Genomic DNA, 70,484 nt, shown 5'->3' with positions numbered 1-70,484 from the left:
ACAGTTACAGATTTTTGTTTCTTTTTTTTCTTTTTTGGTTTTGTTTAATTGTTTCAAAAGATGGTTTTGTCAACCAAGACGTCAAGTTCTAATAGTATTTTCTAACGAACAATACAATTGGGCAAGACCAAAACATGTCTAAAGTTAAGCCATTGCCTCTTCCCAATGTACTTCATCCCAACTTCACAACTATTCACTCTCATTTTTTAACAACTAGCCCAAACACTGCAATTCTCTTTTAATGAAATATTTCGTATTGAACTCTTGAATAACAACACTATATATCAGGGTTGCAGAATGCTCAAAATGTCTTGCGAAGAACACGATAAATTGGCTGCTAGAAGCCTGTTTTTAACTCATACCATTGGCAGGTAAAGCCACCTAATCACAATTGTAAAATTACTCAAAAAGGCCATCATTATAAAACTGAAGCTTCCACTTTGCAGGGTTCTGTCAGAAATGGAGATCCAGTCCACATCTATAAACACAAAGCGCTTTGAAACACTTGTTCAGTTGGTATGCTCAATCAGTTCTAGTTCCTATAAATATTCTCTTCTTTCTTCCATCTTCTCATCAACTAAAAAAGTTGAAAAAGGATATACAATGAAGAGACACACTAATGTTACACTATATGCAGAAAGAGGGCACCATGAACGATAGTTTTGATCTGTTCAGTGGGTTATTTGCACATAATAGATTTGCCCAGCAAGAGGTATGGACCAGCTGCCTATGTTTTGAAAATGTCTTTAATAAAATTCCAAACACACACTAGCTTGATAAATTAACAGTTGACTCAATATGTCATGCAGCTACAAAACCTTGAACTTGCATTGCAGAAAGTTAAACAGAAGCTGATAGAGAAGATGAATGAGGAGAAGGATTTGAACGATTCTAAAGACGTGGAGTACTCTCATTAAGAAAGATGTATTAATAGATATTGCTTCAAGCTATTTTCTTGTATTTGAAGGATAAGCTTTGAAGGATAATCTAAACCTTTTATTTTTGGGGGGTATAAGTAATGTAATATTTTATTAATATAAAGAAAAAAAAAGTCACCCAAGTATACAGGAAGTATACAAAAGGGGACCTTACAATCAATCACATAAATCTAGCAAATCAATAACAGATCATAAGGATTGACAACGTAAAATTGACATCCAATCCAAAAAAGTTCTAAGAGATGACACCAATGAAGGATAATCTAAACCTTTGTCTGAGAATATTGAAGTTAGAGAACTTATCCAAAGTACCACTCAAAAGGCTTTTTTTAGAAGAGAGAGAGAGAGAGAGAGGTAAGTTCTTTATTGTTGCAAATTGATTCACGTCTGGATAGAACCTGATACAACAGGTGGTAAAGATCCAAACCATAAAAGACTCTCAGTTGCATATTTTGACAACAAAACAACTACCCAAACTTAAGTCCCAAAATTTTGGGATTATCTATGGATTCTCAACAAACTAGAACAAACTAGTTAGGGTTGACCACATTTATAGTACCACAATATGTATATGTAGTGGATTTTTTCATAATAAAATGACTGAATTTTACAATGGTTGTCAACCTAACGCAAACCTCCTTTTTCTGGTCTTGGGACCAACTGTTAATGTTTTGACACTAAGCATTGGCATAGGTGGAGTTACACTTTTCTATTTTGACCTATTTAATATTATCCCACAGATGTTGATGTTGAGATGCCTTCCTGTTATCCAAGCAACATATTTATACATGAATGTGCTCAAAATATGGAAATTAGTTGACACAAATTACTGAGGGCCATCACAATCAAAGTAATAAATAATATACCGGCTGGAATTTATCATTCAGACCACCAATGTACACTTACTCCTGAAATGTACCAACTTAAATACAGGATCGTTTTGGCCTGTATCGGCTGTTTCAGCTTGTTTCAATTGTTTTGGTGAGTACTGTATCATTTGTTTTTTCTTTTTTTCTTAGTATATAATGAACAAATGAAACTTTGAGTTAGTGTATTTTATCTTTTTATTAATGTTGATCTAAGAATCTTAAATAATTTGTTTTGAATTGAGATTATATGAGTATATTTGTTTATATAATGATGAGTTAGCAAAAAGTAACTCCTATTTAATGCTCACAGGAAGGTGTCCTGCCCTTATATTTACCAAAATTGGAAAAATTATATTAAATCTACAATCAGGTCATGGAAGAGATGTATAAAGCATAAAGACCATAATTTATTTCTCTCAGATCTCTCTACAACAACTTTTAAAGAATGATATACAAATTAGTATGAAATTGAGAAGTCAGATTTCACCTGACACCTCATTGATTCTTGATTTCATCAACAGTGACTTCTTCTGTGTTTTTGCATCCCAATGCAGCATGACTAGGAGAATCTGGTATTTCATAAGAGGGCTGTCCATTTTTCTGAGCTTGCAGTCCAGTAAACCGTGCAAGATCAACCCATTGCTGCAGCATTAAAGTGAGAATATTTTAAACCAATATTGAGGAAAAAGAATTATTCATTCGGTAGGATTAGGAAAGATACCACCATTAAAATAACTGTGCAATGCACATTCTATCAGAAGCACGAGCCCCAACACTCATTGCAAAATCAACAAAACTCATCAAAACTAAAAAATATAAATTCTTTTTTTTTTTACTTCTTTTTTTCCCCATGCTTTGGTCGTGTTATACTCTTAGTATGCTTCCCATGTACTTGGGTAGAACTCTTTCTCTTCTTTTAATAAATTTGTACTTATCAAAAAAAAAAAAAAATTATTGATTTTACAAATGTTTTACATTAACAACAAGGCATGGATATCTTCCTCACAGGCTTTCTTCTCTTGTGACAAGCATATGTACTCTAATAACATAAATTACGTAATTTCATATACATAAAAATATGTGAAATTAAGTTTCTGTAATGGTTCTTACAAAGAATTATATGGCTGTCCTAACTTCATATGATCCATCCAGAAAGGGAAGAAAATTTATTAAGCAAAACATAAATATAAAGAGTAGAATATATAGAATATTAAGATGATTCTAACCTGAGTTCCCCAGTAGGAGTTGATTGTCCTAACAAAAAATGATAGCATATTTACAAGTAATATTTGAGAAGAAAACTCATCAGAAATCCGATGCTCCACTATCCCAGCTATAATCTGCATTACAATTCGTTCTGACGTTATTATCAATCTAAAACAGATACACAATTAAGATGCAAATATTTATATATTTTTAAGTGTCAGTTGTGTAAAGAGAGAGAGCTGTCTGCTAGTAAGTACTTTTTGATAACTTGGGAGCTTCATATTTGTTTCACAAACAGGCTAATGTGAAGCTGATACCAAGAAAATAGGTTGAAGCATAAAAAATGACATCACTCAGATGACACTTGAAATGCCACTGAACAAACTATAGTGTTAAAAAGATGTAATTACATAGGAAGTGGAAATGGTGCATATTTGAGGCTTTACAAAATTTTGAAATAATAAATCTATAGAAAGGGTTTGGGGGAGGGAAATTATTACGTACTCCCAAAGTACAACGACATGGTACTTCCTCCTCTCACACGAATGTTGGCTCCTACAATGAATTTATTTTTTAAGATCCACCATTAATGTGAGAGGAGGGAATACCACGTTGTTGTACTCTTGGATTACTTAATAATTACTCTTGGGAAAGGGGGAGAGGAAAAGAAACAGAAAAACATACCAACTCACACGAATTAATTTTGAAAGGTAATATATTATATATCCGTGATAATAATCATATGATATGCCTTATATGACATCAAAGTTCCAAAGAGATTACAATAAATATTATGCAGTTACCTCTCAGAGTATACAAGGCAAAATGCCATCCTTCATTACATTTAATAGTTTAAAGATGCATATGTATTATATCCATATCCATTACTTCTTTTTTTCCTGAATAATATCCATCTTTACTTCATCAATGATTGATTCAACAGAATCATCTCAGATCATTTCTTAGAACATATTTCTAATGTAATGATAATGTAGCAGGCCCTTCCCAATCAAAAGGAAGCCAGGTGTTTTTCAATGCCTTCAAAAAAACTGTCATTACTATATATATATATATATATATATATGTACTTTAGTTACACTTACGAAAATAAAATAAAATATAAAATATAAAAAATAAAAAGAAGAAGAAGAAGAAGAAGAAGAAGGATGTATCTTTATCACTAAATTATTTAAATGCAAAAAAGTTGTAATAACAATACTAAAATACAATTGATTAGTACAAGCATCTGAAACTAGTACTCTCTCTACCTGATAACGTAGATTTGCTGAAGTTCCAAGAAAGCATCCATAGACAACTGCTGTTTTGAGTATTGGTGATCTTTTAGTACGTTGATTAGCAACCAGCGCTGGATTGAGGAACCTATGAATTGCATATAAAACATTCGAGGCTGCCACAGCTCCAATACTGGAAATAAATCCTACACTAGCAAGTTTCAAACCACCAAAAAGCACCGATGCAACTCTATGACTGAGAATCCAATTCTTCCCAGCAGGATTTTTTTGAAATGCATTATCAGGGATGGACCCAAGGAGACCTTGCAAAGCATCTATGCTATCAGGAACATTTATCTCATCAGCACGTGAAAGGAACGACAGGGTTGGAGCAGGAAGCCAAACCGTAAAAAAATCAACAACCGTTCCCCTGACAGTATCCGTAATGACATAGTCAAGCTCTTCAAAGAACTTTTCTTTACGCCTCTCATACTGTGCTAGAAGAGTAGTTGTTATAGAGATAGCTTCTTCTATAGCTAATCTATGCAAGAATTTAGGATCTGCCAACAATCTTTCCCTGAAACCCTGCATCAAGATGAGCTATGGTCAACTTGTGTGCCTATTCAGACTTTCCTTCTCTATTTCTTCATAACATCAGAAGATAAACAATTGGTATGGTCCAACAATGTACAAAATTTTATAATAAAACATAGAGAAAATTCTCTTGATCAAATACCAAAGTAAAATTTTCACGTTCACAAACCGAAATACCTGGAAACGATGAGTCAGTTCTGAAATAAGAGGATATTTCTCCAAATCAAAGAAGTTCTGTAGTACCTCTGGTGATACTAAACCAAGATCAAGTCCTTTTTGAAGGTCCTGAAAAGTATATCAACATTAAGGACTTCATAAGACAAATGAAGTTCATTAGGGAGATGACACTTAATAAAAACATTCCTAAATTGCAAACCTAACAAGCCCACCACATTCTACAACTTCCTGCCATTATATACAGAGTAATTATATCCAAATACAACCACCATCACTGCCAAGCCTTAGTCCTAAATTTTTGGGGGAATTCATATAAGTAACTACTACTGTTTTAAGTCAAATAATTTAGTGATTAAATTTTACATTAGTCATCAACCTATCAAATCATAAAAAAGAAAGGACAAATATTTATCTTACATTGTAAAACTCAACCCAGTTCCTCAATTCATGGAACATGTACAAATAATATCTCTACACATATAGACTAGTACAAGATGCCGTATCATGTGACACAGTATAGATTTTGGTTCACCATCAACACTGGCATAAAATATCAATTCCAACCCACCTTATTGACAAGAACAGGTTATTGTTTGAAGTAGAGAATTACCTGATTATTGGTTACTTTGACTTGCAACCAGAATAATCCATCTATCAAATTCAAAATACTAATTTGATTTTAAAAGGTAAATTTCAACTGATTCAGCAACTGTTGTTTACACAATTAACTCACTCAGTTGTTCAGATTGTCATTCTTTTTTTCGTTTCATATTCTCGTATTGGTGTACATGCTATGCTTCTCTTCAAGTTTTATGATAGCTAATTATTCATTTCATATTAAATATAAAACCAACTTGTGCATCCATGAATCTCAACAAGGTGACACCACTAAACAAGTCATAAAGAACTTCAATGATGACAATTATCTCAACTTGTGGAAGTCTTCAGAGGAACAGGTTGGTCCTCCAAAATTTTTGTTGCTACAACTATTTGTGTACATTTATGGGAAACTTTTACTCATACCAATGTTACTAAAAATTGAAGAAGGAGACAGTGGTATAATTTCAGCCATCTCCTCTGGAATGACACCCTAGAGTGCATCGTCTGAGCTTTTCTACACCTCAACCTACCATAGATAGAAATTTAGAAGTTGCAATTGAATTTCAATAGAATTTCCGTGCTAACTTTTACCATAATTTGAGAAAAGACAAATAACTTGCAGATCTTCGATCTTAATAAACATAATATGTGCATGAGGAGACAAATGAAAAAGCCACAACTATTTAATTTGACTATTTGAGTACTGTAAATTATTCATAGAAGTAAGAATTTAAATGGATAAGGTTTGTCAACTAACCAGCCCACTCAATAATAGTTCAAATTCCTTTTTCTATATGATTCTTTGTCAATACTTAAGATACTTTTTGTGTTCATTATCGTGAACATGAAGTAATTTTCTCTTTTTATAAATATTATTAATTATCAAAAAATAATAATTCAAATTACAGGACCTCAGATTCTAAATAGTACATCCAAAAAGAAGACAAATGTAAGAATCAACCAAGTCATGCAAATCAATATAAGGCATCATTTTTCCATGAAAACCATTAAGAACTAACCTGTGGAAGGGCATCTCTCCTCCTGCCAGCTGCATTCATTACCCGAGCAATCTCAGCACGATCAAAACAATTTCTACTGCAGGGACTGGCAGCAGAATACCACAAGAAATCAGCAACCGGAACTTCTCCCTCTCTCCTTATTTGTTGCCTTTCAGGATCAAGTAATATAACCACTTGGTTTTTCTTTTGCATCTTTTTTGAAATTCTTGCCGGCAGCCCAGTCCCCCTTGATCCATACATAACATGGCTTGCACCTGTTACCACTACTAGCATGCCAGTGGCTCCTCCATCCACCATGGTTTGTAAAATGATCTGGGACATGCTATATTCCTCTACTACTCTTATTTGTGCAGATAGGTATGAGCTTGGCCCAAAAGGAACAGATTGATTTGGAGAATTCATATCAATTGGTGATCTGCGTGAGATGGAAGTGAAGCCTGAAATGAAGCCCGAACCAGCTGGAGGGGCATATACTTTACGATCAGCCTTTGAAAGCCCACGAATTCCTTCTGCTTGGACAGTTCTTAAAACCTGTTAATATCAGAATAATTTTCATGTTCTCCAAAGTTACTACATCAAGTCATGCATAAGCTGAGAGAATAAAATGAAAGTAGTGAAAGAACTATGCCATAGTGGTGGACAATCAGACCCATGGCAGCTATAAGTCATGTAGCATTTATAAACTGTCAAAAGCCAAAAGACCATTAGAAGGTTTGCATTACTACTATGGTCCAACATCTTAAAAAAATTACATAATAATGTATCATATTTTAAAACCAGGGCATACTCAAAGTTCTTGCTTGGAGTGATACTATAAGCAAATAGATTACTTTGTTTTCTATGTGCATATATCATCAGTTCCCTACCCAAGACAGTATAAGGAACAACTTAGCAAGGCACCTATTGATTTATGTGAAAAAATGCAGGAGTACCTTTAGTGGTGTACCACAAGCAACAAGCTGAACTCCATTATCGCGACAATAGCTTAGAAGAGGCTGATACTCCTGCCAGCATTGAGGCGGCCAATGTGATGCATAAGACTTCAATGTTTCTCCATCTATTCTGCCATCATGTAGATCTTGACATAAGCAGCAGAGAAATGTGATGGATGAAGAATAAAAAGGGAATATGTGTTACAAACTATTCAAAAACTGCACAAACATCTTCATGTTCCACAGCATAAAGGATACATTATCTACTCATACACTATGAAAGACACCCTTTTATGATATTACAGTAACAAATGCAGTGTGTTAGCACTTAGCAACTAGCGCTTTGCTTTTTTCTAGGGTCCATGGGATATTATCACTCCAATTCCAAGTTCTCAATTCCTTCAATTGGCTAGAGGCAAGTCCAAAGGGTTATTCCTTCAACAGGTTCCCTACATTATCAAAAAATTACTACTTCAATTCTGAGTAGTAAGTCATAATTATTGGTTTATTGTATCATTACCTTATTTACCTATTTACTTTAGCTGTCAGAACTATAAGCCATGCAAACTGGGTTTAGGATCTTCAATTTACATGTCACAGTTCTAACATAACCTTGTGGAGTGTAAAGTTAGTCCAACCATTCATAAATTGAAATCAGCACTGGTTAGTGAGACATAAATTGTCATAATCAATTCCTAACCATTCATTGAAATTCTTCTAAACTTAAATGAAATTCTCAAGCTTCTTAACTAGTAATAACTAAAATAATACATTCAAATTTACAAGGAATTTGATTCATTTTAAAGAAAGAGAAAAAGAAAGAAAACCTTTTATCCATGTACTGATTGAGTTGGTCCTGAAGATCACAAGGAAATGCCTCAAGAGCCAAAGAAATTGACCTATCAGACTCAGACTCAACGCACCGTTTCCTCAAGTTCTTAACGATCTCGAGCTCCAATTCCTTATCGTCCCGAACAGGCACGTGCTCCGCTTCCCCTAAATACACAACCCTCGCGTTCATCAACTTCTCCCACACCTTCCTCTTGTCTTTCCCCACCGCCACCGGCTCTCCGATCACCGCCGCGTCGTAAATCCTCGAAACCACCACATCATCCTCCGCCGCGGATTTCGCTTTCTCCGGCTCCTTCATCGCGGGAAGGTTAGGCGGATTATCCTCCGCACGCGCCACCGCAGATCGGAGAGCATACGCGCCGGCGGTGAGGACCGGAGCCAGTAAGACATGCCGTCTCGTGTGCGCGCTGGCGGAGAGTTTTATTACGTGGCGGCGGTTTCCGGCGGGGATTCGCCGGAGAGTAGAGGTACCGGTTGTGTGTAGTAGTAGTGGTGGTGGAGTGTCCAAGACAATGTAAGTGTGGGGTTTCATTTTTCGCGGGCAACAATGTTTGAGCTGTCAGGGACTCATGGCTAACATAGAGAGTCAGAGAGATAAAGAGTAGTAGTACTATTTTTCAGCTTTGGATGAGTTTTGTGTCACTGTCATAACTACGTGTTTGTTTTGGCGCCCTTTACATGTTTGGAATTTTTTGGCGCCACATAAATTGGTAAAATACGGGTAGATTTGATCCCTCTTTCTTTTTTTTTGCCGGGTAAATGAGGGGATAGAATCCCGAGCCATAGCTATACAATAACACCGGGTGACACTAGGCTACAAAAGCCCAATGGCTCGTTTGTTTTATTGTTTATACTCCATTTGATACGTATGATTGTCTTGTTTTTAGGCTTTAAGTAAACAAAAGTCACAAACGAGTTTGGATTGGATGTTTGGACAGTAAAAGTACATGCACGTGAGCATTCATACAAGCAGACACTCCATTTGATAAGTACGATTGTTTTATATTTTACCTATTCTATCTTCAAAACCAAATTATCTATTTTAATAGTACATTATTCTCTCTTCTTTTTTTTCTTGTCAAGTAAATTTTTTTTGAAATAAAAGTATATTTTTAATTAAATAATTATATAACTAAATTTTAAAAGAAAAACTTAAAGAACAACATCTAATATACAGTACCTAAATTTTATCCTTTATATTATTTTTAAAAAAATATTAATTTTTTTTAAATATTTTTCTTTCATCATACACGACAATTATCACAGTTACTAAATGAAAAAATAAAAAATTTATACAATTACTCCTTCACCAGCAAGATACATAAATAAACAATAAAAAACTAAATGAAAAATTAGTAGTATCAAGATAAATTTACACAATTACTACTTATTATCACAATCATATATTTTTACACAATTTTACATGTACGTGTAATTTTTAAATTTAGTTAACTAAAATGTGATACTTTTTATGTTATACAGGAGTTTTAACTCATGAATTCGAGTGTGTTTAAATACTGCTTATCTTGCTGAAATTGAAAACTTATTGCTGAAAATACTGTAAATAAAAGTAAAAGTTAGTTGAAATAGTATAGTAGGACTATGAATAGTAACAAAAAGTGAAGTGAGACTCATAAATAATAACAAAAATAAACTGAATGGTAAAATAATTTTAATTTTTTATCCCAATCCAATCGCACATGAAATTAAGCAAAGACACAGCCAAACCACAAAGCGAAAAGACTAGCCTAAATTATACATTCTTGGTCTCTAAAAAAAGAAAAAACCAAAAACACTGCATCCTAGGTTGCTGCTGCATTCATAGGAGTAGGGAGAAATTTGACATTGTAAAGGTTAACGAATTTATTGCTAGTACATAATCTGTTTCAAGCTGGATTTGGGTGTAATCCCGAGTCGAGCAAGTCGCAACCTAGAACGAAAAATCTAAAGTTTAGTAACTAATTAGTAATTATCCCCTCAACACATCCCTATCCTATGTTTTTAACCGAAAAGTTTATGACTCATTTGGTACATGTGTTTAAAAACTAAAAATTACGGTTGAAAAACATGTGTGGAAATACATGTGGATGAAAAAATAAGTAAAAATACGTATAATATTATTTAAAAACTGAAAATTGTTGTTTGAAAACACAAACCAAACACCCCCTTAATAATTTAAATACCCTACTCATTGTAACTATCAAACTGTTAAATCTTACTTGGGCTTTAGTCAGGGAGAACTCGTTGGTAACAAGGGCCCTTCCACTAATGACTAAACGACGCAAAGGGCCACCAAGCATGAAGCAACTAATCCTGGAACCAAAATTTACTGGTTTGGCCATCACCTATTGCCGTTTAGGTTCTAGAGTAGCATGTTTTTGCCAATAAGAATTGCACCCCAAGTATGGGATATGCCGCGAAGTTTTTTGTCAAATTTTTAAAAAAATAGAAAGACAATTATTACATTTACATAGTTTGTACACATTTGCATGAATAATTTACAATATCGTATACTGTTAATACCGTATACTGTTAATACAAATATGTGTTATACACATTTATTTAATTTACAGTGTACGTAAAAAAATGAATGTAAAAGCACAATTTTTCAAATCAATTTTTGAAAAGTGACATTGTTGATTGTAATGTGCACTATGCAGCTTTATAAGGAGCTTAAATGACTAGGGAGTGTAATTTTAGACCAACTAAACTTGGTGTTGCCCCGCAAGAAGTCTCATTTATGTTGGCCTTAATATGAAGAAAAAAAAAAAAAAAAAACCCTTATATATGTTTTACTTTTAAATTTTAATCATTCTTTAACGCCAGAAACTTTCTTGCCTTTCAAAATTAAAATTAAAAATAAAATATAACAATAATGTATTCATAATAAAGTTATTTTTCATTCAATCTTAAATACTTCTAAATACCTTCTCAAAAAAAAAAATTTCTAAATAGGTTTCTTAAAAATAAATAAATAAAAAATAAAAAACTTCTAAATAGGATTTGTGAATTTTCTCTGTACGAGACAAAACAAGGATCAGGCCCAATCCAAACAAAGATGGGCTATTAAGCAAGCCCATTACAATTAATTTATAAAGACGGGTTATCAAGGTCAAATTTCTTATCCTTAATGACTCTTGTAAGGACACGATTCGTAACGAACCATAGCGGTGTGGGGTTCGCACGTAAAAAAGCCCAAAACAATATCATTTGTAGAGCATGGGTTTAGAAGGCTAGGCCTTGGTCACCAGATGGTGGGTTTTTCGTGGTATTCGTGCGTGTCTAGGTTATCTTCACCCATGGAGTCTTTCTCCTGGAGGTGGGCTGGGAGGTTCTGGTTTTTGGCCATTTTTCCCAGTCTCTTCTTTAGGTTACTTATTTTTCCTTTTATATTTGCCTGCGTTCATTGTCCTTCGTCCACGTATAGGGTCAACCTTTCCAATATTGATACTTGTCCCATCAGCCCATACTCAAAGTCGTTGGGGGTGGTTGTAAAAGCCAAAGAATGCGACTCTGTCAGGTTCAGAGCATTGAATGGCAGTAAGGGCAGCTTTCCCTGGATATTTTAGATCTTTCTTCCAAGTTTCAGTCCTATACCGTTTTTACCCCTCTTTCAGGGGGGACTTTGGGTCTGCCGAGGACTGAACTGCCCTCGGCGGTATCCAAAGGCTATCTTGTCGAGCTTGGGCCATAGCCCTCCTTGGCTTGGGCCTTCGGATTCTCCCCGGCGGTATCCATAGGCTATCTTGTCGAGCTTGGGCCATAGCCCTCCTTAGCTTGGGCCTTTGGATTATCCCCAGGTAGATGGGTCTGGCCCATAAATCGTTTGAGCCCCACAGTAGCCCCTCAAAACCCAGCTGTCCAACCTCTTGGTTGGAAAGGGGGTTTTGGTAATGCCGAGCTTTTATGATGGCTCCTTTAATTCGGCCTTTCATTAATGCTGGCGGTTTTCCGTCTGTCCAAGAAATATACTGATCTACGAGGCGTTTTTTGATTTTACTCCTGACGCGTTCTCGTCGTTTGATTATTCGAAACACGCTTTTAATGACTTCCCTTTACGAGACTCATTTACATTCGACGGTTCGTCTGACGAGGCGGAGAAAAGGAACGGACACCTCTTCATTTTCAGATTCTTTTGGAAACCTGAACGAATTCAATACTTTCCGTTTTGCCCTTCCTATAAGAAGACAAGTAGGAGGCTATCACTTTCGTGCAGAGACCCTTTTATTTTTCTAAGATTTGAAACCCTTTGCCTCCCTAAGCGTTTACTTAACCCAGTAGTTATACACTAAATCACAGTACATTCACCATAACAAATGATGAAGAAACCACACCCCTCCTCAAAGCGTCATGTTCTAATAAAGCTCGAAATGGCTCGGTCAGGGCAAGGATGGCGGAAGCTTAAGATTCGTCTTACCTTCCTTTCAGCCAAAATCCGAAGCAAGGACTCGTCACGTCAAACTTTCGGCGTGACTGAGTCGAGAACACCCATCATCAGTACCAACCGCACTCTCATGAGCATACCTAATATGGCTCCAGTGTGTTGGGAGTCAGGATCGAGGTAGGGACTAAGTGCCCCTGCTTCTTCCTCTCTTCGTTCACTGGCGCCTCCTTTTACCTCCCTTTATTAGTCTTCCCAGCACCAGTTCCATCCTGGTGCTTTTCTTTCTCCATCTTTTGCTCCTTTTTCTTTCTTTTCATCTCTTTTCTCTTCTTCTCCTCCTTCTCCTTCATCTTTTTCCAAAGAAGGTTCTTCTTTCGATATAACCAATACTGAGGCAGAAATTGGAGAGACTTTGAAGACGAGTTTAAAAGACACCCGGCTGTTTACTTATCTGTACTGCGAATGTTAGTATTACTTTGGCAGCTCACCTTTTGTATAGGCTTGTTTGAGCCCTTCTTTGTACGTTGTAATAATTTTTTCATATTAATAAAAATTGTTGTTATTTTATTTCGCATGCTCTGTCTCTATGTTTTTACAAATTTGCAAACGCTGCTCAGCACGATAATATAGCATTTGAATCGATGACAACTAAGGCCAAAATGCTTGCTAATAAAAAGAAGTCACCACAACTTTAACAGAATTGCTTGAACTAGCTATGCGTACCTATGAATAACGGTAATTGCCCGAAACAATGCCGAGATTAGAACTGGATGTTCTATGCAGTGTAGGAAGTAATCGTTCGAAGACATATCACCCGCAAAAATGAACAACCCCCTTAGGCTATCGAATAGTGGAGTGCCCCACCATCATTCTAACACTTTTATTGGCCTTAACATTTTACAGTATCTGAGTCGGGGACTCTTCCCATCCGAGCAGTTATAAAACTTATAATTTTTCTTTCTCTTGGTTTCCCCATAGGCTTGAGTTGCAATGCCTTGGTTCTGTCCCCACTTGGTTTCCCCATAGGCTTGAGTCCGAGGACCATGCAATGCCTTGGTTCTGTCAAAAACTTGTAAATTTTTTTTTCTTTTTTGTACTTGGTTTCCCCATAGGCTTGGGTCCGAGAACCATGCAATGCCTTGGTTCTGTCCAAAACTTGTAATTTTTCTTTTTTGTACTTGGTTTCCCCATAGGCTTAGGTCCGAAGACCATGCAAGGCCTTGGTTCTGTCCCTGGGCCCCCATGCAGGACGGGCCTGGGCCGCGAGTTTACTGGGCCCACAAATTAAGAGGTATTTCCGTAGTCTTTGGTCACGCGGTACTTTTTGGCGTCCCAGTGTTCGAGGTGCGCCTTCACGAGACTCCTTTAATCTCATGGTTGCAGATGGCGTGGAAAATCGAGCCGGAGACATTTTGTCTGTAGCGTTCCTTGGGACGCTGTGTGAATTAAATGCCACCACCTTATCTTTTTAAATAAATAGGAGAGAAAGTTGCCTTACTTGCGCGCAAATCCTTCAGTTTCCTCCCTTAGTATATCATGTTTGAGGCTAGGGTTGGGGAAAAGGAACTCTGTCCGCCACGGAGGTGCCGTGTCCTCCTGAGACTCAAAGTAGTGAGGTATGGGCAAAGGAGGCGTAAATTCAAGGGAACATTCCGTTTCGACAGAGGGGAAAAGGTGTTTCCCCCCCTTTTAGTCAAAATCCGAAGCAGGTCCTGTTCATGCCGGAATTTTGGTGTGTCAGAAGAAAGATTCTCCGCCATCAGCGCCTCTGCCTTGTTGCAGGCAAATTTTTGGTGAAGACTCCTCAACTTCCGGCTCCCTGCACCTTTCCTTCAGCGATGTGAGGCTCAAGTTGGGTTCTTTTGCTGCCTGAGTTATGGCCGTGCAAAAGCATTGAGGAGGAATAAGGTCTCGAAGAAGTAGCCAACCTCTTCTCTGTGCTACCTCCTCGGCTTTATCTTCATTTTCTTGTATTTTCCTTTACTTACGTAGTTAGCTTTAATGTAAGCTTGTTTCAGCTTTTCATTGTACACTGTACTGTTCCTTTGTCTTAATAAAAGATGTGTTTATTTCTTTATACATACTTTTCTTCTCTGCAACAACTATTTGGTGCATGAATATTAAATGTAAGCTTGCCCTTAATGATATTCCGGGCAGAAAAATGCCTTAACACAGATTCCTACTGGTTTAAACTCACAAATATTATCAAGTATAAGAAGGGTAATCCTCAATAAATTAAACTCTTGGAACTAACCGGGATAACCGCCGAGTGCTGCGCGATGCATGCTAGACCACTGTCCGAGAGCGATAAACTCTAAATAATTCGTTCGAGAGGGTAGCCGAGTAGCGAGGGACCTTGATTGTGCTTTTGGGTAATATATTGCACCGTATCGCATCAACCCCTTTGGTACTGGGGATCCGAAGGTAGACCGGGGAATCCGTGCAATTAAGGGATTAACCCAACTGTTAACGAGGAGTTCTCTTCGGGTGGATTTTGAGGTTTATGTGCCATAGTTTTTTTTTAAATAGTTGGTTTCCCCATAGGCTTGGGTCCGAGGACCATGCAAGGCCTTAGTTCTGTCTAAAACTAGTTTTCCACATCCAGGTAGTTGGTTTTCCCATAGGCTTGAGTCCGAGGACCATGCAATGCCTTGGTTCTGTCCAAAACCTAGTTTTCCACATCCAGGTAGTTGGTTTTCCCATAGGCTTGAGTCCGAGGACTATGCAATGCCTTGGTTCTGTCCAAAACCTAATTTTCCTCATCCAGTTAGTTGGTTTTCCCATAGGCTTGAGTCCGAGGACTATGCAATGCTTTGGTTCTGTCAAAAACCTAGTTTTCCCCATCCAGGTAGTTGGTTTCCCCAGAGGCTTGAGTCCGTGGACCATGCAATGCCTTGGTTCTGTCCAAAACCTAGTTTTCCACATCCAGGTAGTTGGTTTTCCCATAGGCTTGAGTCCGAGGACTATGCAATGCCTTGATTCTGTCCAAAACCTAGTTTTCTCTTCGTGTGGGATCTTGGCTTTAGGGGAGTTAGCTCCTCAGCCAAGCCCCTAGAGTTTATCCATACGATTAACGCTACCAAGTGCCTAGTTTGCTCTTTACGGGGGACCTTGACTTTAAGGGAGTTAGCTCCTCAGCCAAGCCCCTAGTCAAGAAACGTAGCCCCTAACAGAACTTTATACTAGAACTCTATAACCAACGGTTAGAAATAACAAAGAAACTCTATCGACCCACCTCCTATACCAACACACAAGCCTTTCCCACAGACGGCGCCAATTGTAAGGACACGATTCGTAACGAACCGTAGCGGTGTGGAGTTCGCACGTAAAAAGGCCCAAAATAATATCATTTGTAGAGCGTGGGTTTAGAAGGCTAGGCCTTGGTCACCAGATGGTGGATTTTTCGTGGTATTCGTGCGTGTCTAGGTTATCTTCACCCATGGAGTCTTTCGCCTGGAGGTGGGCTGGGAGGCTCTGGTTTTTGGCCATTTTTCCCAGTCTCTTCTTTAGGTTATTTATTTTTCCTTTTATATTTGCCTGCGTTCATTGTCCTTCGTCCACGTATAGGGTTAACCTTTCCAAGATTGATACTTGTCCCATCAGCCCATACTCAAAGTCGTTGGGGGTGGTTGTAAAAGCCAAAGAATGCGGCTCTGTCAGGTTCAGAGCATTGAATGGCAGTAAGGGCAGTTTTCCCTGGATATTTTAGATCTTTCTTCCAAGTTTCAGTCCTATACCGTTTTTACCCCTCTTTCAGGGGGGACTTTGGGTTTGCCGAGGACTGAACTGCCCTCGGCGGTATCCAAAGGCTATCTTGTCGAGCTTGAGCCATAGCCCTCCTTGGCTTGGGCCTTCGGATTCTCCCCGGCGGTATCCATAGGCTATTTTGTCGAGTTTGGGCCATAGCCCTCCTTGGCTTGGGCCTTTGGATTCTCCCCGGATAGATGGGCTTGGCCCATAAATCGTTTGGGCCCCACAACTCTGCTTAGTGATTGTTAAAGAAAGGAAAGACTTTTCATGCAACAACTTAACAGAAGAATGATAAAAGGGAAAAGCAAAGATTCTTATTCAAGGTCTTCCTCAATTTGGCTGAGGATAGATGATTCTTTGGATTATACGCTTCTCAGCGGTACGGCTCTCTTTCTCTCTCTCTTAGTGGAGCTTCCTTCCTTTTTATAGTAGTTGGGGTTTCATCTTAGTCCTTTAGCCAGACGGCTACGAATCCTTACTAAGATACTTGTCCCATTAGTGTCTTATTGTTGTAGTGGGTTGTAAGCTGTAAAAACACTGTTCAAGAGTCATTCTATCATTAAATGCGGAAGGTTAAGTTGGTACAGTGCATTTAATGCGGGAAGCGATGGGTGCTTTATCAGAAAGTTTTCTCCTTCATTTGCCTGCACACTTCTACTCTCTTCCTCAGTCACCTATCATGTTGGTCCTAGGTTGGGCCCCAACTCCACGGGAGAAGCTCGCTCCTCAAACTCCTCGGACTGAACACTTAACTCGACTTTCAGCATTTGATTGCCTCGTCTGGGTTAGGCCCAATCCGATGAAGAGTAAGGCCCAATTATCTCTTCAAGATGTTCTTATGCGGTTATGCCTCGTACCTTTGCTTCTCGGACTTCTTCCTCCCGCATTCTCATTGTTTTCTTACAAGAATCCAAACAATATAGTGAAAAAGTTAATAGTTTCTATCTCTTTATTTTTCTTTTTCGTTTAATATTCTTTTTCTTTATTGAACTTTTAAAAACAATTATTTGAACTCTTTTTCATATGATACTTTTATTAAGTGATGGTGTTAAATCTTGGACAAGTTGGACTTATCTAATTCCAAATGCGGAAAGAATGCCATTTAGGGGGTAGGTAAAAAAGGTAGTAGGAGTGGGACAGTAGGACTTTATGACTTTTATAGGAGTACTATTAGGCCACTGCCCTGAAAACTTAAAAGCATGCGTACAGACCATTGTTTTGGACCCATGCCAATTTTTGTGCTATGGTTTTTGTGCTCATTACAAAAAAAATGGCACGGGTCCCATAGTTCGTACCCATTGGATGCATATCAAATACCTGCTTCGCACGCAATGAACACCAATAAAATTTATCTACAAATTCATTGAAAGGAAAATTATTCAAACCTTTTGTATATTTTTTTTATGAATTAAAAATATATAATTGTTGAATTTTGTGTTCGTTGTATTCTTAATATGTATATTAAATTTTATTCAAATCAGATATTATTTATTATATGATTAATAAACTTATTTTTTATATACAATTTTAAATCATAAAAACTTGAAATCTTAATATTTATTTGATGACATTGCAATTGATCTTTGATCATCTTGAAAATTTGTAAACATGAATAATATAATAAGAACATGCAATTTAACGGTTAGATTTTCAAAATTCAAACTCAATATAAATATATTTAAGGAGTTTGAAGGGAATTTTATTTTATTTTTATTTTTTTTAGAATTAGGTTTGAAGAAAAACTTTGTTTGATACCTATTAAGAAAATTTGTTTGATATCATTTTTTTATTCCTTGCAACATTGGTGATTTTTTTTTCAATACATAGTTCGGGGGTGAGGGATTTAAATTAGATGACATCAAAAGATAGCTAACCAACTCAGTTATAAGGTTTTTGGTTAACGTGTGCGAAATTGAAGTAAAGTATCTTAGGTGTGTAATGGAGTATATTAAATTCAAACACATAGGTACATTTAATTTAACTGTCTTTGAAAATGGTAACAATGTTTGTACTTTATAGCTCAACACAAACAAATGTTTAAATTTAATTTAAGAACTTATTGTAAGGCGGTGTGTGTCTTATTTTATTTGTTTTGTTTTGTCTTAAATTTATGGTTTTATTTTTACAAAGTGAACATGAGTTCAAATGGCTTACCTTCGACTTATTATAAATATAAATAAATTTGTATTTTTTATTTATTTATAAGATATTTATAAAAAAAAATGTCAAAGTAAACCCTTACTTTTCTAATTTGATCATATTAAAGCTCAAAATAGTAGTTTTCAAAATATAAGTGTGGGAGGAATGAATATTTTCCCAATTAGGTATTGTTCGCTTTGAAAATGGGCACAAAGTTGATGCTACTACCCTCACAAATTTGCTCAATTCCATATCGGGAAAAGACACCTCCCACTTACAACGTATAAGCATTGAGTTTAAGGAAGGGTGTACCAATCATGTGTAGTACATGAGTGGTACACCCCACATGTGAGCTCGCGTTTATATGTTGTAGCCTGTAGGTGGGAGGCGTGTCTCCCCGACGTGAGATTGAGCAAATCCGTGAGGGTGACATCGACCTTGAACATGTTGTAGACTTGACATTTTTCTTAAATTAATTAAAAAGTTAACAAATGACCACTAAAGCCTTTATCTTTTTTGGATTTTTTCCAAAAAAATCTCTTTACCAATTAGAAATTTGAATTTTTTTTGAAAATCACACTACTTTAGTTCAAATTCCCCCTTCTCACTCCTTGAAGGAAGCTTGTTAAAAAAAAAAAAAAAAAAAAACTCTAAATTCTTTGCAACTCACAATATGAAAAGTGGTCATCATCAGTATAAACAACGTAGAGACAAGACAGCGTGGACAAGCCACCCACCAAATTATACAAGGAGATCATTTGAGATGGGGCGAAATTTTTAGTTTATTTGTAATTTTAGCTTATTTTTGCTATTATTCATAGGTCTCATTACAATTTTTGATACTATTCATAGATTTCATTGTACTATTCAACTTATTTTTTAACTTTTTTTTTATACACTTTCAATAAAAAGTTTATAGTTTCAACTAAATAAGCTATTCCCAATCAGATCCTAAGATTATTGGATAAGCTAGAATTGTATGTCAAGATGTTTTCCCTAATGAAAAACAACTACAACCATTCAATTGATCAACAGCTGAAACCGGGGGAAAAAAAATCCACTTTCCATAATATAGACCGAAGAGATACTAAAGAATTGCACTAGGCATAATATTTAAAGAATTAAAAAAAAAAAATCCCGAAAAATATAACTTTAGAGAAAGGGAAAAAAAAGAAAGAAAGAAAAAAAATTCATGTGTATATACATGATAAAAATTAAAAGAGATGAAAAAAAGAAGAAGAGAAGAGGAAAGATATATTTTTTATTTTATTTCTTATAACATTTCACCATCTCTCTTCTATTTCATTTAATAATTTCCCTCTTTCAGTCATTGCCAAAGCCAAACATTCCTTTAGAAGTGCATATTGCATGACCAGATAAGTTTTTTTTATTTTATTTTATTTGATTTGATTTGCACGACCAGATAAGTTAATTCCTGGTCCAAGACGCATCTAAAGCACATTACAAGCTAAAAACACATGAAAATATAATGAATATGTAACATATAAATAATATGACCATAACTTTACTTTGTCATAAAAATTGGTAGGCTCTGCTATTTGATTACCAGACAAGATAAAAGTAAAGATGAGTTTATAAAAGCATAGATTCTCACATGCTAAAAAAATTATTCAACATTCCACCCTCAAAAAAAAAAAACATTCCACTCACACATCTCACAACTTTCTTTTAAGTACTCTGCCAAAAAAAAAAAAATTCTTATAAGTAACTTTTTTATTATTAAAAAAAGTGGTTTCTCAGCTTTGTTATATTAATTTAATTTCAAATTTTCAACCCGTAAAATAGGTTGCAAATGAAAACTCCACGAATTGGTAAAGTGGTGGTTGAAAATTGAGATATTTTAACGGTACGTTTTTCAAACCTATTAAAAGGAAATTCTTTTTTGAGTAAACTATTTTTTATAAGTTTCATTCATTTGAAAATTTGAATAGTCGGTTTTACTATAATAATAATAAAAAAAAAATCTTATTATGGGAGTACTTAAGTTTGTGTTTAGTGAATGATTATAAGTTAATTTTGTGCTTATTTTATGAATTGTTTGCAAGTTTCACATCATTTTTTATTTCAATTTTATTTTTAATAATTTAATTTTCAACTTAGTTAATTTTTAAATTTCATTTCAATCCTTTAACTCTGCTTTTATTCATTTCAGTCCTCTAACTTTTAAGTTTATTCAATTAAGTTTTTTATCGACTGTTATTATATGTTGTGGTTAATTTTTCAATTGTATAATTTTTATTTTTAAAATTTTTAAATTAAAAAAAATTAATTAATGATTGAAAAATATTTTTTAAATTTTGTTTTCAAAAAATTTTAACCAAAAATTAATAAAAATGACTTAATTAAATAAATTTGAAACTTAAAAGATTGAAATGAATAAAAATAAAATTAAATGAGTAAAATAAAATAAAAAGAAAGTTAAAAAATCAAATTTGTATTTTAGTTTTTTTTTTTAATCCATTCCCCAACCGACGCTTAAATATAAATATCAACAAACATTTAATTAAGTCTACCAAACCCCACCGTAGTCATCACCAACTGGACTTTAAGCTGAAAGGCCTTTTCCAGTTTCCAAAAAAAAGCACAGAATTGATTATTTAACTGGACAATCAAAATGTGGTGATTGATGGAAAAGAATAGGGCCATTAGACCATCGCCACGTGGCAGAAAAACCAAAAGTTGTCGAAAACAAGCAAATCTTCAAAGGGCAACATGGTAATTTCGTGAAAGTCCGTACGGATTTTGAAGCACAAATGGAATGGAATATCACTAATATCAGCATGCCCGCGCTTCAGAGAAGTTCTCAGTTTTTCATATATATAGACTATAGTTTCTCTTCTCTGCCACCTTTCTCTCTCTCTCTCTCAATCTTTCATTTCAGTTCTCAGAACCATCACATCACAAATTTTCACAATGTATAAACCCTAGGAGCCATTTCTTTTTCTTTCTGAGCTTATTTTCTCGAGAAACAAACGCCGAAACTCCCGTGTTTTTTTCACGTCTCAAAGACGTGGAAAGAAAGAAAAGAAAACAAAGAATCTGAGGATCGTTTATCGTACAAACTCCGGTTTCAAGGTGAGGAGAGCTAAATATATAATAGCTCTCACTTTTCAACCGCTTTCTCTGAGTAAAAATCTTCTTGAATTTAGTTATTTATTTGTAGAATCTGATGAAGTATTAGACTAATTTACACATGCATTCGATCAGTTTTGAGCTCAGTACTTCACTCTGTACCTTGCTTTGGAGTCGGTGCCATTTAAACTATAAAGCTCTTTTGCTCAATTTTTATTTATTTCTTTATTTAATAATAATAATAATAATAATAATAATAATAATAATAATAATAATATTTTCAAGAAAGAGATTTCGTTGAGTTGTTGATAGTAAATATTCTATATAATTCCTTTACTTAGTTATCAAATATATATGTTCTAAAATTCCTATGTATGTGTGTTCTACAATTCATCTTGACCTAGGTTTGGATAGAGTTATTTGGAGATTTGGATTTGGATTTGGATTTGGATTTCAATTTTTAGTTTAGATTATGTGAATAGAGAATGAAACAACAAATTATTTTCTTGATGAAAATTTTAAAAGGATTTGAATTTTTTTAGTATATGGATTTGAAATGACTAGGTATAACTTGTAAGATGTCATTTGAAATCCATAATATCACAAGGTTTTTTGTTTAAGCAAAATCTCCGAAGCTCACATCATCACGTGTTCTTGAATCTTGAATTTATATCAAACAATTTATAGTAGGAATTGTTCTTTGAAACCCTTGATTTTAAATCCTCAAATCCAAATGTAACCTTAATGGAAAATCGATAATCCTTGCTTGATTAATTATGATTATAAAATTTCATAGCACTTAAATTTTGAATAAGAGCCTTTACTTTTGGAGGTGGTAAAAGATTTAGTACTTGCATTTCGTGTCTTCTACGGGTTTTTATTTTTGGCATGCTGAATAGGGAAGATAGTAAAACTGTAAAAGATGCAAAACTGTTCCTTATATACTACACCTTGAGTTATTACTTAAAATTACTGAAATTTATGATTAGGGATTTATGGTCGTGTAGTTTTCTGTAAAAACAGAATGGGTGCAGGGAGGAAGACACAGACACACTCATTGAAGGAGAATTCTCAATCTCTGATTTCGAAAAATTCTAGTACAACCGCAAGGAATCTAAGGAAGAGCGAACTACGCGGTGTTATCTTTGGTTGTAAGCATCACACGATCAAAGAATGTTTGTCCAAACAATTGTTCGGTTAGTTGACTAGCACCTCATATTTGTTGCACACGTTAAGTTTTGTGTATGTTTAGTAAATTATTTGTGCATACTGTTTGACTAATACTAGAAAAATATGATTCAAATTCTTGAACAGGATTACCAGCTCTACATTTCTCTTATATAAGGAATATTAGTGTTGGTTTGCCACTTTTCTTATTCAATTACAGTGACAGAAGGCTTCATGGTATCTTTGAGGCTGCAAGTCCAGGACAAATGAATATTAATCCATATGCTTGGACTGATGGTTCAGAGTCTACCCCATTTCCTGCACAGGTATTGTATGCCATTATACCACTCTGTCAAGTATATCATAGTCAATGAATGGAGTTCATATATTTTATGTTGTTTGTGCTTTTAAGGTCAAGATTCGAATCCGTAAGCAGTGCCAGCCATTGCTGGAAGATCAGTTCAAACCTATAATTGCCGAAAATTACTATGAACAAAGACTGTTTTGGTTTGAACTTGACCAGGAGCAAACAGACAAGTTGATTTCCTTGTTTTCAGCTTCATCAGTCATTGTGAGTACTTCCCTCCCAAGCAACACACAGAAGTGGAGCAGCCCATTCAAATCTGTCCAAGAAAGTGGAAACATTGGAACACCTTCATTAGAATGCAATGTTCATCCAGGCCAGGCCAGAGTAGAATGGGAATCTTGGGATGCTCCTGGTCTGTGCAGAGTCCCAGCTCTCATTGGTGAGGGGGTAGCTGAAAGGGAAAAAAGGGATTGTGGACCATCATATCCATCACCGAAAAAGTGGAGTGATTTGTTTAGAGCTTCAAACACTCATGCCACTCATACACTAGAACGCGATGCTCGTCCAGACCAGGCTAGTGAAGAATCGGAGTCCTGGGATGCTCCTTGTCTGTGGGCAGTAGAAAATCTCATTGGTAAGGATGAGGAAACAACGGATGAGGTTGCATCAGAAATAGATTACAACGAACAATTACACTTCAACCCAAGTGTTGATTGCTCCTCAAATTTGGCCATGATGAAGGAGATGTCATCAGAGCATAAGTATGCCGAAGACACTGGAATACATTACAACGAACATTTACACTTAAAACCAAGTGTTGATTGCTCCTCAAATTTGGCCATGACAAAGGAGAAGTCATCAGAGCATAAGCATGCCGAAGACACTGGGCTACATGGGATACTTACATTCCAGAAGCATAAGATGTCATCGGATGATACTTACATTCCAGAAGCATCAAGGACTTCAGAAACAAAGTCTTCTGAATTTCAGTCTATTGTAGCCAAGGTAATTAGTAATGTTTATTGTACTTTTATTTATTTATTTAAAATTCTGAATTCCATGTTTATCTAATCTATCTTTTTACATGGTATAATGTCTGTGGTGTATTATTAAAGTTGCTACAAGAAGTCAGTGAGCTGAAGTTATTTCAGTTAAAACAAAGTGAAAAAATCAATTCCTTGGGGCTGTACCTGGTATTTTTCTGATCACAAAGCATAATTTTCAGATTAGGCATTTATAATTAACTGCTTTTCTAATGTGTCTGTCTTTAATCTGTTAAATATCCTGCAAGTTATGATATCCTGTTTACTTATCAAAAAAAAAAAGAAGTAACGATATCCTGTTAACTATCCATTGAATTGTTATAAAAAAAATTAACAATTTCTTTCTTTAAAATTTTTCTTGTTTTCTTTCTGAGGAACCAAACAGAGCAAACATAACATTCAGAACATAATTATTTACTTAGATCAATCTCCCTTGCAACGATCCTGAATACATGCTTAATTAAATTGGAAATTTAGGGTGAATTAAAAGATCGATGCGGACTTGTTACTGTAGAGGAATTTAAGTCATGTGATGAACCTCCTTCAGAACTTGATGAGAAAGTACTTATTGTGGGAGGTTATGATGGCTCTATGTGGTTATCAGCTGTGGATTCTTATTCTCCTTCTTATGATCTGATGGAATCCCTTAGTCCAATGAATTTTGCACGATCAAGCGCTGCAGCAGCAAAGCTAAATGGTGAAGTCTACTTGCTTGGTGGTGTATATGGTGACTGTTGGAATGATACAGGTAATAGCGAGGACTTTTTCTTTTAGACTTATCATTTTGTGCAACTAGTTGCCTTGTTCACAAATCAATGACAGTGTGGTTCTTATGTGAAGTTGAATCATACAACCCAATAAGCAATCAGTGGGTCAGTCGTCCTCCATTGAATCAAAAGAAGGGGGGCTTAGCAGGAGTTTCTTTGAATGAGAAGATTTTTGCAATTGGTGGTGGAATTGGCGTTGAATTTTTCTCTGAGGTGCATGTTTTTTATCCAGACGAAGGAAGGTGGATTCCCACTCAGTCAATGCTAAAAAAGGTACCTCTTAATAGGGTTTCAAGTGTTTACTGTTTAGTGTTGATTCACATTAGGTTTGCTTGCACCAAATAGTGGCATGATAATACATTCTAAAAGAAAATTACATTTTGATAATAATTTTTTAAGTGAGAACTAATCAAGGATGTCACATGATCCACAATTGTAATTCTAAAATGTTTTTATGTATATGGAAAGATCTGTAGTTACCTTTAAAAGGAAATGCTGAATTTTGCCAAAAGATGAATAATTCTTCATGTGAGACCTCTCACTGTTAACTTGCATTAGTATGCGAACAAACAATGTGAAGTTAACGTGATGGGGCCATGGAAGATTGGTCTGCCATTACTTTGCAAATAGGCTTATTCAAGAATTATTTTGTGGGGTTCACGTGTGAAGTCCAATAGAAGTAAAAGTTGTATGCTTTTCAAGGTCTAGGTATGGGTCTTTTAGGGTTAAAACAGTTTTTAATTTGGGTTTTTATTTCATCAATTATGGTCAATTTTGTGTCCAGGGGCAAATCTGTAATTTATGCAATTTCATGTAATTTAAAGGTATTTTGGTAATTGAGTTGATCTAGAATTTTCTAGGAGATTCTAAGTATCTTAGTTTTTATTTATTTTTATAGTCTAAGTTAGTTTTTTATTAAGTTTTTACTTTACTAGGCAAACTAGTCATAAGACTACTAGGACAAGAAAGAGTCCTTATCTTATATATATATGTGCTCAAAGTATTCCAAGAGGAAAATAGAGTTGATTAATAAAATTATTAAGTGTTTTGACTTTTGTGTATTGAGGCATGTTGGCCTTTTTGACTTATTAGTGTGTTCTTTTCTCCCTTTCTCTTTTTGTGATTTCTTCTTCTCTCTTTTTTATGTGGTACTGCTGTACAACAACCCCTAAACACTACAAAAACCCTTTTTTTAAAAAAACAAAAAAAATTCTTACAAACTCCCCAATTTGTCCAACCCCTACACCAACGTCCAACCCTATCTATCATTTGCATTCAAATTATTATGAGATAGAAGAATATGTTTTTAAGATATTCTGTATGGTCCATCCAACTAAGAATCCTTTTTTACCCTTGTCAGAGATATTTGACTGCTGCGGCAGAAATCAATGGTGCGATCTATGTTGCTGGAGGATATGATGGAAAGGATTACTTGAAGTAAGATGTCATTTTAGTTTCAATATTTGTTTCTTAATGGTCCGTTTGGATTGAGGGAGAGTAGAATTGGCCTAAAATTAGTCTATTTTCAACCAACTCTACTTTACTCCCCTCCACTCTCTCCTTCCCCTCTCAATCCAAACGGGCCCTAAATCTTTACTTATTTGGTGGATGAGTAATTCTCTGCCACTTATCCAAATTAAAAAAAGAAAAAGAAAAAAGGATGAGTTCATCCACACTTACTGCATAATAAATGCTGTGGGCATATACTTGAAATCAATCTACTGTGCTATACTTGAGTTGTGAAGAATAGTTGAAATATAAATATCCCCGAAGACATAAAAAAAAAAAAAAAAGACATAATTCTTGTTTGGGCCTTTTCATTTACATGTGATCTTGATATTAGAAAAGCCAAGATCAGCTGCAACACTGCCTTGGCAGCTTGGAATTTCTTCCAGAATAGTTGTAAATTGGAGGCTATGTTATTTTCATTTAATAATAATTGCTCTTTTTTTAAATTGTTTTATTTTCCTTTGAGGGGGTATTGTTGATATGGTCTCAATTTCTCTAGTTGTAGAATGTTTTATTCTTGGATCTTGCTCTTTTGAATCCTGGACTAATAAGTTTTCAGTGTAATGCAGGGGAACCTTACACTATTGTTTTTTTGAGCACTAATTTGATACATGATTGTTTGGATTTTGTATTTGTTTGTACAGATCTGCTCAAATATATTTAAATTCTAGAGCAATATATATACCAATTAATTTGTGATGGCTGATAGCCCTATAAGAATTAAGAACAAGATGTGCTACCCCTTCTACCTCAGCACATTATTCTTTTATTAGCTATCCCTACATAAAATAGGCATGACATTTTTTTAGAGGAGGTTGAGTAGTCATATTGTCCTGTTATGACATGGAAAAACTCCGTTTCATTAGCATCTCCACCATACGAACCAACTGGTAAGGATGGTTATATTTAAGAATCTCACATAGATTGGGTTTGTGCTTGGTTTTGAGTATATGTACTTGTTGGGCTTCTCTACTTACTAGCTTAAGCTTTTGGGTTGGATGCTCGAACATGGTGTTAGAGCTTAGATACACCTATCGGGATCCTCTCCATTTCACAATTAAGATTTTATTTTAATTGATACAGCATTGTGATACGCCTATAGATTTATAATATTGATCTCACCATGATATTGTAAATGAAGCGGAATTGGATATACTTTTAAATTTATATTATTTGATCTTGCTATAATATGATTTGGATGGTTCCCTAATTTAAACTTGATGGGAATAATATGCAACCTCTTTACCATAAATTATGTCAAAGTTATTTACAGATGTGGAGCGAACTTAGGAAATTCCTCCTAATTGCTTGTTTTTAACTTCTCTACTATCTCAGCTCAGTGGAAAGATTTGATCCCCGGGAGCAAACTTGGACTAGACTTAAGAATATGTCCGAAAGGAGAGGAAGTCATTCATTGTCTATGCTGAATGAGAAACTGTAAGTTGACCCCTCTCATTTTATAACTTACACGTCTTTGTTCCATTTTTTATTTTTAATTATTATATTAATTGTTTGAGAACTTTTAAATGACTATATAAAATGAAGCTTAACTAGAAAAGGGTTCACTAAAAAAAGTGTCATATGTTTTGCTGAAACTTAAAATTTTGCTGAAAGTACTGTAAATAAAGGTAAAAGTTAGCTGAAATAGTACAGTGAGACCTATGAATAGTCCAAAAAGTGTAGTGGAGTCCATAAATAGTACAAAAAATAAGTTAAATAGTAAAATAAGCTGACTTTTTAATTTGGAGCTACACGCACACTTAGTATGTATAGACGTCATTTACTATGGAAGGTTTTTTTTTTTTTTTTTTTTTGTGTGCAGATATGCTATTGGTGGCTATGATGGAGCTAATGAACTTTCATCTGTTGAGGTCTTAGACCCTCGTGTTGGTTTTTGGATGAAGGGGAAGCCCATGAAAGAAACCAGGAAGTATGCCGGTGCTGTTGAAATTGGAGATTCAATTTATGTCATGGGGGGAGTGAATGAAGAGTTGAAAATATTGCACACGGTATGCAAAATGCATCCATCCCCATAGGCTTAATCTTTTAAATTTGTTCATAGATATATTGACTTCTTTAGCATCGTTCTTTCTTTTTTAAAATCTTTTTCTGATATGATAATAGGTGGAGTGTTACAAGGAGGGTAATGGGTGGCAGTTGACAAAACTTAGAGGCGTTGGGAAAAGATGCTCCTTCTCTGCTGTTCTGTTATGAGGTTATGGACTGAAAAGAGTTTCTTTTTCTAGCAAATTTAATGTGTGTCAATGGTGTTCATAGTTCACACTTTAGAGTAGTGGTCTATAAGTAGTTCTTACCCAAAAAAAAAGTCTCGTGCGATTTCGTGTTCTTAAATCCAATTTTACCCGTAAGAAGAGGAAAGAGGCCAGAAATATTAATGATGGGCCTTTTATTTCGGCCGAAAATTTGGTGAGTTTCTTTCGGTCGAAGCAGTGTTACGTGGGCAACTATCTTCAGATTTAGGATCTAGTGTATTATATTTGGAGTGTAGGTGTTGGGCTTAAGATAAGCTTTTTCTTGGATTTGATTGCACCTTTATATCTGATGTGGACTGTTTTTATCAGATTGTGCATCCGGTCCAATCCCATGCTAGCGCTATTCCGCATTCTGGGCTTTGTTTATGGCTTTCGTTAATGCCGCTTTTAAAATTTCAACCTCAGCATTTAAAAACGTGTCCAGAAAAATTGCAGAAATTGATATGGTAAGAGGTAAATGAGTGTAAAGGAAAAAGGAAAAGGATGGTAGATATGATTTTAGAGCATATAATCTTCTGGTTCATTAAAATGGTTTTGCGAAGGACACCCTTAATCCTCGTATTTCAAGGGGATCAAAACTCTTTCGGGAGTTTATGGAACCTAAAATGGTGGCCTCAATGGTTTGAGGTTGACTGCATTTCAACCTACTAGTCACATTTTGAGCTTGCGTTTGGAAAGCTCCGAAGAAGCCCATCGTTTTGGACTTATCTTGGAAAGTTGCACACAAAAAAAAAACTCTTCTCCCTCCTCTTTTTAAGTACTTAAAAGTTAAAACAAATATTAATAATAAGCAAAACACATCAAATATATCTCAAGTCTAAATATTTAAATAACACAAAATGGCTGGAAGCTGCATTTTATACGACCTTTGAATTGGAAGACTTATCTTGAACTCTTTGTAATTTACCGTGGTTTTAACAATCAAGAAACAATCAAGAAGCCTGACGCAAATGAAAAGAAGCGAATTTCCAGCAAATGAACGTGTTGTATGTATTTTCCTAGTCACACAAGGTTCAAAATCATTTAAGCTGTATGTCCTGCCTGCATATGCAACAAGCATATTGTGCTTAACAATATCCAGCTAAGTAACAAACATCTACAGCTTAAACGGTACATGGAGCATTATTGACGTTGTTCTAAGAGAATGACACCTTCTCAACACATGATGCTTTATCAATTTGTTCCCCGGATCTATAGCCAATTTAACTGACAAGAAATATCAAGTACAGATCACCAACTACACTTGCATCCCCTACCTAGAAAAGGTAAATACGCAAAATATGGAAAGAATAACATGACTGGAGAAACAAACTTCGGAGCTCTCTTAACAACATTACCGGGAATAAAAGGAGAGAGCTCACTGGATACCATGAAATGAAGGCAAGACAGCAATAAGAGGTTCTCCATAACCAACAGCTTCTGCAAACCATAAACAGTTTAAATCAAACAGTTAAAAGAGAGTCATCACCACTTCTACTATAAAACTCATCCATCAATTGATGTAACAAAATTAAAGTACAGAATTCATCATGAGAAACACATATTCACTGACTTAAAGTACGAAATTCTAAGTCTCAAACAAATATCATAAAAATTCTTAAATTCACTTTCACTTCACACAGTCAACTTTCTTTTAATTGGTAATTTACACACGCAACTAATGGATTTTGAACCCACAACCTCACCCTTTACCTAGAACTTATTAGAGGAGGTGCCAGTTGAGCTCTGTTGAGCTAGAGCTCATTGGCACCAATCCCTTTTTGAAAGGCTATACTGCAACAAACACTAGAGAAACCACATGAAAAGGGGCCTAGCTGGCCTGAAGCTTCTTTTCCATCCACTTCACACAATCTGTTGGCAATTACATGAACTGATCATCAAGAATTGTAATGAATCTTGTAAACCTCTATGGCTGCTCCTTAGAATGGCATTGATTCACATATTATGAGCAAATTATGCACAATTTCAGTGGAGAGTGGAGGGAAGGAATATATAATTATTAACTATATCCTAGAAATATTAATATTTTTAACAGATCTAAGTTTTATATCCTTGGTCATATTCATCCTGAATGTTCATATGACTTATAAACTAGACACTAGTGTGTCTATGTGTGTGCGCTTTTGTAAGTTACATACATCTGGTGGGTCTTGAATCAATAACCTCACCCTCCACCTTGCTCTTACAAGGGAAGGACGTGCTATTTGAGCTAGAGCTCATCGGTGATAAACTAGCACGAAATTATCATAATGGTTTTCGGCTTATGAATTTCTCCTGGTGCACCTAAGGTGAATGTACTCAAGTGTCAAACAAAAATCCCCCCAAAATTTAGCCTTTGACGAAGTGTTTCAAGACAAATAAAAAATATCAAGTCATAAATAAAGAGATAATAGCCATTTTACCTCCCTCATCAAAGAGGACCTTTAAGACTTCTCCTGCCACATCTGACTGCTCAAAATAGCAAGAGGAAATCATCATGATAAGCAGCTATTGAGAAGAAATCACAAAAATAAAGAAACTGAAGCAGATTAATCACCTTCACAGGAAGTTCAGTGCCAAACTGATCCAAATATCCAATAACTTGTCCTTTTTTTATTAAACCACCCTGTAAATCCAAGAAATAAGAAAAATTGAATGTGTATTTGTACCTAAGGCTGTGTTCCTGTACTTGTTGGCAACATAAAGTCTGAACACTTTTAGATATACAAAAAATAATTGGACAACAAAATCTATGCATGCACAGATACCTCTTTACAGATAGGAGGTTGCTTCTTCCCTTTCACAGTTCTACCCCTCCGGAAAGAGCCAACCTGATAAGAAAAATGAATAGTGAGAACCAGGACATATGTATTGGATCCACACTAGATAAGAACACCACATACCGCTGGAGATGGCACTAGGACATATGCATTGGATCCAGAAGCCTCCAAGGCTGCTAACTTTGGAGACTTCTCTACAGAGGTATTCGTGAATGGACTGGTCTTTTCTGGGGAGGATTTTGTTGGTGGTGGTGGTGGGGCAACAGGTGCTGAATCTACCATTGGTTTAGTTGGAATAGGTGGTGGTATTGTCGGCGAAATTCCAGACATGGGAACTTGTGTGGCTCCTCCAATGTTTCGTTTAAGATGCATTTCAAAATCTCCAACCTATCAAAGAGCAATATATAATCGGTTTCAAAATAAGATAATGCATGAATACCTATATGCTAATGCAACCGAAAGCCTGCAGCTGAGGGTATGGAAATTAACCTTCAATTTCAGCTCAGCAATTTCTGTCTCATCACAGACCTCTAGTAACAGTGCCTGATTATTTAAAAACAATACGTTACTCATTACATTTTAAAACATAATGAAAAAAAATGCAAAACATGAAGGCAGCAAGATTCCTAATCATTGTGAGCCAACAACAAACCGAGAAGTTCAACTAAGAGATGATAAGAAAAAAATAAAATGAACATAATTTAGGGATAATAGTTATGAAAGAATAAGGCGAAGCGCTGAGCATGTGCTTGTAAGGGTTGTAGATTTGCGGGAGTTTGAAAATCATCATATATGAGTTCATCATGCATCAACCTTAGCAAGTTTAGAAGCATTTGATCTTCACAGAGCACGACTGAAAATAACAATTAACTAAATGACCATTTCATTTTGTTTTTCTGTTTTTGGACAGCTTAATAATAGAAAATGTACAGGTAATATTATGCTAGTTTCTGTAGGTCTATCATTAGTCGACACTACACCAACAGATAAACATATGGAGGGAAAAAGCTACCAAAATTCAAAGATTCATTCTAACCTCAAACCCATTAGGAAAAGTAGCAGTTCGTGGAGTTTTCTTCTCCAATGTTCCTTGAGTTTTCTCCTCCAATGGTCCTTGGGTGGTGCTATCTGATATAACTGTTGCATATTAATCATTCAGTTTCACGATGCAAATACAATATGAACTCAGATAATAAAATATTACATATTAGAAACACGTATTCATATACATAGGAAACTTCAAACCATCATGGTTTCATGAATACCATGGATATCAAGTAGCAGAAAGGAGGTGTCATGTTTGAAGAAGAGTAAAATGCCAGATGTACCCAGATTTCTCAACGATAACTATTATCTTTAGTATGACATATGGTGTATGAATAAAGATGATAAAAAACGACATATGGTCATTTCATTCTCTAGTGTCCAAATTAAAATTGGAACATATCAGTGCTTGTTCTCAGATGGCGGATGTAAAATTTAGTCACTCCATTATGAATGAATCAATGCTTGTATTCCCTTTTCCTTTTTTTCCCCTACGCATAATCACACACTCTTGAGAAATATTTTACATTTCTGGTACTATGCATAGAGCAAGATCACATAGCTTCTGAAACAGAAGCATAATTTATGTATCTTTTTTTTTGGGAGGGGGGCGGGGGGATAGCGTGCCCACGGGGCAATGCACAAGGGGCTAGGGTAACAATGGACCATAAGCTCACTGGTAATTAATTTATTTAGTACACAAATAATAATCTTTACTACTTTGTTTCATGTCTGCTACAACTACAAAAAAACAGAATATCAAAGGTACTGATACACAAACTCTACATCATTTTGGCCATAAAATAACCTCACCATTGTTAGATGATTCAGTAACTTCAGATATCTTGACAGATGATACTATTGCTCCCTTCCGCTTTGTTGGTGAAAAAGCAAGCTTCCCACCAACTGTCAACCCTTGAGTGCACCATTTACTAGGGATGGGCCAGCTGGCATTATATATTGGTACCACACCAGGCTTCTCAAGTAAGGACTGCATATTTGATGTACTCCCTACAGAATCTGGAATTCAAGAGAGCCAAATAAGCATATAAATGCAGATCAAGCTTTGGTAATGGCTCCATGGTTTGCGCTTTGCAGAGTTAAGTGAAAAGGATTATACAAATATGAACATGTAACCAATATATGCCTATAAAGTAATGTAATACTAAGCACAAAATTCAACCATAAATGTCAGGTTCAATTCATTAGACTAAAAAATGTCAAACAGAATTTCAGCCATACAAGAGAAAAATCACATTTTACTAACCGAAAACATACTATATTTTTCCAGAAAGGGGCCCAATTAAACTTTCACAAATTTTTTTATTTTCTTCATGCACCAAAGGGATCTGTTTTCTCATTTGAAGTTGCTGGCTAATGGTACTCAACTATAAACAATTTACTCATATTCCTTATAAAACATTTGAAGACAGTTATTAATATGCAATCAATCAAAGAAGCATCTGCTAAGACCTTATTTATTACTTTTCCAAAAAAAAGCTTTGTAAGGTACATAGAATTTTCAAAACTTTTTTTAACAAGTATATAATATAGTTAACAAATAGAACTTCCAAAATTTTATTTGACAAGTAAAAACTTGCTATTATCTAGTTAGCACATAGAACTTCCAAAACTTATGAGAACGAAAGGCAATAATTTTGAGAACCCACTATTAATCTCTCTCACTTAAAAAAATTGATATTTGGTAAATGACTAAAAATTCTAAATAAACCAAAAAATATGCTTCGTGAGGTTGTGAAAGGTAATTCAAGTGTTTGCAACCAACAAATAAGGAAACCTTTGTTATTTGGTAATTGACATAAAATTCTAAATAACCAAAAAAGAGGTTTTGCTGTGGTTTTGAAATGTAATGCAAATGTTTGCAACCTACAAACAAGGCAGTTTTCCTTATGAACATGGAAGCAAGTTTTTTGCATCATTACAATGCAGCTAGCAAGAAAAAAAGACAAGAGTTTTCTATCCAAATTAAACATTTATAATCCTCTTACTATTTTTTAGCTCATTAACCAGGACCCCAATAAATTCATAAAATCTGTACCGTAACTTTGTTCTTCTCACTTATTCATCTACACAGTTCCATTTCCTTCGAAGAAAAAGGAACAAAAAAAAGACTTTGAGATTCTTCATTAATTTATATCCATCTAACTTAAGAAAACAAACACACATATGAGGCATCTCTTTAAAAACAAATCCAGAAGCTCGTACGATCTGAATCACAAATTCAAATCATTTAGTTTCTTTTTCTTTTTCTTTTTCCCTTTCATTTTATCATCAAACTAAACAGAGCCAATATATCAGATAGAAATCAAGCTCCAAGCTCCAAGCTCAAATCAACCAAGCCTCACACTAACAGACTAACTTTCATACAAATAATATCTTATGATCTGAATCACATACATAAACTCTGTTTGGTTCCTAAGAAGATTTTTAAATAAAGAAATTGTTAATTTTCTATCATAACTCAAGGAATTTCGATTCCTTTTACTCTTATTTCATCATCGAACCAAACAGAGACCGAAATCAATCAAGAAATCCAACTTAAAGCTCAAATCAACCAAACATCGCACTAACTTTCACAAAAAATAAGCTCATACGACCTGAATCACATATGTAAGCTCTGTTTGGTTCCTAAGAAAAAAATGCAATAAAAATCTTAAATAAGGAAATTATTAGTTATCTATCATAATTCGAAGCATTTCGATTCCTTTTTCTCTTATTTCATCATTCAACCTAACGGAAAACGAAATCAATCAGGAAATCTAGTTCAAAGCTCAAATCAACCAAACCTCACACTAGCCTTCACAAAAATGAGCTCGTATGATCTGAATCACATACATAAGCCCTGTGTAGTTCCTAAGCAAAAATGCATGGAGATTTTCAAAAAAAAAAAGAAATCATTAATTATCTATCACAATTCGAAGCATTTCGATTCCTTTTTCTCTTATTTCTTCATTGAACCGAACGGAAAACGAAATCAATTAAGAAATCTAGCTCAAAGCTCAAATCAACCAAACCTCACACTAACATACACAAAAATAAGCTCGCATGATCTGAATCACATACATAAGCTCTGTGTAGTTCCTAAGCAAAAATGCATGAAGATTTTCAACAAAAAAAAAAAAAAGAAATATTTAATTATATATCACAATTCGAAGCATTTCGGTTCCTTTTTCTCTTATTTCTTCATCGAACCAAACGAAATCAATCAAGAAATCTAGTTCAAAGCTCAAATCAACCAAACCTAATCACATAAACAAGCTCCGTGTAGTTCCTAAGCAAAAATGCATGAAGATTTTTTTTAAAAAGGAATAGTTAATTATCTATCACAATTCGAAGCATATCGATTCCTTTTTCTCTCATTTCTTCATCGAACCAAATGGAGAACGAAATCAATCTAGAAATCTAGTTATAAGCTCAAATCAACCAAATCTCACACTAACCTACACACACACACACACACACATATATATATAGAGAGAGAGAGAGAGAGAGAGTTACAGTTGAAGGATCGGAGAGCAGCGAAGGACTCCATGAATGAGAAGAGAGAGCGAACCGAACCGAATGGAATGGAATGAAAAAAATGAAATGTAAACGAAGAGAAAAAAATGGAAAGATGGGGAGATAAGAGGGGAAATTTATAGGAGTTCCAGGGGCAAATTCGAGAAATGGATTTTATTATTATGTATGTATGAGAATGAGAGCGTGTGTGAGAGTTAAGTGCAGTTGGGGCGGGACGGTGAAGGTTGTTGAGAGTGCTTTGAAATATCCGCCCACTCTCCTCAGCTTCTCTGCTCTCTCAATTTCGTTTTTTAACCCCTTCGCTAACGTGCGCCTCGGTTTACACTGTACTACTTCTATCACGTTCACCCCAAAATTCTTTTAGTACTCTCAAGCATGGATTAACGCTTAGAACTTATTTTCTTTTCTCACATTTATGATACATCCTGTTATGAATTTAATAAGTGAATTTCATTATAAATGTAATAGTATAATTCTCAATACTTTGAAAGTACCTAAATATTACTCCCATATCTCCTTATTTTATTTATGTAATATTTATTTATTTTTTTTCTCTCTCTCTTTTTATTTTATTTTATTTTATTTTAAATTTGAAATGAGAGTACACTTTTTTTCCCATTTAAAATGGAAAAAGTTTAACGGTTTTTCAAGTAGTTAAGGACAGGTTATAGTTTTTGACTTTTTTTCTTTCCTAGTGGTCCACATCATTTAAATATTTAAATGATGTGCCACTATACATCAATAATTGGTAATCATAAAATTATGAAATGGATATGATTTAAAAGAAAGGATATTTTTCCCCCTGGTGGAATATAGGACAACATCGTTTAAAATTATCGTTTTTTTAATAATAAATTACACTTCTAACTCTTATTTTGGTATTGTTTTGTTTAGGTTCGAGATTTTTTATTTTGATTCACTATACTTAGTTCCGTTTTCAAAATAGTCTTTTCATCTATGTTAGTGTAAAAAATAGTCGTCAAGAGAGAAAAAAATGACATTGTTTTGTTGACATTTATAGGCCATATTGTTGTCATTTCCCACATGCATGCAACGAAAATAATATGTCAATAATCTTTACAACTTATGTTGTAGCCATCATAATAAAACTGCAACAAGTTCATGGACATGATCCTAACTTAGATGAACCACAAAAATTAATCTGAGTATTTATGTGTGAGTGTGTGTTAAGCCATAAGCCGTTCTGTTCTCTATCTTTTGCTGTTCGCATTCCATAGATTATGGGTCATGTTTCCTGTTTCCTAAATCCTAATACCCTTATAATCTGAAAAACCACAACGATTGATGCTGCATTTATGTGACTAATGATTTGTTCTAGGTTTCCCATATTCTAGAAAGACATGGAAATTCCTCACAGGAACAGAAGTGAAAGACCAAGAGAAACACACTTCTCTTTATATATTCAATGAATTTCATTAGTTTTACTAGTCTGTCACTCTGTTGTAGAATAAACATGTTAAGTATATGGGTGGTGGGGTATGTGACATGCCATTAGAGTTAGGGGAGCATCTGGCTTATCGAACTTTAATAATCTGGAAGCACTTTGATGTAAGTGAGCCAAAAAGATTATATACCTTCAATTTCTTTTGTCATAAATTTATAGTGAAACTTAGAGCCAAGTATAGGAACACTTTTCCTTAATAAAAGAAGTAGAAATTTACAAAACGAAAGCAAATATTAAGTACAAACCTTAAAATAGAAATCTGCAAATTTCTTCTAGTTTTCTTAGCTAAGCAATGTTAAGATGAACAATTTCTCTAAATTCCAACCTCCTAGTCTCACTATAAAATGTTTTGTATTTGTTAGGCCAATATGTTAACCAAATCCACCCTCTTATCTCCCACTCCATAGTCCTTCCTATGGCACTTTTGTCCACCTTCCAGCACACTCTCTCTCCATACTCATCTCCAGCAAAAACCACTCCTCCTTGCCTAGTGAATGGTCTGTATGCACTCGAGTATCGGTCTTTAAACCAAGCTTTAGGGTTAATTAATGAAATCTTTGAAGGCTTGGAAGAAAATACCTCTCTTCCATTCATGCTATCATGAAGAAACCAATTCAAATTTGCACTATAACCATTAACCGATTCCTCGAATTTCCAAGGCTTCAAGCTTATTGTCATGGTCTCTCCAGCCGATACCTTGAGTCCAAAGTAAGAATTAGGCGGATCAAACCCGGCTTCTATAGTTTTTTCTAAGCCAATCTCTCTTGTTGGGTTCTCAGATGACTTGCTCACCGAAAGGCTTAGTACGTTGGTTTGAAGAGTTGGAGTGAGTTGCAATGAAATTCTTGAAGGAAAGTGCTTTTCTGCTGCCCCAGCTCCTCGTTCATTCATGAGGGCCTCACTCACAAGTCTGATAATGTCACACCTGTTACAAAAGAAAGACAGGCCTCAGTTGGTCATATTACAAGCAATGCAAGAACAAGCTTAATTAAGAACTGTTTCATTAGCATTTTAAAGTTACATTCTTTCACATATTATTCAATAAAACTTAGTACAGACTTTGGCTTTAAATGAGAATAGAAGTACTTTTGAATGGCTAGCAAATTAAATTGGGGCTTGTCTGGTTTGGGTTTTGAAGGGGTGTTAAATTGCTTTAAGACCTTTAAAACTCTTTTAGCTGAAATTGCCAAATATTTTGCTTTTTTTGCTAAGGAGTAAATTTTAAGGGGATCCAAGCTGAAATTTGAAACTTTTAGGAAAAAGTTCTATAATTCACTGCATGTCCATGCTTTATCAATCCAAAATTATAAAGCTTTATCCATTGTAATTTGTCAAACACTCAAAAAGCTGGAAAGTTTTTTATTTATTTATTTTAATTAAAGCTCTATATGGTAGAAGTTCAAGTATTAAAACTCTAATTCCTGCAGAACAGTAAGCTTAGCTCTTCAAATATCTTTGTACTAAGAATTGAAATATACAATGAAAATCATCATACCTTATGTTATCAGTGTTCACTATCACATCAACCCACCTCTCTTGAATTACTACTTTGTAATTGAATTGGATTACACCTTCAAGTTGGTTGTAAGTAAGAGAAAATTGCAGTCGCTCATCAACAGAAGGATTGCTCGAGTTTTCGACATCCATGGCTATAACAGGGCAATATAAATGAATCTTCCATAACCCAAAAGTTGAAAGTGCATAAGAAAACAAAGGTGATGGTGTTTTGAGGGAGCGGTGGGTGGTTTGTTGCTCTATAATCCAATTAGTAATTGCGAGGTTCAAGGACCTCATCCATTGCTCTTCTAAATTTGATCCTAAGAGTTTCATGAGCAACTTTATTGCTTGTCTAGACTGACAATTACTTGCCAAGTGATTTTTTAGGGTAATAAGACACCCCGAACGGAGATCTTGGGGAGCTTCATAGATGCAAATGAGGAATAATAGAGTGAAAAATGAAAAATTGAAAATATCTTTGAAGTTGGGAATAGAACCTAGTTTAGGGAACTTGAGAAGGGAGTTGTTATTCTTGTTATTTGAACCATATTGAAGCACATCTTCAACAAAATTTACCAAGAGGTTGGACATGGTTTCCTCATCTATCAAATTTATGGATTTAGAGTTGAGCTTGAATGGTTTTGAGGTCCAAAGACAGACAGGTAGATTAAAATCTGCATTTATAGCAAAAGAGAGATCATTTCGGGATTGGTTATATTTGGCTATTGAGAGATTGAGGGATGGTTGGGATGAACTTGAGGAACATATGCATAGAGACATTGAATTTTTTTTCCATTCAGTGATTGGTGGAAGATTTTGAACCCAGAAATATATATCAGGAAAGGCACAAGGAGCAGCCATAACTAGTAGACTAAGTAGAAATCTCTTTCTTTCTCTGCAAGGACTTGTGATGAAAAACCTCGTATATAAAGGCTGTTTCGTGAATGGAAGCTATGCTTAGATTCTGGTGGGGAAGAAAAGTCAAAAGTAAAGCAATATAATTGGTACATGATATACATTGAGAAAGAAACTTGGTGAGATGGATGGTTGTACAAGAAAATAATCAATGAGTATCATTCTTTGATTAAAACTGTAACTATATCATCTGCCTATTGCAACTTGCAGGGGTAAAAAATCAGCAACTAAACGTAACCATGATGTTTAGCTAGAGTTTTAAATAGAGAAAGGAAATTCCTTCTTTTTGTTGTGAAAATATGAAATGGAGGACTAGGAAAAAAAAAGTGTTATATAATACCTTTTGAAGTTGTTAATCATTGTGATTCTATAATTTTTATTAAAAAAAAATTGTTAATCATGGTGCATTAATAAAAGTTGCTACATCAGTTGCATTGCCGGTTAAAACAAAATGGAATATTATGTAAAAAATTGTGAAAGATTGTGGTAACTAAAATCACATGTATGATTATTTCCCAAAAAAAGTTAATTTGTTCATGAACTTTTCACAGGTAATACAAAGCATGCTTGCTGCCTTAAAATTAATTGTGAGATGCCAAATAGTAATGGTGATTGGCCTAACTTTGGTTTGAATGTAGATAAAGATCACTAGAGAATGTCGTATTCCTATGATTCTCACCCTTTATATAGGATTCGATTCTCTACTCCGTGCCTCCCTTCTTGCCTTGCCTTCTAAGGCTTCTATGTCTTCCTTCCACTTTTTTAATGGAAGTTTCATCTCACCAGAACTTAAAAATAATACTATTAACTCTTGTTTTTGGAGATACTCTTAGTGGAAAGTAATTAATGGCTTGGTTGGTGTTGACTCTATTTGTTTTTGGACCAATGACTTGGGGACTTTATGGACGAAGCAAAGTGAAGTGGAGCGGAGTGTAATGAGTGGAATGGAATGGAGCTATTATATTTTATTTGTAAGATTTGTAGCAGCCATCTAAAGAAATTTTTTTCTTAGTGAAAAAAACAAATACAAAAATAGGTGGTGCCAACATATGCTTACAACGAATAAAAAACAATACGATGGAAAATAAATTAAAACAGAATTTTCTTAATAAAAACTTCTACAAATAGCATCAAGTTAGAAAAACCTCTCAGTATAAGTTAACAAGTGTTATAAGCTGACAATGCATCAAAAGCAAGCTCAAAAGACTATTTGTGTATGAAAAGTTGATCATAGAGGATCAATTTATGATATACCAAATATGTCATTTAAATGATTACAACTTAAAAAAATATAAACAACAAATATATCAAGTCACCAGAGCTGAAATATATCAATCAAAGCAATAGATATTGCGATATGGTAACGAAGTAGAGAAATCGATAGAGAACACTCCAAAGAAAAATTCACTACGGAGGTACCCTTATCCTAATAAGAAATTCACTATATAAAAAAAAAAGGTTTACAATTTGATTCAAACCTTTGAACCAGTGGCGGAGCCAGAGGGGGGCACCTGCCCCCCCTGACTCCACCTAAAATATCTTTGTATATGTAAGGGATTCTGACACAAAGAAAAAGAAAGAAAAAAAATGACTCCCAATTAGTTGTAACTTGAAAGTGGTTCTGATACAAGAAAGGGAAAGTAAAAAAAAAAGTTTTCTCAAACATCAAATCCTTTTCACCTAATTTAATGCTCTTGTAAGCTTTTGTCTTGCCCCACGTTTGATAATTATTTCACAACTTTTTTTCTTTTTTAATTTCTATCATTATTTTCACTGTTAATGATAATTTTTGCAATATTTTATTGTTAAGTGATGCTAAAAATATTACAAATATTACTATTTATATCTTACAAATTGGCATGTCACCAATCATAAAAAAATAATTACAAACATCTATCATTATATTGTTTATATAACACTAATCACATTTTTACCACATCAATTTGTAAACTTTTTGTTATAAATTTTGTAGTAACTATGAATTGGTTATTTTTGTTTATTTATTTTAATGATATGAAATATATTTATTTTCTTATAATTGTTTCTTTGTTTTGTTATTATTATTGATTAATATTTTTTAGATTAATTTCACTTGAAATGATGTCTTTTAATTTTGCCCCCTCTAAACCAAAATCTTGGCTCCGCCACTGCTTTGAACCCAGACTCTACTGGATAATGAACTTGATGTGGCCCCACAATTAGTTTTAGATACAATTTGAACTCTCCTATAATGAACACCTTTCACGAACTACATTCGTGATCATAATTAGTACTCTCATTGTGTTCGTTGCATACTCAAATAGATTCGCACTATATTTTTTACAGTACTTATTTTTTATGTTTAGTTGGAAGAGTGATGTTAAAGCTACCATAAATTTTATTATATAAAGTGTACAAATTGATGTGCTGATTTCTAAACACAAAATAAAAAGTAAGATATTTATTTATTATAATATTGATGTGCATGGCACCAATTTTATTCATTGTCATGTTAGTTTGCAAACCTTTGGTATTAAAATTGATTCCATCATTAGACATCACAAAGAATCATTATCAATATCCCAAGTAATTTTCTTATTTGAGTGATGTTGGATATAATACAAAATTTACTATATAGACTTTAAAAACTCATGTCACTTTTTAAACACATAACAAAATAATAATTTAGAATTCTATTTCTTATGTTATTGATATTACACTAATCACATTCATTATCATATCAGTTTATACCTGATTAGGAAATCTCAAATGTCCTAGATATTTTTATAGTAAAATTAATAAAATTATAACATTTTTCCACACTAAAAGGCCAACTCTTCTTCTTTTTTTTTTTTTTTTTTTTTTTTTTTTTTTTATGTAAGTGAAAGTGATGAATGATGAAGTGCAATTATCTGATATAATCTGCAATATATATTAATTGCTAGTCTGTTTCGTGAAGGCCATTAATCTGTCACGCCCTAAAAGTCTACTTCATTCGAGTAACCTAAAATGATATATACCATACATATTCAAGATATTTCTAAAGTTGTATTTGGTTTACTACTTCATTGGTTCAGTGATGGAAATAGATAAGATTATTAGTATTTAGGAATATATTGGTAGCCACGAACGCAACATGCCATACGTGATTTCCAAGAAGTATTGATTCCCTACCCAAAAAGTCTATACATAGAAACTGTTTGTTACGACTTACGACTAAATTAATTAAACCATGCAGGTGGAGTTGCTTTGCTTTCCTTGCAAGATAAAACATTTTCCACTAAGAATGAATGATTAGATACCCAGAGCCTTCTAATTTTTTTGGGAATCAAAATGTTCATTTATCTTTCTTTTCAGCTACCATTTTCTTTGGTTAGGTTAAAGAATGTTAGAAAAAGGTTCGCATGGTATAGACGTATAGTATGTACCAATCTCTTAAGACATTGAATACACGCATAAATAAGGCAAAACTTTGATCTGTTCGGCTTTGGCATAACTTACGGTACCCTGTACCCATGCCAGTATCTACGCGTCCATTCCTTTTCTTTCTTTTTTTTTTGATTTACAGTTGTTTCTCAAAAAAAAAAAAAAAAAAAAAAAAAAAAAACGTGTCATTTGACTCCTTTCCTAATGTGAAAAATGCTAAAACATAGCTTTATTCGGACTCTTCTAAGTTCAATCACCAATCTTAATACGCTACATGAAGGTGTCCATCTCGTCCTATGTAGATGGGATAATATGCTGGAAACTTGTGGATCAATATGGATGTATTATATATTTATATGTATCTAGCTAGCTTTTTTTTTTTTGGGCATAAATCGGAAGGGGAAGAGCAAGTACGTAGCACCTTCTTTTGAATAAACTTAGTTACAGTATCAAAATCCAAACCCAAAAAAAAAAAAACTTATGTAGTTACAATATCTTGTAGGTGCAGTATATTAGATTCTTCCATTGAATATAAACACTTGAAACAAAAGTATGAGATAATTAAGAATGATAAAACTGTTTATTAACCCACATTATAACTAGTATTAGTCATTTTGAAATTTTGAGTACCGATAGAACCGCAGAATGAAGGAACTAGAGTTTGTGAAATAAATGTTTGTAAGGTTAATTTATGTATAAAATGTAGTCATCCAAATTTCATGAATTAATTCTACGTTTAAATGAAGGGACACATAGGAGAGGATGTTCATTATATATATATATATATAGTCATATGAATTAAATTCAATTATCATAGCTTATTTAGGTAATCTGATTTTAACTTGCATATGTTATAAATTGAATATATAAAATATGAATAATGTTAGAGATATAAATAATTTTACAAAAAATTTTACAAACTGTTGATGTGGTGAGTGATTATTGATAAATGAAAATTAAAGTGATATTAATTATGGGTTTAATGAAAACTAATAAGAGGTTAGGTCATATCAACATTTTGTAAAAATGTTGTAAAATAGTTTGTGCATGTAGTATTACTCATAAAATATTATTATACCAAATTCAAACATTAATAAGCTTTTTTTTTTTTTTTTTTTTTTTAAGGTTTTGATGAAAAAAGACAGAAAAAAAAATGATGTTTTATAAAAACCTAAATTTACTTTAATTTAGAAAGATTAAAAAAAAAAAAACACATATAATTTTGATATAAAAACAATTAATATCAAACGTGCTTTTAAGAGGATTTTCTTTTCTTTTTTGAGAAATTATTTTCCCCCCTAAAAATAGAAACAAAGAAAGGTAATGATAAAATTTAGAAAAGCACTTCTCTAAACTATTTGTTTTGTAAGGGTACTAATTAATGAGTCTAAATCTTCTATCCATTCTTTCTAACTCCACTTTATGCTTCATAAATAAAAACTTACCACATGTCCATCTAGTTAATTAAATTCTAATTTTATGCCTCTATTATTTCAGTTACTTAAATTAGATAAATAAATAAAAAAGTTAAAAAAAAAAACCCAACAGTCAACACATCCCCACCAGCTGCACCACCGTCATCACTCGCCGGCGCCACCAAATCCTCTAGCCATCCAGCTAAGATACCATCTTGGAACAGAACAAAGCCAAGCCAAGCCAAATCTAGGACCTTCAAAACCCAACAAAATCCAATATTCTCTCGGCTTCCTCAGAAACTAAATATTATAGTTAATCTTGATCAGTTAAAAGTGGGTGGTTGGGTAGGTGAGGTAATAGAATTTCAAATGTTTAGGTTTCAGGGAGCCATGGCTTGCCTGCACCACTAAAATTACTTACTTTTATTTTTGTTTGGCGAAAACACCATTTTAGTCCTTATATTTTGAGGTTACAGTCAATTTGATCCCTACATTTTAGTAGCAGTCAATTTGGCCCCTGTTATTTTCAATTTGCAGTCAATTTAGTCTCTACCGTTAACTCATTAACGAAAAATGCTTACATGGCAAACGGTCTACCTTGTTGGCGCACATGTAGTTAACATAATAATATTAAATCAATTAATTAAATATTATAAAAGCCACATCAACATTTTAATAATAAAAGAAATTCATGTTAGACAAAAAAAAATTCTAAAAAGATTAATTAAAAGAAAAAAAGTATAGAAAATGAATTTTAAAAGAATCTTCACTTTCTTTTATTTTCTTTAGAATTCTTGCACTTTCTTATTTTCCAAACACAATATACCCAGCAACACCCAACCACAAGGATGCCACCTCTGCTATATCGATCTGCCCATCTTTCCTAGTGGTTGTTTCATCTCCTTGGGAGTGTTCCAAGGGCGTATTCGGATATTCCAAAATTCTATATTCCAGGGCCCCATGAATTTTCTGTTTGGGAACTTGGGGATTACGCTAATGCAGGCACATGGTCACTGAAACACAAAGTTTACTTCAGGGACATCCTTCCAGAATATCCTATTTTCAAAATGAAAGGGGTGGAGCTCCCATGGCCTATGAAATTCTTAGCCTTCCACCCCAAGGATGGCGATGTTGTCTTCTTATAGATACCTGAAAATTGCATTGTCTCGTGCAACATTAAGACGAGGGTGATCTGTTCCTTGCCTGGTATTGTGTCTATGGATGTGAAATCTGTAAAAAAAACCCAGTCTGTAGTGTATATGTCCAAATTCATTCGAGAGTGCTTATTTAGTGTTGATGTCGTTATTGGGATTTTTTTTGGCTAAACACTCGGTATTGGGATTTGATTTCATATTGTGGTGTTGCTGGGTGTTGGGTATATTGTGTTTGGAAAATAAGAAAGTGCAAGAATTCTAAAGAAAATAAAAGAAAGTGAAGATTCTTTCAAAAATTCATTTTTTTTTTCTTTTAATTAAACATTTCAGATTTTTTTTTGTTTGACATGGATTTCTTTCATTATTAAAATGCTGATGTGGCTTTTATAATAGTTAATTAATTGATTTTATATTATTATATTAACCATACGTGCGCCAACAAGACAGACCGTATACCACGTAAGCGTTTTCCGTTAGTGAGTTAACGGTAGGGACTAAATTGACTATAAATTAAAAATAATAGGGACCAAATTGATTGCTACTAAAATGTAGGGACCAAATTGATTGTAACCCTAAAATGTAGGGACTAAAATGGTGTTTTCGCCTTTTTGTTTTGTCTTTCCACCATATTAAAGATCATTATTCTATTGATCTCACAACAACCGTCATTGACAATTGTTTTATGAAAGATTATATCTTTCGGCCATTGGTTTTTTATCAATCTATATTTTGAGGTGTGCAGTGTGCTCTTTGTGATGTGGAAAATCACGGCCAAAGTTTTCCGCCGGCGGTGGATGGCTGTGACTAGAGAAGTTGGTAGGGATATGTTACTGTTGGGTTTTTCTTATTTTCTTTATTTATCTAATTTAGGTAACTAAAATAATAGAGGCATAAAATTAAGATTTAATTTAGTAGATGGACATGTGACAAGTTTTTATTTGTAGAGTATAAAGTGGAGCAAAAGGAGTGGGATAGAAGATTTGGACTCCTAGTTAATACTATGTGGGTGTGTGTGAGCTTGTTAGTAGAAGTAGAATTTGATTATCAATTTTAAAATTTTCAGTTTACTATATATCTGTAATTTATCTTATTATTAAACGGCTTCCAATATTTTTTTTTTATTTTTTTTATAAAGGCTTCCAATTAGATTAAATGACTATAAATAAAATTTTTTTTAAAAAAAAAGTGGACACCAAAAAGTTCTCTAATCTCTTTCTTTTTTGGATATAAAAGAATTCTATTCTCTTAAATATCAAGTAAAGATTCACAGTCAAGTACCCATAAAAAATAATACTTACTAAATATGCTTGTGGAGTTGGAACTTAGAATTCGAGACCCCATTTTTGAGAAGGAACCATTCTGCCTAATTGGCGGATGTTAACCCAAACCCTTCTTTTAAATCCCAAAAGATTTAAAGTTTAAACCAAAACCTATAACTAATTCTACTAAAATCGAAAATTTCATAATATGAGAATGACACTTCATAAGATAATTTCAAAAGATAATTTTCCCTTCAGATTCCCTGAGTCATGAAATAATAAGCATTGATCGTTTATCAAAAACTTTGTTTGGTGGGCTTGTCAGAACATCCTCCCTACGAAATCCAACCTTTATCGTAGACAAGTGATTAATTCTGAAGTTTGTGAGCTATGTGATAAAAGTTGTGAGACAACAAGCTACGTTCTTCTTCACTGTGATTTTTCTTTATCAATATGGGAGACTTGTGGTCTGGTGATAGACAGGGAGTGTACTTTTGATGATATGTTTTGGAAATTAAATAATGGCTCAGGACCATCAGCTGTGGACCTTACTCATTTCATGGCAATTTCGTGGAATATTTGGAATAACAGCAATGTAATTCGACAAGGTGAGAAGCTTAAAACTGTGGCCACTCTGATTATAGAAGCAACCAGAGTGGCTGTTGATTACCAATCAGTCCAAGACTACCCCATCCCAGCAGCAAACTTACTCCCTACTAGATGGACTCCCTCTATAACAGGTGTGTATAAAGCTAATGTTGATTGTGCTGTCTTTAGAGATTAGTCTACTGCTGGCATGGGCGTGCTTCTTTGGGATGATAAAGGACAGGTAGTTAGAGCCTTGAGTCAGCAAATTTATGCTCCCTTGGGCTCTCTTGAGGTTGATGCAAAAGCTATGGAAGCTGCTGTTATTTTTGCAAGGGACATTGGAATTCAAGATGTTATTTTTGAAGGGAACTCTCTACAAGTTTGCAGTGCTATGAATGGTTGCTCGCTAACTCCCGATGTTGATGCTAATGTTTTAGAGTGCATCTTTCTTCACCTTCAATTTTTTCGTTCTTTTCTTTTTTTCTCACATTAAAAGGGAAGGAAATAAGCCTGCCAATCTTTTAGCTCAACATGCTAAGTTTGTTTATGATTTTGAGGCATGGGTTGAGGAAACCCCTAAGTTCTTAGAAGCTGTTATTGCCTCTGATGTTACTGTTTGCACTTGACCTTTTTTTTTTTTTTTTTTTTGGGAGAATTAGGTAAGTCAATATTATAAAGGTAAATCAGACTGGAATACATCATCCAAATTAGGTGGTAGTTCTTCTAACCACACATTAGTATTAGCAGTTAGAATTGCTCTTCTTGCAAGGGAGTGGGCTAATCTATTGCCCCCCCTACGGACATGAATAAAATTACAAACTTGCATACAAAGACTTGCACACTTAATATCTTGAATAATATGGCCCATTTGGGTCCTATTCTGCTTGGGACTGTTGAGAACTGAGATAACCTTCAGAGAATCGTCTTCCACTTTGCTTGGAAAATACTGATCTCCTGGGCAAAAGTAAGGGCTTTTCTTGCCGCCAAAGCTTCTAACATGTCAACTGAACTGGGGAGAAAAATTTTCTAACTAAGGGTAGTGATGATCATCCCCTCTTTATTTCGTATGACTAAACCCAAGCCTGCCAACCCAAGGTTCTTAAAGACAGCTCCATCAAAATTGATTTTGAATAATCTCGGTGTAGGTGGCTTGCATTTCGTCTCTGCTCTTGTTGTAATAGGCCGTATGTGGTGGGGCGTTTGCATCTTGGAATTCCTGCAGAAGGTCCCGAGCTCTCTTAACAGTATCCCCAACTTCCCAAACTTGTTGTCTTTCCCTGATCTTGTTACGTCTAACCCAAATGCATTAGGCTACCATGGAAAAGAGAGCAGCAGTGCTCGACGTGGATTCCGATAGCATAAAGGAGACCAAATTGCAGAACTTGCTAAAACTCTGTAATCTTGGGAAGTTGAAAATGGGGTCTAAGAACCAAATGCATTTAACATGGTCACATGTCCATAAGCAGTGTATGGCATCCTCGGGGTGTTCCTCACATAGACTACAAACATTATCCGTGAGCACATGTCGAATCTGTAGATTATATCTCATAGGTAGACACTCACCTGAGGCTCGCCATATGAAGTGCTTGACTTTATTCGGAACTTGTAACTTCCAAATACCATTCCACACCTTTTGAGTTGGACGTACTAGGCAAGGAATTGTGGGTAGCCATAGCCAGTAACCTGTATGCACTTTTGACAGTATATAAGTACCATCCAAGATTAGAGGCCATATGAGTAAGTCCTTTGTAGAGTGAGCACTAACAGGAATACTTTTAATGCACTCCACCTTTGATGGGAAGAAATTCCGATCTATGAGCTCCTCATTCCAACACTTCGTTCCAAGGATGAAAAGATCCTTTACTACAATCAAGGATGGGTCAAGTTGAGGCGATAATATTTTACCACCCCAAGAAGCATCTAGCCACCGGTGATTCCAAATATTGATTGATGAACCGTCCCCTAATCTCCACCTAACACCCTTGCAGATCACGTCCCTTGCTTGCAAAATGCTCTTCCATGCAAAAGAGCAGCGAGGGTTGATCTCAATGTCAAAAATATTTCCATTAGGAAAATATTTTGATTTGAATATTTTATATAGTAGAGTATCCTTCTCATGGTACAACCTCCAAACCTGTTTTCCTAGAAGTTCATTGTTAAATTGTCTAAGATCCCGAAAGCCCATACCACCAACAGATTTAGGAGAGCGCAAAGTACTCCATTTAACCCACTGCATCTTTCTCGCATTATCTTGATTTCCCCACCAAAATTTGCGTATCATTGCCTCGATATCTTTACTCAAACTAATCGGTAAATGAAACACACTTATCGAGTAGGTAGGGATGGATTGGATCACGACCTTGATCATGATTTCCTTCCCAACTTGTGATAGTAACCTCTCCTTCCACCCTTGCATCTTGGACCAAATTCGCTCCTTAATCTAATTGAAACAAGCTTTTTTCTACCTCCTAACAAAGGATGGTAAACCCAATTATTTTTCATAGTGTTTGATGGCCAGTACACCCAACAATACCATTATTTCTTGCTGCACATCCTCAGGTGTATTTCTGTTGAAAAAGAGAGTGGTTTTATCCTTGTTCACTTGCTTTCTCGAAGCTACCTCATACCAATCAAGAAGTTGCTAAATTTTTAAACATTTTGCTGCCTTTGACCTGTAAAATAGAAGACAATCGTCTGTAAGGAAGAGGTGAATAATATTTGGGCTTCTACGGCACAAAGCTAGACCCCTAATCTTCCCCTCCTTTGCTGCCTTGTTAAGAAGTGCATTTAGTCCTTCCACACAAAACAGGAAAAGAAAATGAGATAGGGAGTCACCTGCCTTAAACTTCTAGTTGGTCTTATGAAACCTTTTGGTTTGCCATTTATTAGGATCGCGTAGGTCACTATGGAAACACATTGCATGATCATTGCCACCCAAGATTCCTGAAAACCCATTCGTAAAAGGATTTTATCCAAAAAACACCACTCCACCCTATCGTAGGCCTTACTCATATCTAGCTTCAATGCCATAAAACCTTCCTTGCTTGAGCATTGGGTTTTCATATAATACAACAATTCGAAAGCAATCAGGATGTTGTCTGTTATTAATTTATCTGTAGTGAAGGCACTTTGAGCTTTTGAAACTATAGAATTAAGAATGGGCTTAAGCCTGTTAGCAATAACTTTGCTGAGAATTTTATAAAGCACATTACATAAACTTATTAGCTTAAACTCAGAAACATTTTTAGGATTGCTTACTTTAGGGATCAAGGTAATGAAAGTGTGATTTATGGATTTAAGGAATGTACCAGAGTTCAAGCAAGAGAGGACTGCATCTGAAACTTCCACCCCAATGCTCTGCTAAAAGGTTTGGTAAAAGAGGGGGGGGCATCCCATCCTGACCCGGTGCCTTAGATGGTGCCATTTGTCTGATTGCAGCTTCAACCTCATCCTTACCATAAGGCTTTAATAATTCTTCATTCATATCAGCTGTCACTATCTTTTTGACTCCTTCCAAGACTCGGTCAAGCCCTTGAACATTAGATGAGGAGAATAGCTTAGTGTAGAAGTCCACAAAGATATTCGAGATCACCCCTTCTTCAGTTTGCCATACTCCATCCGAATCTCTAACTCCCTTTATGAAGTTCCTTCTTTTCCTTTGAGTAGCCACCCCATGAAAGTACTTTGTATTTTTATCTCCCTTTGCCACCCACTGAATTCTAGATCTTTGCCTCCACATTTGGCTTTCTTTCTCGAGCAGGATATTAAGCTCTCATCAGAGCTGAATTACTACGTCATAATTACCACCCTTTGCAGCGGCTTCCTCTGCTTTCCATAGCAAATCTTTCTTCTTTGCAATCTAGTTTTTTACATTCCCGAAGTGATCTTTACTCCAAGACTTCAACATTTTCTTGTACTTCTTTGGTTTTTTTTGTTACTTTGAACATTGGTGTACCCTCTTGTTGAACCTGCCAAGCTCTCAACATTGTGTCGCTACACCCACTATCAGTCAACCACATTTCTTTGAACCGAAAAGGCCTTTTGTACCACCGTTGGGATTCATTATTTGGATTGAAAATCAGACTAATTGGGTAGATGATCAGATGTATGGCAGTGAAGGTGGCGAATAGTTGTTGCTGGAAATTTCGATACCCAATCATAATTAGCCACTCTTCTATCTAAGTGTTCCCAAATCAAATACCCATGTCTTCGACTATGCCAAGTGAACTCCGGACCTATATAGCCAAGGTCCACGAACCCACAGAAATCTATTGCACCCCAGAAAGCTTGCATCTGAGCATTTTATCTAATTCAACCCCCTATTTTTTCTTCAATTTTGAGGATTTCGTTGAAGTCACCTATGCAACACCACGGTAGATGTGGTTTAGCTCGTAGCATACAGAGCATACTCCAAGCTTCGTCCCTATTATTAGTATCTAGCTCCCCATAAAAACCGGTGAACCGCCATGCCTCTGTAGAACCACCATTCACTACTGCATTAATATGGTTCTTTGAGAAACTGTCTACCCAAACTGCATTATCAAGTTTCCATAAAAGTGTCAACCTGCCGCTCCTACCTTGACTAGGCATGGTGAAAAGGCCAGCATATTTTATCTTGCACAGTAACCTTTCTAATTGTTCATTCTTTTCAAACCAAGTCTCTGACGAAAAAAAAAACAATTAAGGGATCTTATGCTTGAATAATTTCTTCAAGCTCTTCCACTGTTCATAGGTTCCCAATCCCATGATAGTTCCAGGCAGTGCAACTCATTAATTGGTCTCAGCAGGGCTGCCCTGCAGCTTCCACCATTAGCTTTTGGTTTTTGGTGAGTGCACAACATTTTTTTCCTGGAGATATGATGTGGTTCTCTCCCTCGACGTCTCTGGTTGTTCTTTTTTTTTTTTTTTTGAATAGGCATAGTCTAGGCTTCACTTGGGCATTGTTCCTGCACTAATCTCTTCCATCCACGACTTTTTAACTTTACCCCTTGTGGGCTGCAACTTATACCCATATCCTCATCCATTTTTGAACTAAGCCCAACTTCAATAGTACAACTATGGTGTTTAGGACACTTGGCCTGGTCCATTGCTACAATGGGCCTGCTTTTGCTTGGGCCAACTATTGGAGAATCAAACTTAGAGATATTTGAGTCAATATCGTGCAAAATATCCTGGAAATCCAGCTCCATACCCGAAATATTTGCCTTGACTTTTGTAACTCTAGGGATCTCGAAACATGATTCGTTGGATGAGTGAAATTTTGAAAATACCCATTCATCGGCCTCCTTTTCCCTTTGAGATTGACCGCTGTGCTCCCCCTTTCCCGTCATCTCTGCCTGCCCTTAAGAAGTGGTGACCATCTCCACCACATCGTCATCCACCTGGGTATCGTCACTTCATTTATCTTCTTCCACACTGTCAACCAAAACTACTGAGCACTTTTTCATATTTGACGTTGGGACTCGGACCCATGCACCAAATTGTCGATCCCCTTCAGTCAGAGAGCCATTGCTTCTAACCCAGAGCTCATAATCTTTGTCGTTATGAGACAGTCTACCACACCAGTAGCAGGTGTTCGGCAAACGTTCATACTTGAACCTAATCCACCCTACCTCCCTTTCTTCACTCCGAATCTTTTGTTCGCGACAAAGTGGTTTTGATGTATCAACCTTAACTCTGATCCTCATGAAACTACTGCCATCTTGGTTACCCATTCTCGAATTCCCTTTTGCACATCTCCTATAACCCTTCCAGCTGCTGCTTCTTAGTTCATCTCACCCACAAGTAAGTCATGGATTTGTACCCAGAAGGACGTTCTATCGAGACGAGATCCCTTACTGCAACATTTTTCTCTAATCTGCGTAAAGAGACTAAATATTTGTCATAACTCCATGGCTCTCCCAGTAGGACCCTATCTGCATCCGATCCATTTGAAAAAACAAATAGAACCACATGATTCCCCATATCTTTGACCTCGAATCCCTTCTTCGTTTGCCATAGTTGTTTAAAAGTCCGAGCAATGGCTTCCATATTCAAAACTCGTCGTGTGAAAAACTTTGCCGCGATAGCCTTTCCCCCAATCATTGTTATCGTTCGTTCACTATACTCGCTATCCTCCTCCTCTGAAAGCGAGAGTTTTTTCCACATCATAGATAAGTCCTCCATGTTGAAACACTATAAATGCAGCAAAGGAGAAACTTTCACTCATATTATGGGGCACACAAGGAGAACATGAATAGCCCAAACCCTAGGGTTAGGCACGACCTTCTACTAAGCGGCTAGGATTTGGAGTGGCCTCCCCCTACATAAGAGAAACTTTCTAACTTCTTCTAAAATGATCCCAATTAAAAGTTAATATGATTGTACTTGACTTTTTTATTAATAATATGCAGTAGTATTTTCCCATAATTAAAAAAGAAAAAGAAAAAAGAAAAGCATTGGCCGGTTCATTTAAAATGAAACCCCACAAAGCCTTACGGGACACATCCATTAGGCAATAATTCCTTCCCACTACACAACCACTATAACAGTGTGTATAATAACTAACGTCACTGGCTCACTCTCATTCTCTTACATCCACTTGATATTAACTTCACGCGCCACCAATGGCCTCTCCACCGACACTCCCAATCTCCAACTCACAAACCAACTCCACCGCCACCACCCAACCCATAACCACGCCCGCTTTCCGCTCGTTCATCTCACGCTTATCCTCCTCGATCCGCCACGGCTTCTCTCAACGCCGCCCATGGTCCGAACTCGTAGACCGGACCTCCATGACCCGACCCGAATCCCTCACCGAAGCCTACTCTCGGATCCGAAAAAACCTCGCCTATTTCCGCGTCAACTACCTCACCTTCATATCCTTGGTCCTCGCTTTCTCTCTCCTCTCTCACCCAATCTCTCTCCTCGTTCTCCTCTCTCTCCTCGCCGCGTGGACTTTCCTCTACTTTTTCCGTCCGTCCAATCAGCCTCTCGTCATTCTCGGCCGCACGTTCTCAGATCGCGAGACCTTGATCGGTCTCTCGCTCTTAACCGTCGTCGTCGTTTTCCTCACCACCGTCGGATCGCTCCTCATCTCGGCGTTGATGGTCGGCTTCGCGATCGTGTGCGCTCACGGTGCGTTCAAAGTTCCAGAGGATCTCTTCCTTGACGATCAAGAGCCAGCGAATTCCGGATTGCTCTCCTTCCTCGGCGGCGCTGCCTCTTCCGCCGCCGCGGCCGCCGCTCCTGTCGCCGCACGTGTCTGAGAGGAGGGAGGTTAGTTATTTCACAATCATTATTGTGAAATTGAAACACTGTTACTGACAAGGTTCATTTTTCATATGCTTGGGAAATTCTGGGCAAATGAGATAGGGTTTTGATTTGAATTGTGCAATTTGTAGACCTAAATTTTCTAGACTTGTATGTAGATTGGATCTGTATTGTGTATTTTTAGACCTAATTCTTGTAGAGTTAGTTTGAGATTGTGTAGTGTTTTATTCTCAATGAATGCAGTTTTGGCTGCTGAGCTCGAATTCGAATGGCATTTCCTTTGCTTGTATGGAATGTAATGGATGTATGTGATTCTAACTTCTAAAGGATAGAACTAGAACTTAGGTGTATAGTGGTATAGTTCCTTAACTAAAGTTCCCTAATTAAATTCAATTATATGGTTGTATTGGCCAATAAGTGGCATGGTTGAATTGAATTCTTCTTAGGAAAGATAATATTGTTTGCATTGCATTGATCAATGTGGTTAAATTTAATTCATGAACAATATCTAAGGAACTATAACTAAGTTTTTGCCCGGTCCTAAATAATGGGTATTGAGCGCCAATGAGCTCTATAGCTGAAATGACACTTCATCCTCGAATAATAATGAGATAGAGGTTGTATGTTCAAGATGCACTAAATATGCGTGTAATTTATCAACAAAACTAATAGAAAGGGGTTGCATGGTCTAGTAGGAACTTCTGAACTTGAACTTTGAAGTGGTTGTTGGTGATTGAATCTTTGTGCAATGCTAGCTGATATTGCATAAGCCTGACTACACTTTTAAGTTATTATGAAATATAACTGAAAGTGAGGTTAGGAAATAGAATACGTGTAGTGCTTGTAAACATATTAGGTTCTTGGGATTTTTAATTGCTTTTTAGAGTGGATTTTTTCTAGTTTAGGAAGAGATAGATGTTTCAAAAGGTGGGAAATCTTCTATTTGGAAAAGCTTGGGGAATATCAGTTGGTTTCTTAGTACCATTTCTGATGACATTAAGTCCTTTTCTCTTTCTCTCATCTAAAGGTGCTGGGACATTGTCTTAGGATTTTCTGTGATAGATATGCCTGAACAGGTTTTGTGCTGATTTTATTGTTTTTGGTAGATGGGTCAGTTTTTTGTATTTCTGAAGCATGTCAATCCTAATATCACTTGGTCAGTAGAATCATCAATTCATTAATGGATTAGCATCGCTATGAGTCTTCCTTCCTCCCTGATTTGTGTCCATTGGAAAACCTGATTACCCTTTGTTGTCACATGGAATCATTGTTTTCCCATCCCTTCTGCCCTTGGTTTTTGAATGGAAAAGGTTTTGGGGTAGCATTGCTAGATGCAAGTGCAAGAACAGAGGTTGCTCTGCATGCCTCTTCAAAGTAAAGCATTTTCACAAATGTTTTTGGCCTTTTGCATGGTAGTACCTAAGTTTTGGACCCGGTTTGTGACTTGCCTCATACAGGTGGACTCTGTAGATTTAAACATTCCTGTCATTTTATGTAGGTAAACCTTATAGGCTCGATGTTGGATGCTTGAGTTATATATGAAGCTTGTTGTTGTAGTTGAAGTTTTTCCTTTTCCCAGCCTGTAAATTCAAGTTCGTTGGCCTTGCGTTCCCCATGCGTTATATATTCTAAGCTAAAAAGAGTTGAAATTGAAGTTCTGTCTGTGTGACTGTGTTGAGTTCAAATAGCGCAGTAAGATCTCACCAGGAGATACGCTTGTGAATTGGTTTCATTGACCTCTCTTATTTGCTGAATTGAAGATTGATGCTGAGTAGTGCAAATTTGATGCAAAATATTGTCCACGTATTTGGTTATTCTAAGCAACTTGGTGAATGGATTTATAGTAATATTGATTATACTGCTTTCGATTGAAACTAGGATGAGCCGTTCCTCATTTTACTTATGTGCTTGGACTTGTGACTCTTTAATAAGTCTGTTTGCATATATTTTTCCCTCTCTTTTGTTTTTGTATTTGGAACATTTCACAAAAGAGGGGTTTTGGCATAATTTTTCCATTCCCTTTTACCTCATGTTTTTGCGAAATGTTAGTTAGGAATAATCATCACCTGTTACCGATACATGCAGCAGGTCTCTCATAAAAAAAAGTCTCTATGGAGGCGATAATAATGTCATGCATCTGGGACATGCATCATTTCTCTCACAATATATTGTAGAGACGATGCATATACCATACCATATGCACAAGATACCTTCTCAGACAGAGGCAGAATGCCATCTGGCCAATGGTGCCTCCATTTTTATTTGTTGAGTCATTGAATTGGTAATTTCCATTCAGTAATGTACCATGAGAGAAGAAGGTTTTTATTTGTAATGGGCCTTAACGGTGTCCTTTTTTGTTACAATAGGCCTTCTCTTCTACAGTAACAATGGGCCTTTAATCTGTCATTTCAAGTGTAGCTCTTCAATTATGCCTTTTATCCCAAAAAAGTGTAGCTCTTCAAAGGTTTTTTGATAATCAGCTCTTCAATGTTCTCTGCATTGCCATTGGCAAATCAGTATCCATATGACTATATATATTTAAAATTTGAAGTGTGGTATTTATTGTTGTTACGCTCTTATTAAGCAACGGCCATATCATTTACCAATTTTCAACATTCTTTCTCTTATTTTTATTTTTATTTATTCCTTATTAATTTCCCAATTTATTGTTATAATTTCTCTAACATTTTCCCTCCCTTTTACCTTCTTATCTCCCCACTATTATTTACCTTAATATCACTTTTCTTTTATCCATTTATCTTCCGTTATTTTTGACTTTTTTTTATTCCCCCTTTCTTACTATAAATTTACAATTCTCTTTTCTTTTCTATTCATAGATTTTTCACACAACAAATGTTATCTCTCTCTCTCTCATATATATATATATATATATATATTTTTTTTTTTTCATTTTTTTTTGGATTTTTTTATAAATATTTTTCTTGCATCTTTACTTTAGGTTGATAAATTTTTATATTATTTGGAACTCTACTTTGAGTTGATGTGATTAAGTTTTATGTTTTTAAGTTGTTGTCTTTTTTATTCTCTTTAATATCATAGATGTTATCATATTGCATTATAAAGATAAGATAGTATATAAGAATATAATGTTACTTTATTACATAACATAACATGACTTGGATAATTTGGTATTTGTGAGTACATGACTCGCACCAATCGGTATTTGTCTGCTTTGGGGAGCCAGTCCCTCACGGTTTTGTCCTCGTCCCCGAGTGTAGGAAGGGGGCAGCCAAGGACTTTGTCCTCGCGTACCAACCGCAAGTCCCACATCGGTTAGAGAACCCTCCCACTCATGGTTTATAAGCTTGTGTAGTAGTGGTACACTCATGGTCGCTCCAGAAACTTATAAACCATGAGTGGGAGGGTTCTCTAATCGATGTGGGACTTGCGGTTGGTACGCGAGGACAAAGTCCTTGGCTGCCCCCTTCCTACACTCGGGGACGAGGACAAAACCGTGAGGGACTGCCTCCCCAAAACGGACAAATACCGATTGGTGCGAGTCATGTACTCACAGTATTTATTACTATATTTTTTTATTTTTACTTTTTTCTTCTCATATTATTTTTTTTATAAATTTCTTATACTCTCTCAGTCTCTTTCTCTTGATGTTTTTATTCTTTCTTGCAACTCTACTTTATATTGATGAATCATTGTGTTTTTTAAAACTCTATTTTGGTTTTATACGTTTTGGTGTTATTTTTTTTCCTTCCTCATCACAAGTAGTCTCTCTCTCTCTACAATAAAATTTAGAGAATAAATTATGCATATTTGGTATAAGTTTGATATGAGTTTTAATTATCTTGATAATCTCTTTTAAAAGAATAAATAATTTGAATAATTTATTTAAATAAAAATTATACATACATACATATATGTATATATTTATTTCTTTTGCTTAAATGTATAATCAACCTCATGCAATGCATTTAAGAGTAATAACGTTACAACAAATGTATAACTGCCCTAAAGATTACATTTGTATGTTCATTGCCTTTATGTTTAGAAAAACTTTCCCTTTAACTTTAGCTATACCGAAGTGGACTGAAATGCTACATTAATGTGATTTAATAAAAGTATAGCAATAATAAATGTCATGTTTGGATTTCGATATTAAGAGTTTGAGATTTATATATTTTTTTAATAAATTTGGATTTAGATTAGGTACTTTCAACCCAAAAATATATTTTGTCATTATTAAGTGCACAAAAATAGATTGAAGTAGACCAAAATCAACCGAAGTGATCCGAATGGACCGAATTAGACTAAATGGAACAAAGTGGACCAAATGAACAAAATAGGACTAAATTGACCGAATAGGAACAAGGTGGACCGAATGGACTGAATAAGACTGAAGCAGAAAAAATGGACCGAAGTGGACCAAATAGGACCAATGTGGACTGAATAAGACCGAAGTGGACATAATGGACCGAATAGAACCAAAGTGGACAAAATGGACTGAATAGGAATACATTGGACTGAATGGTCCGAATAGGACTAAAGTGGATCAAAGTGGACAGAATGGACCAAATAGAACCGAAATAGACAGAATGGACCGAATAGGATTAAAGTGGACCGAAAAGGACCGAGGTAGACATAAAAGGACTAATGTGGACTAAATAGAGCCAATGTGGACTGAATGGACCGAATTGGACTAAAAATAACTTTAGTGGATAAAATGGACTAAATGGGATCGAATTAGACTAAATTGGACCGAAGAGGATAGAATAGACCGAATAGAACCAAAGTGGACTGAATAAGACTTTTGAATATTTATCTTTTTTATTGCATTTTAGGGCTCATAATTTTAATTTCTAATGTCTATTTTAGATTTTTTTTTTTTGGTATTTTTTAACTCAAAACTAAAGAGTTTAGCCCAAATATAATAATTTTTCATATTTTTCAACCCAAAAATTAAGAAATAAATGAATTTTTGAGCTAAACTTGAAAAGAAAACCCGCAAAAAAAAAAAAAAAAAAAAAAAAAATCAGTTTTAAGGCCAATTAATCTAAAATGGACTGAAAGGGGATCGAAATTGACTGAGTGGATTGAATTGAACAGAGTGGACCAAATTGGACTAAAGTAGGCCTAATCTATATATATATATAAAACCGAAGCTTTTGAAGCTCCCACAGTTTTCCACATCAGCATTTAATTTATTTATTTATTTATTTTTATTTTTAAAATTTCGATTTTTTTTCCCAGTATTTTATACGACTGACTCTCCAAGTTTCTAACCTATACGCATCCTCAAACCCAAAACCCTAACCTCTGACTTTGAGCTCTCTCTCTCTTCGCTTTGTCTTGGGTCCTGCCGTTTCCCCTTTCTCTCTTTATTCCTCAAACCTCTCCCTTACAAGCCATTCCCAATCACTCATTCGCTCTTGCTTCGCTCGCTCTTCACCGATTTCAGTGTATTTTCAGGTAATTTGCTACGATTTCACATTAAATTTTCTGCTTTTTTTCATTAAAAAATATACAGATTGCATCAAATGGTTGAATTAGAACTTTGTTTCAGAAAATTAGGGTTCGTTTTCTTCTTCTTATATTTCTTATTTTTTGAGATTTTCGATCAAAATCGCATAAAGCTGATTTTTTTTTTCTTTATCAAACCTAGGGTTCGATTTGATTAATTAGCAATCAATTAATGCTGAGTACTTCGATTTGTGTGTGTGTTTGTGTGTGTGTGCGTTCGGATTTGTAAAACTATTTGTTGATTTGAGTAAAATCTCTATGGATTTTCAGTGGACTAGAAATTTAACTAGGGTTTTGTAAATTTTGTTCGGTTATTGATTTGCTTGATTCTGATTTGATCATTATTTTTTTTGGTTGGATTTTTTTCGATGAAACGATTGGTCTTCACTACTCATTTGATCTGTTGAGTTGATTTTGCTTTTGAGTCCGTTTGATCTGTATGTATATTTATGTTCTGTTTGTGTGTATATGTGTACATACTATGTATGTATTTAAGCTTTGCTGAAATTAATGCTATGTGTTTCATATTGTTTTGTCGGGACTAGGTTTCTGTGTTTGTGTGGTTGGTTTCAATGTTTTGCTTAATGAAATGATTTGGGACATGATATTTTCTGAACTCTGTTTTTAGTTTTTAACTGCCTTGATTTAAAGCTTTGAGAACTTCTAATTTGTTCACTTGATTGTGGTTTACTTTTATGCCAAAATGAGTTGTGCTTAGAAAAGATGTATATTCTTTTGGGGAAAACAGAGATTCTAATGTAAAGTTCACATCGTTTGTAAATCTATGTAAGCTGAAATTTTTATTTTAGTCTACCACCAATAGTATTTAAGTTTTTAGAAGTAGAAGTTATGCCAGAATGCTCAAGTTTTTTAATGTCAGAGCTCAAGCTCCAGGTATGTAGTTTTACGATGTTTTCATCACCATAGAGTAGCCAAGGTGTAGTGAGCCAACTCTATTTCCCTTTGAATTATCAAAAAAAAAAAAAAAAAAAAGACTCTATTTCCCTTTGATTTGTATTCTTTGAAATGGGAGTGTATACATCTTTTAATTTTTCCTCTCTTTTCCTTTTCTAATAAAATTATTTACTTAAAAAAAACACTAACTTATAATTTGATACAAAAAATTATTTGCTAAGATGTAGAAGAATGGTAATAATTTGAAATACTTTAGGGGAAGTAAATTCATATGGTGTGTAATTTTATGGAACTTGCTATTTAAGTGAGTCTCTATTTTAATTTGTTTTAATAGTTGGGAGTTAAATTCAGTTCCGATTTATTATTATTATTATTTATTTGATTGAAAAGGTAGAAATTGTATTACTATCAAAAAGAAAGTTTGAAAAGTATAACATGGGAATGATACAAGCCAACGCAGTGGCTTAGGTTCCAAGAAAAAATATATATACAGGGAAATAAATAGTATGACCATGTCAACCAGTGGTTAGATGAACTCCAATATACATATATTTATATATTTCGTTTATATTCATATTTTTGATTGAAAGGTGAATCTCAGGTTTGTGTTTTCCTATCAAATTGAGATAGATATTTACTTCTTCAGTACTTTCTACTCTTCTGACAATGGGCTCTTCCTCCTCATATAAATGGATAGTGTGTAGGCAATTTTTACATTTTGGTATAATAAGATTGGACACTTGCACTATTGCACATTCTGAGTCTAATAGAAATTCTAACTCTCCCATCCCATATTCCAATTTTACTGTTTATTTATTTTTTTATTAAATTGTTTGTCTTTCTTACAAATAAACAATATTGGATATGATATTGATAGTTTGCTATTTCAGTAAAGCACTGATTCATAGCTTTCATATATATGAATGCATGCTAATTATTGGATTAAATCTTAAATAATTGTTGATGCATTTGTGTCACTTGGATTGAAGGTTTAGAAAAGTACATTTTCGAGGTATGACTTCTTTGGGTGTAATATTTTAAATTTTTGAGAAGATAATCATGTTGACAGATTAATAAGAATATAATAGTAAGTGCATTTTTCCATAGAGGATTTATTATGTATATTGGAAGCTTCAAGGAGGCTGAAAATAATTATAAATGAATCATTACAATTCCATTAGTCAATTTGTGTTTACAAATCAATACATTTTTCAGGTGTTTGAGAAAATCATGATCTATGTTCAATTGAGATGAAGATTACGAATAAATTGAGCATCCCATTTTAGTAACTGTTTTCTATGGTATCAAAAAAAAAGAAAAAAGGAAAAAAAAGAGAGTTACATATAGTCTTCAACTATGTTAATTAGAATTATTTAGAATTTAATAAAGGGATCCAAAACTAAATAAATTTTGAACAAATTAGGATTGAGGTTATGTAAAAAAATTCTAACTAAATTAGGTAAACTATTTTTTTTTACAAATAGTCCAATTTCATTTTTTATTTATTCATACTTATTAACTATCAATTATCTATAATTATATATTTTCACAACTAGCCCGTGCATTGCACGGGTTAGCGACTAGTTGAAAATAAAATCAAACTTAGCATAACCACAGATACCAAAAAAAAAAATCTCAATCTTAATGGATCAAAATGAAAATAATCCTAAATTTTAAATGTCAAAAATATAATTTAGTTAAAAAAAATATTTGACGGATCATACTAATAAAAAATAGACGTATTTTTTTAAGTAATTAACAATTATTCAAATTTGGCAAAAAAATCATTATTTGATTATAATTGTTAAATTGATCTAAACCTGATCGAACGAGTCATTCTAAGCTCAAAGTGAGATTAAACCCTCTGGGTTTTTTAGCCAAGCCGTAATTTTCCTTTCCTTTACTTTTTTTAAAGGAAAGAATTCCATTATATCATAATACAACCTTTAGAATATATTCTAGCAGAGTGCATTCCAATACAATTTTTTGGAAAATATTTTCCAGAATATCTTCTCTTCTTCTTCTTTTGAGGAACATTTCCAACTATATGTGGACCACTCACATTGTCCGCTTCACTCAAACAGAGGCGATGACACATTTGGGTTTCCTGGTCCATACCCTATCCTATGGTCTATTCTGCCAAAAGCTGAGATCCTTCCTACCTAAAACCTTTTCAAACTGAGTTCAGAATTAATGTCAAAAAGAGTACAATTCGTGCAATCCACGTCAACGCTACTGTGTCAAAGCCACATAGGAGGGCTCATATCCACCGCTTCAACTTCGTAGGTTTTTGCAAAGCTAATAATAATAATAATATAATAATGCCCTTAAAAAGCTACGCCATTGATTAGTTTAAAAACAAACCCTATGTCATCAAGCTTAATCTGTCAGGGACAATGTGGTCCTCACCCCCCGTTACATAGTCAGCAAACTTTTTAATTTTGTGGCAATCGAGTAATGTTTAAAAAAAAAAAGAGTAAAAAATTTTCACTAACCTATTTTTTAACAAATTTTAAGGTGAAAGAAAGTTACTATTTTTTTCACTAACCTACATAATTATACAAAAGTTTCTAATTCAAGATCTAATAAATCTCATGAAATTTAAAGTATCGTTAGGTGGATTCGCTTATATTATTTTCATGGCTTTTTGCCGATAAGTATTCTAGTGCACTTTTTAAAGAAGTTTTAAAAGGATTTCATCTGCACTGAAAAATAACTGAAACTTATAAAAGTATGAACTTATAAATTGAAAATGATTTTAACTCCTTATAAAAAAATCAATCAATTGCATTAAAAATTCTAACTTGGGTGGATTAAAAAAAAAAAAATTCTAGCTTGGGTTGTACAATGGAACTCTTTAACATGACCTCATAATTCGGTACAAATCATAAGAGACCAAGTCAGGGGAAAAAATTGTAAAATTATTTAGTTCACTTAGATTTATGGTATGCTTCCATAAAAAAGATTTATGGTACGCTGTAGATTTATTTATAGGCACACCGCACACACAGGTGTTCCATTTTTTGTTCATTGCAACAACTGGGTCCCAGACCCATGAGGAAAAGATAGCCGTTGGAAGGAGCGGCAGGGCAATAAAAGAGCTGGGATTATACCCATGAAACTCGGTCAAAAAACATAATAATAATAATAACAGTTATAGGGATGGGAAATAAGAAAAACTAGCCGTTAAGCTTTGTAAAGCAAGAGAGCCTCCTAACCTTAATGCATTTAGCACCCACCCCACCTGACATTTTGTCTCGGGTTTTCCTCTCTCCCAATGCAAGATTCCCTCTCTCTCTCTCTCTCTCTGTGAGCTTCACGTGCACATTCAGAGAAGAGAAACCCCACCCTTCAGTTCACACTACAAAACCCTCTTCCAACTGATCTTTGTTTCTGTTTCATTCACACCTCTTTCATAGTAGCGAAAACTCAGATTCTTTTTTTGTTTTTTGTTTTGTTTTCAAACTCTGCTACAGTATTTCTTAGTGGCTATGGCTAACCAAGCTTTACTTTTGAACAATTTTTACAAATACCCTTTTCAGATTCTTGAGTTTCTGATGAAAAGGAGGGCGGGTTGGCATTGTATTTCACTCAATAAGAAAGAGAAGTGGAAGGTTCAGTCTAAAATCCATGATCCTTTTCATTTCTTGGGGTTTTTGAAAGATCTCTTCCTTTGCTCCCACTTTTTGTTGCTTTTTTTGCTACCAGTATGTTTCACTAAGCCTGTTTCAAGCGAGATTTGGGATGGGGTAGTTGTCACACAAGCTGACTATGAAGCACTTCAAGCATTCAAGCATGAATTAGATGACCCCAGAGGGTTCTTAAGGAGCTGGAATGATAGTGGCTATGGAGCTTGTTCAGGTGGTTGGACTGGAATTAAGTGTGCACAAGGACAGGTTATTGTACTCCAGCTTCCATGGAGAGGACTTGGAGGCCGAATCACTGAAAAGATTGGCCAATTTCAGGCTCTTCGAAAGCTTAGCCTCCATGACAATGTTATTGAAGGTTCAATCCCTTCCTCATTGGGGCTTCTCCCAAGTCTCAGAGGAGTTCAGCTATTCAACAATAGGCTTTCAGGTTCAATCCCTCCTTCATTAGGTTCATGTCCTTTGCTCCAAACACTTGATATTAGTAACAATTTACTCACTGGGACAATCCCAGATAGTCTTGCAAACTCTACCAAACTTTATAGGCTTAATCTAAGCCTCAATTCGTTTTCGGGTTCAATCCCTGTTAGCCTCACTCGCTCTCCTTCCCTTATGTACCTTGCTCTCCAACACAATAACCTCTCTGGCTCTATCCCAAACTCGTGGGGTGGAGCACTAGAAAAGAACAACTTTCAACTTAGGTCATTGGCCGTTGATCATAACTTCTTCTCTGGAAGCATTCCAGCTTCTTTAGGCACATTAAGTGAGCTTGAAGAGATTTCGCTTAGTAATAACCAGATTATTGGATCAATCCCAGTTGAAATAGGGAGGCTTTCTAGGCTAAGAACATTGGATATCTCTAATAATGCCATAAATGGAAGCATGCCTGCCAGTGTCTCTAATCTATCCTCACTTGTTCTTTTGAATCTTGAGAGCAACAACCTTGATAACCAAATCCCACAAGATCTTGACAGATTACATAAACTTTCTGTTCTAAATTTGAGGAGAAACCAATTTAGGGGTAGCATTCCCACTACTTTTGGCAACATTTCCACTCTTACACAACTAGATTTATCCTTCAATAATCTTAGTGGAGAAATCCCAGCTTCCCTTGCTGATCTAAGAAACCTTGTTTCTTTCAATGTTTCTTACAATAATCTCTCTGGTCCTGTTCCCACTGCTCTCTCTCAGAAATTTAATGCAAGCTCTTTTGTGGGGAACGTTCAGCTATGTGGGTTTAGTGGTTCAATTTCATGTCCTTCCCAAGCACCCCCATCTCCAAAGGGATCAAATGCCCATCACCGCAATCTAGGTACCAAAGACATAATTCTCATAGCAGCTGGAGCCCTCGTCATTGTTCTGCTCGTTCTTTGTGTCATATTGATCTGCTGCTTGATGAGGAAAAGAGCAGCATCAAAAGCAAAGAATGGTCAGGCCACAGAAAGAGCCGGTGCTGCAAGGGCTGAAAAGGGGGTCCCACCTGTTGGGGGTGAAGTAGAAGCAGGCGGAGAGGCAGGGGGGAAACTAGTCCATTTTGATGGACCAATGGTTTTTACAGCAGATGATCTTTTATGTGCTACCGCAGAGATAATGGGGAAGAGTACTTATGGAACTGTCTATAAGGCCACATTGGAGGATGGGAGTGAAGTTGCTGTGAAGAGATTGAGAGAGAAAATAACTAAAAGTCAGAGAGAATTTGAAGCTGAGGTTAATGTTCTTGGGAAAATCAGGCACCCAAATCTATTGGCACTCAGGGCTTATTACTTGGGACCCAAAGGAGAAAAGCTTCTTGTTTTTGATTACATGCGTAAAGGGAGTCTTGCAACATTCCTCCATGGTAAGTCTTGCAGCTTCATATTCTAAATTTGCAATGATCAGCTAATAATTGTCTACTAGTTTTGATTCCTTTAGAAAAACTTAAATGTCCTCATTATAATTTGTTCCATTTGGTTGCAGCTCGTGGTCCTGATACACCCATTGATTGGCCAAAAAGGATGAAAATAGCGCAGGGCATGACTCGCGGCCTATTCTACCTTCACACACATGAGAACATCATACATGGGAACCTCACATCCACCAATGTCCTGCTTGATGAGCACACCAATGCCAAAATTGCAGACTTTGGCCTCTCTCGGCTAATGACAGCTGCTGCTAATTCTAATGTGATTGCTACTGCAGGAGCATTAGGCTATCGAGCACCTGAGCTTTCAAAGCTCAAGAAAGCCAACACGAAAACTGATGTATACAGTCTTGGGGTTATCATATTGGAGCTCCTAACAGGAAAGTCTCCTGGTGAGGCATTGAATGGTGTGGATTTGCCTCAGTGGGTTGCCTCTATTGTAAAAGAGGAGTGGACAAATGAAGTTTTCGATTTAGAGTTGATGAGGGATGCATCTACAATTGGTGATGAGTTGCTAAACACATTAAAACTGGCTTTGCATTGTGTTGATCCTTCCCCGTCAGCTCGACCGGAAGTTCAGCAGGTTCTCCAGCAACTAGAAGAGATTAGACCCGAGGTAGCTTCCAGTTCAGGTGACGATGGAGCTGGAGTCCCTTCAACAAGCGAGTAGAAAGGGATTTCCCGATGTGGGTTTTATATTTTTGTGGCAGAGATATTTAGGAAGACAACTAGTAGTCCATGATTCTTTCATTCTTGAACATTCATTAGTTTTGTCTAGTAATTTGCGTTAGAGTCTGTAAATAGAGTTTGTTTTAATTTATTAAATGGCTACTTTTGCCATGTCCATTGTGATTTGATAAAATCTTGCAAACTTCCAACTCACCCTAATTTGCCGAGTCCATCTTTCTTTCTTTTTTCTCTTAAAAAGAAAATAATAATTAAAAATTCGATAGCGTCTATCTTGAGTTATGAATCGAAGTTTTGATGTTTGAGCAAAGAGATGATTAATGCTAGGATCACAATGTTTGTCACAATTGATTCAACAAGTCATCTTAGGTCAGAGCTAAATGATGAAAACAAGTTGTAAAAAATAAAAATAATTTGTTCTATTGAATACATCACCTTGTGAAAAAGAAATACATGGTGAAAGAGTAATACTTGTTAGTACCACAACATTTTACACAATTTTTGCTACAATTCGCCACGTGGACAAGTTGAGTGGTGGGAGAAAAAATAGTAAGTCTATGTGAGTTCAAATCTTTACCACTCACCAAAAGGAATCTTGGTCATTAGAAATGATAATGGAGGATCTGGACAACTACACCAACCCAAAAAGGATATGAAGCAACAACTCAACTTTAGAAGCTTGTTGAAAATTCCAATTACTGTACATACAAAAATTACAGAAAAGAGTACAAAGGAATGTCTGAAAACAAAAAATTTAACAGCCAACAACTTCAGCTGCCATCTTTCACATATGCGTTGGTTTCTTCTGCAAGTGTCTCCCACACGTTTGCCATCTTCTCCGCATATCCCGCCTGTAAACAGGCATAGATTATTATCAGAACCAAAAATTGCTCTTATTAAATGTTATACGTAGCATTATTATCGTCCAGGAAGACATTGCCAATGTAAAAAGAAGGTACCTGATTTACAACAAATCCTCTCAACATGCTCATGAAGTCATCATGCCTCTCCTTGTCATGCCTTTCAAGCTCACTCCTGATATTTTCCTGCATATAACTCACCATTAATAATACTAACACATCTACGCATAGTCTCTCCATGGAAAACAGTTTGCTCTCAAATGTAAATGTTCCTCAACAAATGCCAAAATCAGTTCAAATTATAAGAAACATGACAACCACAGTGCACATAAAACAAAACAGAACCAGACATTGTCACTTTACCAAACAAGCTTTTGAAGGTTAAATGCATTAGAAAGATGAAAACAATAAAATAAACTGATTGTATTAGACATATACAAGTGGCAGACTATAAATCTGTTGACAATCCCAAAACAGCAACAAATAAAACAGCTCCATTCTGAACTTGGTTCAAACAAAAACTAGTTATTTATTTATTTTTACAAAAGAAAGATAATTAACATTAGTCAACAGAGCATCATGATCGAACTGATGCCAATCTTCCAAAGCAAATTATAATTTAAAATCCTACATCACAATGTATGTTGCCACAAGCTCTCACTCAATGTGCAGAATACAGAAACAGACACAGCTACACAAGCGAATATCTTTTAAGCACAATAATTGAAGCCTTAAGTATCCACTCCTCCACACCTCCCCCCCCCCCCCCCCCCTTTCTTTTCTCTCTTCTTCCCTCCAAAAAAAATGAGGCTAAATATAAAACATGAAGGCAGCTGGAATCTAAACAGCTAGATCATTTTTGGATGGGGAAGTGTTCCTTTCAATAGTGCAAAAGATAGAGCTCCACACCGTGTGAGATATGGAATCTCCTAGAGTATCTAGAAAGAGAAAATAGCCACTTTCAGGGTCATATTAATAAGTAAGGATCACAATATTCTCTTCTCATCTGATCTTGAAGTACATGCTTAAAGTGAAGTTTAAAGCTTGTATTTTCGGTGAACTAGTCTCAACTATTGATGTGGTCCATGTGGAGGCTTACCATTAGTATACCAATCTCTATGGCTAAAATTTTATCATATCAAATCTATAAATATCTTTATATAAATTTAATTCTCCCTCCTTCCCTCCAATCATTGAGCTTTGCCAAAGCTAAGTTTTTTTTAGGTAAGAATAATTTAATTCATGTGAAAAATAAAAGAAGAAGCCTAAAAAATACAACAAAAAGAATTATCTACATAAAGGTAATGACTCTATGAATGAAACAATGGAATCACTATCCATAAAGCCAAGGTATAAACAAATTTAACAGCTACATGCATGCTTTAAGACATAATTGATATTTTTTGATAAATTGATATTATGACTATTAAGTGGGAAGATGCAGTAAAACTAAAAATGATATTAAGGACCAATTCATTATGGCTAAGCTAACATTATGCTCTCAACAATATTCATATGCAAGAATCTGGTCCCATATGGATGGGAGCTATATTGCATCTTAATTTTTAGCAATAGGCAAAAGAGCAAAGAGAAAATGATATTATCAACTAAAATCATTATTCCACATTGGATGCACATAATACATTACAGATCATTGAAAATAATAAAAATTGTTTCTAAAGCTGGCTATTTACCATCAAAACCATAGAGCCTAAGTTTCAGTTGCCTTAGCAAAAAAAACCAGTAAGGTTACCTTGATCCGTTCATATTCTCTCTCAGCGCAAATTTTAGCATCTTCAGTAGCCCTGACAGTTTCTTTCAACTCTTCTATTCTGC

At 35.2% G+C, this 70,484-nt stretch overlaps 8 protein-coding genes across 14 annotated transcripts in view; 4 read left to right on the top strand and 4 right to left on the bottom strand.

Annotated features, from left to right (window-relative positions):
• Positions 1–1,035, top strand: part of LOC115954823 (arogenate dehydrogenase 1, chloroplastic) — a 3,334-nt gene extending 2,299 nt beyond the window's left edge. Inside the window, exons 4-7 of the mRNA XM_031072775.1 lie at positions 289–371; positions 447–516; positions 638–712; positions 810–1,035. Of these exons, the coding sequence (XP_030928635.1) occupies positions 289–371; positions 447–516; positions 638–712; positions 810–917 (336 nt within the window). The 3' untranslated portion in view covers positions 918–1,035. The remainder of the gene's footprint in view (positions 1–288; positions 372–446; positions 517–637; positions 713–809) is intronic.
• A 1,153-nt stretch (positions 1,036–2,188) lies between these two features.
• On the bottom strand, positions 2,189–9,048 carry LOC115957556 (protein RETICULATA-RELATED 5, chloroplastic-like). Its single transcript, XM_031075828.1, has 7 exons — positions 8,395–9,048; positions 7,568–7,697; positions 6,636–7,166; positions 5,017–5,124; positions 4,282–4,830; positions 3,034–3,147; positions 2,189–2,449 (listed from the first exon to the last, which is right to left on the bottom strand). The coding sequence occupies exons 1-7, from the start codon at positions 8,949–8,951 to the stop codon at positions 2,303–2,305; spliced, it is 2,136 nt and encodes a 711-aa protein (XP_030931688.1). The 5' UTR covers positions 8,952–9,048; the 3' UTR covers positions 2,189–2,302.
• A 12,362-nt stretch (positions 9,049–21,410) lies between these two features.
• LOC115955193 lies at positions 21,411–29,250 on the top strand. 4 transcript variants are annotated; one of them, XR_004084065.1, is made up of 11 exons: positions 21,411–21,788; positions 22,793–22,981; positions 23,100–23,278; positions 23,365–24,264; positions 24,375–24,452; positions 24,780–25,050; positions 25,143–25,342; positions 26,430–26,506; positions 27,914–28,015; positions 28,457–28,587; positions 28,703–28,794. XR_004084065.1 is itself a non-coding variant. In XM_031073255.1 (11 exons), exons 2-11 carry the CDS (start codon positions 22,810–22,812, stop codon positions 28,790–28,792), a joined length of 2,256 nt encoding a protein of 751 aa, XP_030929115.1. In that variant the 5' UTR covers positions 21,418–21,788; positions 22,793–22,809; the 3' UTR covers positions 28,793–29,249. The 4 variants fall into 4 exon arrangements, 3 of the variants coding, with proteins under 3 accessions (XP_030929115.1, XP_030929116.1, XP_030929117.1); XM_031073255.1 differs by having other exon boundaries at positions 21,418–21,788; positions 28,401–28,587; positions 28,703–29,249; XM_031073256.1 differs by having other exon boundaries at positions 21,419–21,788; positions 22,809–22,981; positions 28,401–28,587; positions 28,703–29,249.
• A 441-nt stretch (positions 29,251–29,691) lies between these two features.
• Positions 29,692–36,522, bottom strand: LOC115957264 (biotin carboxyl carrier protein of acetyl-CoA carboxylase). Of its 4 annotated transcripts, XM_031075465.1 has the most exons (11): positions 36,174–36,474; positions 33,468–33,674; positions 32,647–32,747; positions 32,100–32,153; positions 31,734–31,997; positions 31,599–31,661; positions 31,388–31,456; positions 31,254–31,299; positions 30,189–30,270; positions 29,876–29,892; positions 29,692–29,809 (listed from the first exon to the last, which is right to left on the bottom strand). In XM_031075465.1, the coding sequence occupies exons 1-9, from the start codon at positions 36,205–36,207 to the stop codon at positions 30,209–30,211; spliced, it is 900 nt and encodes a 299-aa protein (XP_030931325.1). In that variant the 5' UTR covers positions 36,208–36,474; the 3' UTR covers positions 29,692–29,809; positions 29,876–29,892; positions 30,189–30,208. The 4 variants fall into 4 exon arrangements, with proteins under 4 accessions (XP_030931325.1, XP_030931323.1, XP_030931326.1 ...); XM_031075464.1 differs by lacking the exon at positions 29,692–29,809 and having other exon boundaries at positions 29,817–30,057; XM_031075463.1 differs by having other exon boundaries at positions 29,692–30,270; positions 36,174–36,522.
• A 1,156-nt stretch (positions 36,523–37,678) lies between these two features.
• LOC115958187 lies at positions 37,679–40,033 on the bottom strand. The gene is made up of 2 exons (XM_031076575.1): positions 39,155–40,033; positions 37,679–38,584 (listed from the first exon to the last, which is right to left on the bottom strand). The coding sequence occupies exons 1-2, from the start codon at positions 40,015–40,017 to the stop codon at positions 37,945–37,947; spliced, it is 1,503 nt and encodes a 500-aa protein (XP_030932435.1). The 5' UTR covers positions 40,018–40,033; the 3' UTR covers positions 37,679–37,944.
• Positions 40,034–54,389: 14,356 nt separating this feature from the next.
• Positions 54,390–55,472, top strand: LOC115956025 (PRA1 family protein B3-like). The gene has a single exon (XM_031074475.1). It carries the CDS (start codon positions 54,498–54,500, stop codon positions 55,140–55,142), a length of 645 nt encoding a protein of 214 aa, XP_030930335.1. The 5' UTR covers positions 54,390–54,497; the 3' UTR covers positions 55,143–55,472.
• Positions 55,473–64,801: 9,329 nt separating this feature from the next.
• On the top strand, positions 64,802–67,963 carry LOC115954686 (probably inactive leucine-rich repeat receptor-like protein kinase IMK2). Its single transcript, XM_031072606.1, has 2 exons — positions 64,802–67,038; positions 67,158–67,963. Exons 1-2 carry the CDS (start codon positions 65,046–65,048, stop codon positions 67,769–67,771), a joined length of 2,607 nt encoding a protein of 868 aa, XP_030928466.1. The 5' UTR covers positions 64,802–65,045; the 3' UTR covers positions 67,772–67,963.
• A 222-nt stretch (positions 67,964–68,185) lies between these two features.
• Positions 68,186–70,484, bottom strand: part of LOC115955988 (sorting nexin 2A-like) — a 4,989-nt gene continuing 2,690 nt past the window's right edge. Inside the window, exons 3-5 of the mRNA XM_031074426.1 lie at positions 70,402–70,484; positions 68,748–68,834; positions 68,186–68,639 (exon numbers count right to left, since the gene is read on the bottom strand). The exon at positions 70,402–70,484 is cut by the window's right edge and continues 178 nt beyond it. Coding sequence (XP_030930286.1) covers positions 68,559–68,639; positions 68,748–68,834; positions 70,402–70,484 — 251 coding nt within the window. The 3' untranslated portion in view covers positions 68,186–68,558. The remainder of the gene's footprint in view (positions 68,640–68,747; positions 68,835–70,401) is intronic.

This window comes from Quercus lobata, chromosome 8 (assembly GCF_001633185.2).
Source record: "Quercus lobata isolate SW786 chromosome 8, ValleyOak3.0 Primary Assembly, whole genome shotgun sequence".
Classification (NCBI taxonomy): Eukaryota; Viridiplantae; Streptophyta; class Magnoliopsida; order Fagales; family Fagaceae; genus Quercus; species Quercus lobata.
This window is presented reverse-complemented; position numbering and strand designations above follow the sequence as displayed.

Coding starts and splice junctions, on each gene's coding strand:
- LOC115957556 (XM_031075828.1), bottom strand. CDS start 8,951: ATGAAACCCCACACTTACATTGTCTTGGACACTCCACCACCACTACTA. Junction 7,698..8,394: donor AATCAGTACATGGATAAAAG/GTTTTCTTTCTT, acceptor ACATGATGGCAG/AATAGATGGAGAAACATTGA. Junction 3,148..4,281: donor CAGCAAATCTACGTTATCAG/GTAGAGAGAGTA, acceptor ATTGTAATGCAG/ATTATAGCTGGGATAGTGGA.
- LOC115955193 (XM_031073257.1), top strand. CDS start 22,810: ATGGGTGCAGGGAGGAAGACACAGACACACTCATTGAAGGAGAATTCT. Junction 24,453..24,779: donor ATTCCTTGGGGCTGTACCTG/GTATTTTTCTGA, acceptor TTGGAAATTTAG/GGTGAATTAAAAGATCGATG. Junction 26,507..27,913: donor GATGGAAAGGATTACTTGAA/GTAAGATGTCAT, acceptor CTACTATCTCAG/CTCAGTGGAAAGATTTGATC.
- LOC115957264 (XM_031075463.1), bottom strand. CDS start 36,207: ATGGAGTCCTTCGCTGCTCTCCGATCCTTCAACT. Junction 33,675..36,173: donor TGCTCTCCGATCCTTCAACT/GTAACTCTCTCT, acceptor CTTGAATTCCAG/ATTCTGTAGGGAGTACATCA. Junction 31,662..31,733: donor TCCTAGTGCCATCTCCAGCG/GTATGTGGTGTT, acceptor TTTTCTTATCAG/GTTGGCTCTTTCCGGAGGGG.
- LOC115958187 (XM_031076575.1), bottom strand. CDS start 40,017: ATGGCTGCTCCTTGTGCCTTTCCTGATATATATTTCTGGGTTCAAAAT. Junction 38,585..39,154: donor GTGAACACTGATAACATAAG/GTATGATGATTT, acceptor CTTTTGTAACAG/GTGTGACATTATCAGACTTG.
- LOC115956025 (XM_031074475.1), top strand. CDS start 54,498: ATGGCCTCTCCACCGACACTCCCAATCTCCAACTCACAAACCAACTCC.
- LOC115954686 (XM_031072606.1), top strand. CDS start 65,046: ATGGCTAACCAAGCTTTACTTTTGAACAATTTTTACAAATACCCTTTT. Junction 67,039..67,157: donor TCTTGCAACATTCCTCCATG/GTAAGTCTTGCA, acceptor ATTTGGTTGCAG/CTCGTGGTCCTGATACACCC.